Raw genomic sequence first — 72,089 nt, forward strand, 5'->3', positions numbered from 1 at the left:
TGTCCAGCCGGTTATTTAAAATATTTATGGCATTAGCCAAATTCTCCAAAACTTTCTGCTGATCTGAAATTCGCTGGGCCAGGTCAGGGATGGCCTAGAGGGCCGAGAGCTGTGCCGGATCCATGGACTTGGCAGTCTGTTAGGATTTGTAAGTATATGGGCCCTTTGGCCGAGGTACGAGGTGGTTCTGCCCAGGGGGAGGAGCCCCGCTGAGCCTCACCGTCAGGAGGCGGAGTCTTGGCTGCGGGATGGTATACAGCAGATGAATAGGTGGAGATGGAGAGGGTGACCCCAGGAGGCGGGCCATGGAGCGACAGCTCAGATGCTGACGTCAGACTCAGGTCGAAGGAGTGGCGTTAGGCAATAACTGTGGCACTACCTGAGGAGCGGGGATGCCGGGAAGTAGTTACAGTTACTGTAGTTACACTGGGTCCATAGAGATGGTACACAAGAGGGTTCCTTGGTGGGAGATCACAGTCGTGGTCCGCAAAGCAGGTTACACCGGCGAGGGTTCCTCTAGATATCGCGGCGCGGGTCCACAGAGCAGGGTAGACCCGGAGGTGGTTCCTCTAATCAATCACGGCAATGGTCCGCAGAGCGGGGTAACAGGAGAAGGTTCCCATGTAGATATCACAATAGGAGACCACAGCGTGGTACTCACAGCGACTGAAGACAAGTAGTAGTTCCATAGAAAGCCTCAGGAGCAAGGCAGGCAGAAGTCTGGGTGAAAGGCCCTCCGAGGAGCGGATAGTCAAGAGACGAGGAAGGGCCCCCGAGGAGCCGGTACCCAAATTCTCACACCATGGAAGCAGGAACCGGAACAACGCTGAAGAGAGTGAACTCGTTGCCAAGTCGCCGGCTGTCTGGGCTGGCGAACTTAAATATCGGAGTTGAGTGACGTCATCTAATGGGGACGCCCCCGAGGTTCCCACCATGACATGGTTAAATCGGGGAGCGCACGCACGCCTAGGGAACCCCATGGGTAAGATGGCGGTCGGCAGCGTCCACGCTTCTCAGGCAGGCCCAGGGATGTAGGCTGGAAGGCCAATAGTAGCTGGCAGAGGCCACAAGTTCACCCAACGGAGTCAAAGCAGAAAAAAGAGAGGTGAGCAGCAGCGGTCACAGCCGTCTGCGGCCGCGGAGCATAACAAGAGGTAGAGCTGGAGAGTATAGGAAGGGAGAAGCAGAGCTCAGTTTGCATACCAGCTGTGCAGAAGCAGAACAACTTTCCTCTTTATTACAGTTAGATAACTTACTTGTACTTTTCCAAAAAGACATTTTCACTCAAAATGAACAAATGATTCAAATATATCAACATTATCATATAATCTTTAAATATACAATAACTCCAAAAAAATGTTATTTATGGGATATCTAGGTTTTGATTGATCTATGAAATGATAACAAATCCTGTTCAAATCTAGATTGCAAAGGATTCATATTCGGTAATGCTGGTATTGCCCCGTACTCCCTGTGATGCTTGAACCTGGATTTCAGTTCCAGAGGTCTTATCTCACATTTCTACGTTAGATGGATACTGTCATTATGCAAAAGATTCATGTTCCAGGGTTTCCTGCATGGGAGGGGAAGCTTCCTTTCAAGGCCTTTACATTGCTCTTTAAGTTTCCCATTATTAAATCTCTTGCACATAGCACTAATAATCTCAGCATACAGGATAATAAAGTAACTACTCAATAAGACACATAAGAGGAGTTTAGTGGTTTCCAACATTTCTCTTTTACTGAAAAGGTGCAATTATGGTTTAAAGTCTTTACAGCTGTGTACTTCACTTTCCAGATGATTCAAATACTTTCAGTAAGTAAGCATGTGACTTCTTACAGTCTTTCTTTCTTAAGTTCAGATGTCCCTCTCATTGAAATACAGGGCAAGTTATAACGCTTCTCTCCCAATATAGATAAAGTATCAAAGGTATACATTAAAGTATTTAGTCTTTTATCTCCTACCTCCTCTTGTAGTATCAAGAGTGATACCTTTGTTCTCATTCTCCTCTTTGTCCCAATCTTCAATAGACATTCATGGACCATTCAAATAGACAATCTCCTCTCCTTCTATCCCCTTTCTCCTTCTTCCTTTTCTTAGAATGGCTGGAAGTCATCCTCTCCTTGGATTCTGGTGATCTCAGGTCCCTCTTGCATCTTCCATTATTTAGAAAAGAATACACAAAATAGCTTAATTGAGTCCAAAAAAGGATTTGGCATTCAAACACCTAATAACTTAGGTGTTTGAATTTGAACTTAGCATAAACCAATTTGAACTTAGCATAAACCAAATAACTTAAAGGTAGCATGAGAGGGTGGAAAGAAACTCTCATCCAAAACCAACGCCTTCATGGGAGCTTAAAGTTAAGACTTAGAAAAATGAGAGCACATTTTAGGACATGCTGCCTCCTTGAAAGCAAAAAGAATTTATGAGAGTAAAATGGTGATCCCTCTAGAAAACACTGAGGATACTACCATTGCTAGCTGTGAAATGGGGGAGCTGCAAACCCAACCTACCAATCTGTCTACCCCCAAAACCAAATGATATAATCCTTATCCCATATTGGAAGGGACTAACATGATCCTTACACCCCAGTGAAATAGCATTTAACTGACGTGAAATATGAAGTCTTGCCTCATTTTCAGAAAGCAAGATCCTCTGCTGAAATTAGCATTGTAATTGATTAACAAAGTAAACTGGAGTTAGACTCTGAAAGGATTTAAAAGCTTGTGTACTTCAGCCCATCACCCTTCAATCCTTATTCCTATTTCCTTCCTTCCTGCTTCTTCTCTCCTTTTCTAATTTTCCCTGTGGAATGCCCACTCTATTTCCAGGAAAGTTGGCTCCATTCATGATCTCTTTCTCTCATTCCCTCTATCCTCTTGCTTTAACTGAGACTTGGCTTCCCCTAAAGTCGCTGTTTCTGTTGCTGCTCTGTGGCATAGAAGCTATCATTTCTCCCATACACCACACTCAATAAGCCATGGTGGCAGTGTTGAGCTACTACTTGCCACCTCCTGCAGGTTTCAGTGCCTTCTTCCACCTCAAGCCCATTTCTTTTCTTCATTTGAGTCCCATTATATCAATCTTTTCATTCCACTTTCACTCCGGGAGGCTGTCACCTATCGTCTATTTGATAAGTCCCCCTCCTCTTTCCTTGCTGACTGTGATTTCTGACTTTACTTCTTCTTTGAACCATCTTCTGTTTCCCTTATTCTTGGGGACTTCCTTGATGAGGAACCCTCTGACATTTATGACTCAAAGCTCCTTGCCTTAATCTCCTCATTGGACCTCCAGTTATGCTCTATTGCTCCTACTCACCAGCATGCCTTTGACCTAGTCCTTTCTTCCAACTGTTCCCTCTCAGTATTCTTCTCCACTGTTCTCCCCTCTCTGATTATCAAATGTAATAGAGGTAGAAGTCCTACCCCTATATAAACAAATAAGGATAAATAATAAATAAATTAAATTAATAATTTACCTGGGACCTGGGAAAAAATGGCTTCAGCCATGGGAGATTGCAGCAAGGCCATTTTGGAGAAGAGCTGCGATAAGAGGGCTTTGGACAGTGAGGGGAACTACCTCTGAGTGGTGGGAGTGTCCTGATGGGCAAAATGGCAGAGATACTATAGCCAGGACAGGAGACCCTGGCCACATGAAGGACCCTACTTACTGACCTCTGGGGTAACTTTTAAAGATGCTGCCAGACCCATTTGAAGGAACTCACTAATTAGGGAATAAAACCACTGAAAATTTCCTATAACCCAGGGAATTTTGATTATGTGCGACAGGAGAGATTCTGGAGACCCCAGTCCAGGCGGAATTTGAAAGATGGAATTTTAAATTTTTAAACGAGTATAATAAACATTTATTGACAGCTGTAAAAGGACTTTTAAGACTAAAAACGTGTATATTTTATTAGAACAAGATAATGTATTTGATAATGAGAAGAATGTTTTTGGAAGTCCTTAACAAAAATAAAATTAATATGTTAAAACCATTGGTATCATCCAGCCACCCCTAAAACCAGTGGACTGGTCAAGACATCCCAAAATAAGCAAAGGCTGCTATAGTGACCAGGAAATTTCTAAAACCACATCCAGGGAATACATAGTTACAGCTTCCCAAACAACAGTTAAACTGGTCAGCATAATGCCATTAGCTTAGGTCAAAGTACCATTTGGATTTAAGACATCAATCATTATTAAATAAAAATAAAAGTATAGAAACATTTTAAACATCCTGTAGAATAGACTCAGAGTAGGGGAAATGCGATCAGCACTTGCTAAGGTGATACTGTTCAGCATCAATAGAAAGTAACACCTAATGACATCACAGCACAAGAATTTGAAGAACACAGCAAAACCAAGAAACAGTTTAGAATTCACTCAGATCAAGGGCTACAGTTGAATAAGGCGGAAGCACTGTCTCGTTGCTCTCTCCCATAGGCCCCAGAAAGTAAAAAAATCATAATTTTAGAGAAAGAACAGTAAAATATACACATTGCAGTGAATTAACAGTGTGTGAGTAAATTTGAGCACTGTATCGAGGCAAGGTAAGGTGAAAGCCAGGGTAGTTAAAGATAATATTGAAGCTGTCATACAGTGACTAGAGACAGCTTTAGCAAGTAGTGACTGTGATGACAAGCTGGAGTGACAATAATTGGTAAAAAAGAAACAAAATAATACCAAGAACACGGAGCTAGAGTTTGTCACTGAGGTTAACTCTGTCACTCTCACGAGAAGAGATGAAGTTTATGCTCGTCATCAGCAATACCTGTAAGAGGTTGCTGAAATAGAATAATAATAACCTTGCCCAGATTTTTATGCTACAGAAAGTAGTTAATGATACAAACAGTGCTCATTTGGGAGTGAATGAAAATAGAGTGAGTTATAACACTTTACTGTTCTTTCCCTATAGATAGGGTTACTTTAATTATTGTTTATTTTGAGAATTAGACACAGTTTCCAACAAGTCAATGAGGACAAACACCTAGGGTATACTTCATATAATAGTCTGAGGAAGATTGACGGTGAAGGGAGTTAGATTCTTTTTTTTTTTTTTGAGCTGTTTAAAGGTCAGGTATTAGGAAGAAGAAGAAATAGATAAGAAGAAAGAAGAGAGAAGAGGAAAATGTCATCAGAATAGCAAGGAGAAAAAGGTCATTGAGATAAAGAAAAGTGTGTGTACTCACCAACATTAGTGATACCACCAACACAAGATATGAGACAGAAAAGAAAGAGAAAGAAATTCTAACAATAGAGTAGCAGAAAGAAGAGACAGATATACATATACAACAGAGAAATAAACAAAAGAAAAATATAAATAAAATACTCAGCTGGAATACTCTGAAGGTCAACTTTGTGGATTCACTGATATAAAAGACAAAGTAAACACAAAGGATCAATCCTTTGAAATATACATTAAAGAAAATTTGCTGCATGAGATACAAATTTCAATAAACAATTTACACTTATCTGATAGTAGTGATAGTAGTTTTGCCAGGAGCTAGTTGTCTATTTTCTAACTGAAGTTCTTGAGGTTACAATAACTAGCGAAAAAACCCCATATATGAGTGTTGTATTGAGTAATGTTATGCATTCTCTTGTCTCACATCTCCCTCATCCTGTAAAGTGTGCCAAACATCAATCTTGGCATACTTTCAGAGTTCACTTTGATATCCACTCTGCTCTGCCACCCCTACTCATAAGCATGGCCACTACCTTGAGCTAGTCTTTTCCTCAAACTGATGTCTCTCAGACTTCTCCACCTTCTTCCCCTTTTAGATGATCATCTGATAACTTTCACACTAAACCATTCTCCTCCATAGCCTCATCCAGTCACAACCAACACTTTCAGGAATATCTTGGCTGTTGGCCCCAAAATCCTCTCCACTACTTGCATTTCTACCAGTTGTTGAATTTGCGACAAAATAGGAAATAGACGATATTTGCTATTTGTTGCGTTTCGGGGGCACATTAAAAAAAACCCGAAAGAAACCTATCCCAACCCTTCAAATTTAATTAATTGCAATCCCCCACTCTCCCGATTCCCCAAGACTTGCCCGACCCCCCCCCCCCCCCCCCAAGATTTACCAAAAGTCCCTGGTGGTGCAGCGGTGTCCCAGAAGCGATCTCCTCCTCTTGGGCCGTTGGCTGCCACTAATCAAAATGGCGCCGATGGCCCTTTGCCCGTACCACAAGAGCACAAGGTACCACAAGAGCACAAGATGGTGCCGGCCATCCAGTGCTCTTACCATGTGACAGGGTCCGGCCAATGGCACTGATACCCTGTCACATGGTAAGGGCAAAGGGCCATTGGCGCCATTTTGATTAGTGGCAGCCGACGGCCCAGGAGCGGGAGGATGGCCCGGAGCGGGAGATCGCTTCCGGGACCCCCACTGGACCACCAGGTACCTATAAAAAGTTTTTTGGGGGGGTCGGGAGGCTGGGGGAAGCTAAAGGATTAGTTTTAAAGGGTCGGGGTGGGTTTTTTGTTTATCGGCTCGGGCGCAGCCGATAAACATCGGGTCTGATGCAAAAAAACCTGCATGTGAATCGGAACCAGAATCCGAACCGATTCCGGTTCCGATTCACATCTCAACTGTGTAAGTCTGAGAGACTGTGTATGTATGAGAGCAATAGAGCTTGCATAAGTGTGAGAGACTGCATATGTATGAGAGAGTGAGAGAGCCTGCATGAGTCTGGGAGAGTCTGTATATATGTGAAAATGAGAGAAACTGTGTGGGTGTGTGAGAGCAAGAGAGCCTGTGTATGTGACAGCGTATATGTGAATGAGAGAGACTGTGTGTGTGTGTGTCTGTGTGTGTGTGTGAGACAGTGTGTGGGGGGGGGGGGGGGGAGAGAGGGTAAAGATTGTGAGGCCCCCCTTCCCCAATCCACAACAAATTGTGGGTATCTGGAAATCAAAAGATCCCAGGTATGGAAAACTGGAGATTTTTAATCCTATTATTTTACATTTCATGTGTCTGCTGTTTGAAATATTTGGTGTTTGGGAAATATTTTAAAAAGTGAGTCATTTTTACTGAATGTTCATTGGCTGTTGCCTTCTTGATATATTTATTCTTTTTATTAGTATGGTTTTAATATTATGAATGATGCTTTGTATTTCTTGACTTTATTGCTTAATATTTTATGAGGAATGATGACGCTTCTTTTTCCATTGTTGCACTGCATAATAATACAGTCATGCTTGCTATGGTTTCCAGAGCATGTGTGTGAGTGAGAAAGAGTGAGTGAGCCAGTGAACATGTGTGTCAGTGAGAGAGAACGAGTAAGTCAATGAGCATATGCGTGAGCAAGAAGACTAAACCAGTGAGCATGTATGTGAGCAAGAGCAAGTCAGTTAACATGTGTGTGAGTCAGAGTTTGTGAGCCAGTCAGCATGTGTGTAGGGGAATATAAGGGAGTTTGTGTAATAATGAACATATATGTTAGAGAGTAGGGATGTGAATCGGGTGATCAATCGTCTTAATGATCGATTTTGGCTGGGGGGGGGAAGGAAATCTGATCATCATGGTTTTTGGTTTTTTTTAATCGTAAAAAATCGTAAATCGGGGGAGGGTGGGAAAACCGGCACCCTAAAACCCACCCAACCCTTTAAAATAAATCCCCCACCCTCCCGAAGCCCCCCAAAATGTTTTAAATTACCTGGGGTCCAGTGGGGGGTCCCGGCGCGATCTCCCGCTCTCGGGCCACGGCTGCGTTAAAAGAAATGGCGCCAGTGGCCCTTTGCCCTTACCATATGACAGGGCAAAGGTAGCACCGGCGCCATTTTGGTTCCTGTCACCCGACGTCACGAGTACAGGAGATCGCTCCTGGACCCCTGCTGGACCCCCAGGGACTTTTGGCCAGCTTGGGGGGGCCTCCTGACCCCCACAAGACTTGCCAAAAGTCCAGCGGGGGTCCGGGAGCGACCTCCTGCACGCGGGCCGTATTGCCAATATTCAAAATGGTGCCGGCGCTACTTTTGCCCTCACTGACATAGTGAGGGCAAAAGTAGCGGGGGGTTTTAGGGTGCCGGTTTTCCCGCCCTCCCCCGATTTACGATTTTTTGACGATAAATCGGGGGAATTTTTATTGTATCGCGGCTCTAATGATTTATGATGATTTAAAATATATCTGACGACTGTTTTAAATTGTCAAAAAACGATTCACATCCCTATTAGAGAGTATGTATTTATGAGAGAGAGGAGAACTTTGTGCACACCTCCTATCCCTGATTAATCCATGACAATCTCAGGGTGACTGGAGTCTAATGTTCCCAGCTATGGAAAGCAGGGGATACTTTTTAGCTTTAGTTTTAATTACTGGATGTAATTTGTATCTGTTGTTTTGAAATATATTATTGATGTTTGGAAAATTTTAAAAAACAATGTTATATGTTTTTAATAATTGGATATCCATCTACTCATTTATTCTTTTTATGAGTATAGTTTTACTATTATGATTGATGATTTATATTTCTTGATTTTATTGTTTGATGTTTAATGAGGAATGGTGATGTTTCTATTTTTCCTTTGTTGAACTGCATACAGAGTCTCTCTTGTTATGGTTTCCAATTTAATTTTTGTCTACATGTTTCTAGTTATACTTCGTCTCTTTATTCTGTGTTTGGTGAGGGTCTGTCTGTGTTCTGCATGCATGACTGAGGTGAGGTATTCTTCAAGCATGTAGTTTCTGTCAGGCTCTTAAGCTTGGTTTGTTCTGTTTTCCTTAATATTAGGTGTATTGGTGTTTTAGGGCGTGGTGTAAAATTTGCAGTGTTGTCTTTTTATAGATAAGTTTGTTACTGTTTGAGTGCTGTTTTTGTATGGGAAGTTGACTATATTGTAATTGTTTACTTAAAGCTTTCTGACGGTCAATATGCTTTACAACAGTCCCAATTGCATATGGTTGACTGTGTCTTTTTTTTTTTTGTTTGCTTTGCAGTGTTTTCTGGTTGGTACCATATAATTAATACTCATATAAGTTATATTTTTACCTTAGAATATTCTTTTTCATGTAAAATCTGTTACTATAAATGCATATTTTTAAATTATTTGTGGAAAGAGAGGGCTAGGAGAGTGTGCAAGGCTGTAAGGTTCACCTACCCAAAGGTAGGCGCTAATTTCTTCGGGCACCGGGAAAGTGCACCGAAAAGTAGTAAAAACTGCTTTTCTGTGCACCCTCCGACTTAATATCATGGTGATTTAAACCCCTCACCCTCCTTAATATCATGGTGATATTAAGTCGGTGGTCCTGAAGGGTAAAAAAAGTAAAAAAGAAAGAAAAAAAATTTGAAGGCGGCTGGCGGCTGTCGGTTTGAAAACCGGACACTCAATTTTGCCGGCGTCCGGTTTCAGAGCCCATGGCTGTCAGCGGGCTCGAGAACCAACGCCAGCAAAATTCAGTGATGGCTGTCAAACCCGCTGACAGCCGCCGCTCCGGGGCAAAAGAAGGTGCTAGGTGACGCGCTAGTGTCCCTAGCGCCTCCTTTTGCCCGTTTCTACCGCCGGACCTAATTTACATACTGAATCGCGCGCACAGGCGAGCGGGTGTTCGCCCACTCTCCCGCGGACTTTACTGAATCGGCCCGTGAGTAAGCAGTATAACAGTAGCATGTCAGAGAGAGTGTGTGTTTGTCTGTGACAGAGAAAGTGAGAGAGAGAGACACACCCATACACTCATTGTCTTTGAAAGAGAGAGAGTGTTTGGATATCTTTGTCTCTGACACACACACACATACACACATACCCACACACATACATTCTCTCAGTGTGTGGGTATGTCTTTGTGTCTGAGAAAGAGTATGTGTCTTTGTGGGTGTCAGTGTGTATGTGCCAATAAAGTTTCTGCAATCTAAAAATCTGTTTGTGACTGACACTGGCTGGCAGTGTCATTACTTGTAACTGCTTCAAGAGCCAGACCAGGAATCCAGATCTCTATAAGATATTAGGGGTGTGCATTCGTTTTGAACTTATATGTAAAACGCTACTTTTTTTTTTTTTTAACTTAAAAAAGTGATGAGGCGAAAATGATCGGATTTCCAACTTATTCAACATAGCTATGTTGAATACGTTGGAAATCGCGATCGTTGATCCTAAATAAAAATTTAAACCCCTCACCCTCCTTAATCCCCCCCAAGACTTACCAAAATTCCCTGGTGGTCCAGCGGGGAGTCAGGAAGCCATTCCTCTATTCCTTTGCGAGGAGCACGTGACGTCCGCGTCACGTCGGAGTGACGCGGCCGTCACGTGGTCCACCGCGGTTCCGCTCCCGGACCCCTCGTTGGACACAAACGGAACCAAGCTGGCCAAAAGTTCCGTTTGTGTCCAACGAGGGGTCCGGGAGCGGAACTGCGGTGGACCACGTGACGGCCGCGTCACTCCGACGTGACGCGGACGTCACGTGCTCCTCGCAAAGGAATAGAGGAATGGCTTCCTGACTCCCCGCTGGACCACCAGGGAATTTTGGTAAGTCTTGGGGGGGATTAAGGAGGGTGAGGGGTTTAAATTTTTATTTAGGGAACCGGTGCACGTATGGACATAGACTCAACTTATGGAATTCTCCATATGTCCATATTGACCGAAATTGACCCCCCTTTTCGACTTATGGACTTATGAACATAAACTTTTTGTCTGCACATCCCTATAAGATATATAAGCAGATATGCAAGGGGCCCAACCAATTTGCATGGATGGAAGAGGGGCTGCAACTCTGCTCATCCCTGGTCTAGAATGTACTCATCTTCTTAGTTATTTAGGAAATAAGAAGTTTATTTTGGAGATATTTTGGCTCAGTTCTACTAGGTTCCAAGGTGTGCTACAGAGAAAGTGCACGAGGGCATCAGATACCCAATGGGCCCTTTTTTAAAAAATCCCCGGGCCAATATTTTACTGCAATCTGCCCCTGCTCCTAACTATTTATTCCTCTGACCCCATTCCCACCCTGCAATTCCACTCTATTTCCCCTGCAGTCATCCCTTCCATCTTTCATATCCTCAGTCTTTCACTTTCCACTGTTACTATTCCCACTGCCTTCATACATACTATGATCATACTACTTCTAAAAAAAACCCCTCACTGAATGCTATTTGGCCTGCTAAACTATCAGTCAATCTTCCTCCTACCTTTTGTTTTCAAACTACTTGAATGTGCTGTTCAGCACAGATGTCTTGACTTAGTTTCATTTCAAGACAGACATGATTCACTCCAGTCTGATTTTCTTCCTCTACATTCCACAGAAACAGCCCTTGCCAAAATCTCCAATGTCTTGTTGATCATCACTTGACCAAAACCTACTGTCTCTATATTAGGTATAAAGTCAAAGGAAACCATTACATTTAAATGACCTGTACATTCATGAAAATCTCCAAGGACTAACAACTTAAAATAGGATAATAAACAGAGATAAGTTCTAATACATTATCCAACCATTAAATATGGATGATCTGTAAACCAATAGTACTTCCCAATTAACAGGTCGATACAGTAACGTGCAGTTAAAGATTGCCCGTCTGTAACGTGCTGGGAGCGCACAATACAGACGAGTAAGGCCATCCAGCGATACAGTCTCCAGTTTCACGCGTCCTTAGCGCTTCCTAAAATAAACACCTAACCCTTTCCGCACCCAGCATGTAAATGAACGAAAAAGCTGTATAATGAAGGAATTAGCTATTCCCCTCCGATACTGTAACGGGCGCTGATATTATCTCCTTAGGAACGCGCTGTTTTGCCGCGGCCTTAACCTGTTAGTTTACCGCCTCCCCCTAGTAGGAGATAGGACTGTGTAACAAATCCATCGACACCGCTTAAGATACTCAAACACAATAAAACAATAAGCCTGGCACCCTCCTTGATGTAGTACGTCCCGGATGCCCTCCCCTCCCCAGCGTGCCCGCCACTACCCCTTTCATCAGCTGCATCCACCCATTATGCCCCTCACGGGCATGTCCCGCTTCACAGAGCGCTCCCACTCAAATCCGTTCATGGGTATATACCCTTTCGCCCCCCTCACAGCGCCATGCTACCACTGCGACCCGGAGGAGGTGAGGCACAGCGGCGAAGACAGACGGGAGAGGAGAAAAAGCAGAGCCGAGCAAAGCAAAAGCGTGCAGCAAGCCGGCGAAATAGACCTGCGAGCAGAGGCAATAGCAGCGGTTCGGTAAGCCTGGCACCCTCCTTGATGTAGTACGTCCCGGATGCCCCCCCCTCCCCAGCGCGCCCGCCACTACCCCTTTCATCAGCTGCATCCACTGCGACCCGGCAGTCCCGTGAGGCCTACAAAAAAAAAAAAATCCCCAGCTCCCGTGCCCCCGCACTGGCCCGCCGACTCTACCCCCCCCCCCTCCTCCCGATCGGGCAGGTAGGCGGCGGCGAAAAGCAAAAAAAAACAAAATCAATTTTTTTTTTTTCAAAAAGCGACATCACACAATGCATAAAATAATTTCTCCAGCCTTAAAGCGACTTACTTTTGGGATCTGTCAAGATCCCAAAAGTAAGTCGCAAAAGTAACTTACTTTTCTGAAGCCATCACGATCGTAGCTCAAGACGAAGATGGCCGCCTGCACGGGGAAAGCGTGCAATTGGCCGCTGAAGACATGACGTCTTCAGCGGCCAATTGCACGCTTTCCCCCGTGCAGGCGGCCATCTTCGTCTTGAGCTACGATCGTGATGGCTTCAGAAAAGTAAGTTACTTTTGCGACTTACTTTTGGGATCTTGACAGATCCCAAAAGTAAGTCGCTTTAAGGCTGGAGAAATTATTTTATGCATTGTGTGATGTCGCTTTTTGAAAAAAAAAAAAATTGCTTTGGTTTTCGCCGCCGCCTACCTGCCCGATCGGGAGGAGGGGGGGGGGGGGGGGGGTAGAGTCGGCGGGCCAGTGCGGGGGCGCGGGAGCTGGGGATTTTTTTTTTTTTGTAGGCCTCACGGGACTGCCGGGTCGCAGTGGATGCAGCTGATGAAAGGGGTAGTGGCGGGCGCGCTGGGGAGGGGGGGGCATCCGGGACGTACTACATCAAGGAGGGTGCCAGGCTTACCGAACCGCTGCTATTGCCTCTGCTCGCAGGTCTATTTCGCCGGCTTGCTGCACGCTTTCGCTTTGCTCGCACGCTTTCGCTTTGCTCGGCTCTGCTCGGCTCTGCTTTTTCTCCTCTCCCGTCTGTCTTCGCCGCTGTGCCTCACCTCCTCCCGGAGCAAGGCTGCTTTCGCGCCCTGCTCCGGGAGGAGAGACACAGCGACGAAGCAACAAAGACTTTTCGTGTTTTTTTACACTTCCTGGTGCCTGTCATTCCAAATGCCATTTGAAATGACAGGTACCAGCGCACCCAGGTTACTGTATAGGCGCTGTATTAAGCGCCTATACAGTAAAATGGGTTGCGCGGGCATAACCCTTCCCTAACGCTTTAAAGCCGCGGCATGCATTTGCATGCTATTAGAAGAGAGTATCGGGGACTTAGTGAAGAGAGCTGTGCGTGCGGGGAGGAAGGGTGCGCCTGACACTGCCGCACTGTTTCTACCGCGGCCTTACTGTATCGACCCGTAAGTTAGTTTAATTAAAAAAAAATCTATTTCAGAAATGACAGGAGCAATAATTTAATTTATGGGTAGAGAAGTATGATAAATAACGGCACCTCCTCCACCTTTCTTCCCCAGTGTAGGCTGATATAAAAATAAATAATCAGATGGACATGACTGAAATAATAAAATTATCAGACTCAGTAAGCAAAGCTTCAGTTAAATAAAGTAAATCCAAGTTTCAATCTTCTATAAAATAAAAAATTTATACTACATTAATTTTTAATGATCTCATATTTAATAAGACAATATTTAAAGCTATAATTATTAATTTAGCGTAGGTACTGGTGTTACTCCCAGGATAAATTAAAGTTTGACTGATTATAAAGCTCCTATGAGAAATGGCAGACTTATATTACAAACATCCCTTCCCTACTGCAGACATAATTACCTTAACCAGAAACTACTTTAATAATTCCTTTGCCAGTAAATAAATCTACCACTGAAGCACCAGACATTATTATTATTATTGTTTGAATCTGATCAGGAGATAGGGATGGGTTTGCCAAAAAAGCCTCTGAATACCTACAGTGCACTTTGGCTTGACCAAACCTAGCAAAGGAAATGAGAACTATGCGAATACCAAGCTGCTCATAGCCAAGCCTCAGAATGCCTGCAGGGCTCTTTGAACAGACCTAACATTGCTGATAATGCTCTCTCCCTTTCTTGGTGCCTTAGGGTGCAGCTGCCACCATTTCTGCCACTTTGTTCCCCTTTTGGCACCTTGCAATGTTGCGGCCTCAGCTGCTGCTGTCCTATTCCTCCTCTGTTGCCCTGGGGTGTTTTTACTTCTGTTCCTGCTCCCTTGGTCCTCACTTAGCAACTTGGTAAGTTGATCCCACAAGCTGCCGTGTCTTGGCCCCCACTCACTGCCTTGGCATGTTGATGCCACCACTCCTGCTACCCTGCTCCTTTCTCTGCTTACAAGGAAGATGGACATGCTGGGGACGACATCTTCCTCTGCAGGCAGCAGGCCTCAGCAAAAGCACAGGAAAGGGGAAGACTTCAAACCTGACACCCCCATCTTCCGTCCCCTTCATCCACTGACATTGCAAGTGGGCAGCTCCTCACAGTGCTTTGGGTGGCTGACGCCAGTGTTCATGCTGCTTTACCTATCTCTTGGTGTCTTGGGGTGTCTTTTTTGCCCCTGCCCTTGCTGCCTTGCTTCTTCTCTCAGAGTCTTAAGGTGTTGATGCCACTATTCATGCTGTTTTGATCCTCTCTCAGGGTGAACCAATTCCAGGTCACCTTCCTGTTGTCTATATCAACCAAAACTTTTTGTGGATTCGGAGGAGCACTGGTATCAAGTGCTTTAACCTGGCATTCAGTTCATCCCTCAGCATTAATTCTGTTTACCAAAACTGGTCCATTAGGCGCTCACATTCCATGCCAGCAAGCCAGGCATGTTAACCATTTAAAGTTTGAGAACAAGTTGAGATCATTTCATCCCAAAGGCCTATAATCATTCGTTTTGCAAGATAGAATTGAGCTACCCAAGCACTAACTATACTGAAGCAATCTTTAAAAGGGAACCAGCTACTAGATGTTCAATTAGTCTTTTTCCTCTCTTCTCAGGTCAAACAGCTGATTTTCACATTAGGATTGCTTGCTATAGACTTTCATCAGAGTTTTCTCAAGCTTTGCACTGCCCAAGCATTCTTCACCATCTTACGGCTTTTGTCATGTATAATTATACTTCACCTCCCTGATGGGATAAGCAAGACAGACTAGTGGTGCTCCTGCTGCTTTTCCCCTCTCTCTCTCTCTCTGCTTTGGAGAGTTCATTTATTTTATTTATTTATTTATTTATTTATTTATTTAAAGGCTTTAATATTCCGTATATATCAAAATATGTGCTAAACGGATCACAAAATTAACATAATACAATATATTAAAACATCAAAAATAAAAATTCACAATATAACACAAATAAAACCCTGCATAATAATCAAAATTACATATCATAAAATATCATATCATTGAGTTTCAAAAGCCTGTCTAAAAAGTTCAGCCTTCAACAGCTTTCTAAACTACTTTAAATCATCAAACAGCTTTAATGGCAGGGCATTCCACAACATGGAGCCCGAGACAGACACTGTTCATGCCAAATTGCCCACTTTTAGGCCTTGGGGTATTGTTGCTTAGGATGCTGATGTCTGCTTATAAGTTTCATAAAACTTGGATGGAAAACGCCAATGTCAAAAATAGGATGTTTTCCATCTCCTTTGACTTTAGTGGAAATGACATAAAAGACATAGACAACATAAAAAATATAAATGGAGAAAAGAAAGGAACAAAATGAGAAAAAATGGAAAATGAAATGACATAAAACAAATTTTTTCCATTAACTACTACAGACCTTTTTGTGTTATATACCAAGATTATAAATTGAGAAAGCATTATTGCTCTTTTCAGCATTTCAGCTGTATAAAATATTCCAAGATGTACCCATTTCAGATAATAGAATATGCTACAGGATGTTGTACTTAGACAATATTGAAGAAAAGAAGTACAAAAAGGTTACAGCTTGCAAACTATTTACCTAGTATTCTAATACAGAAATGACAGCACATAAATATCAAGCCCAGCAAGAGGTTTAGGGTTGTAAGTGCCACTCCATGCAGGTCACCCCATGCCTTCTGTTTAGGGCTGTTCTGTGCAGGTTACCTCCAAGCAGAAATGTCACACCAAAAGTTACTGCTGGTTAACCTGGTGTTTACCACATGCCCTTTTGAATTCTCTTTCAGGAGGGTGTTCCAGGCATCCACCCACAACCCTTTTCTATGAAAAAATATTTTCTGACATTATTCGTATCAAGACCTAGACCTCTGATGAGTACAGATGTTCAGAAATGTCATAGAGCTAGGTGCATAAATAGCAAAAAAGAGTCTGAGGGGCAGTTTGTAAAATCCCCACATTGCATGTAGTAATCATGGGCCTTCAAGCACATTTTCAAAGGCAAACTCCCAGTGGAGTTTCCATTTGTAGAACTGGCCAGCCCCATGGGTGCGTTGCAAGTCAGTGAGCACAAAGTCAGTTCCATAAACCATGCACAGGTATGATATTAAATATCAATAGATAAGATTATAAAATCCCTCTCTCCCTACCTGCTTTTCCCTGCTCTAACTACATTTTGGTTTCTTCATTGCTATACGAGAGCGCGTTTCAGAATCTTCAGGCCTTGGCCCTCTACCAATCATATATCCAAACCATGCCTCTCCAAGTCTATCTGCAAACCCAACACACCATCTTTTAGCTCTGAGAACTGGCTTTCCCATCAAGACTCTGCCTGAGTTGCTGCCCTCTGCCATAGAAGATATCTTTTCTCCCACACAGCTCACTCAGATGAACCTGGTGGTGATGGTGTTGGGCTACTTTTTCCCCCCTCCTACAAGTTTCAATCCCTCTTTCCTCCTCATCCCCATCCAGTTTTAACTCTGACATTGCCTCCCCCATATATGTTTTCTCTGCACTTATTGTCTGTCTGTCCAGATGGAGAGCTTCAAGAAGCAGGGATTGTCTGTTACATGTGTCTATAAAGCACTGCATGCACTCTATAGCTCTATGCAAATAATTATAACAATAATAATGAAGCCCCCATGCATTGCTTGCTGACCCCTACATTTTCCTATTTCTTTGCAGCACTGGTAAAAGTACCAGCTCTTTGAAACAGTGCTTCTACTTTAACCTGTAGAGGGACAGGTAGCGTTCATCCATTGATGTTACTAGGGTTATAGTTTTCTCACCTGAGTAAAATCATTTGAAAAATTGTCCTCTGAGATCTTTACTCCCTAATGAGATAAATGTAAAGATTGGTGAAAAGCTGTACAGTGATTTTTGCACAAGATTTGTTTGCACATTTATTTCCATGGAATATGTTTTAGCATTCCAGAAGATGCAGAAATTAAAACTTTGGGAAAAAGATAAATTGTTTCAAAACTATGCAAGTGTAATGCCCACTTGACCATGACTGACCTGGCAGGAGCCCCCCTAGGGCAAACTCCATTGGTCCTTACATTCTTGGTGCCTGGTGCCTCCACCTGGGGAAGAAGGTGTTAGTGGGAGGGATTTCCCTCCCTTCACCCCAGGAAAACAAATGGGACTGTGAACAAGGCTGGCAGTATGTACAAATATATACAGGTTAGACTATACAAGTATATACATTTCTGTATGACTGTGTATATTTCTAATAGGATTTCAAATAGCACACTAATCTATACATAGCTAGTAGTCTCAGGCCATGCAACTATATACATTTCTACAAGATAGCAAGAACATTTAATATTTGGCAATTTGGGGTTGTTGGCCCCCACAGTATACCACCATATAGAATAGAAGGGACCTCTTGAGTTCCCGCTCAAGCAAGTATTATTTTTATCCTCCCCCTTTTTTCCCCCATGTGAAAAAATGCAACTTGGCTGGTGGCCAGTGTTGGCCCGGGGAGTAGGGATGTGAATCGTTTTTCTGGCAATTTGAAATATCGGTATGATATTTCAAAATTCATCAGATATCAGAGCCCCTCCGAAACAGATAGGAAACCCCATGAATGGTTCGTGTGGTTTTTGTATCTATTTGGGGGGAGGGGAGAAAGGGAACACATCCCAAAAAAACCCCCAAAACCCACCCCGACCCTTTGGATCTAATTGTTTAGCATCTCCCACCCTCCCGACCCCCCCCCCCCCAAAATAAAACCTTTTTAAAGTACCTGGTGGTCTAGCGGGGATCCCAGGAGCGATCTCCCGCTCTTGGGCCATCAGCTGCCAGTAAACAAAATAGTGCCAATGGTCCTTTGCCCTTACCATGTGACAGGGGCTACTGGTGCCCCTGTCACATGGTAGGCGCTATGGATGGCCAGCGCCATCTTTAAACATGGCATGGGCCATCCATTGCTCCTAACATGTGACAGGGGGCGGCCAATGGCACCGGTAGCCCCTGTCACATGGTAAGGGCAAAGGGCCATCGGTGCCATTTTGCTTACTGGCAGCCGATGGCCCGAGAGCAGGAGATCGCTCCTGGAATCCCCGCTAGACCACCAGGAATTTAAAAAAAAGTTTTTTGGAGGGGTCGGGAGGGCCACTGGACCACCAGGTACTTAAAGAACATTTTGGGGGGCTCAGGAGGGTGGGGGGATTCTATAGAATTTGATTTTAGGGGTCAGGGTGAGTTTATCGGGATCGGGATTGGTCGCAGCCGATAAGAAAATGGCTATGATTCCGATCCTGATCCCGATCTCACGATTACGATTCTGGATACGATTCCGGACCTGATTCACATCCCTACTGAGGAGTCCATTGTATCTAAACTGCTGCCATCTCCTTGGTTCCACTTCCGCTCTGCTGAAAAGTCCATGCCCTCCTGGGTGACCACTCAGTGTGCAACTGGGGTCCCCTTCTGGGAAAACTCTTGATCTGCTGCAGGGGTCCCCTTGCTCAAGGGGACCCAGGATCACTTCCCAATCTGCCACTGTGGTCTACAGTTCTTCTCCATTGGTAGGAGGGTTTTCCCTGACTTGGGTTTACAGCTCCACTAGGCTTATGAATTGTTTAGCTTTCAGTGATTCAGGCCCTCTGCAGTCTCAGCTTTCAGTGATATTCGCTCTGCTAAGCTCACAGCCAGTCATTCATGGTTACCCAGCCTGGATGGGTCACTTTCTCTCAGCCAAAAGGCCAAGACCACAGGCAAGACCATGGAAAGATAATATGTGCACACCCTTCTATCCTGTCTGGCTTTTTCTTCTGTCATCTGAGAAATGGCTCCCCAAGATTCTGACTCCCTTTGTTAGGCAGGGTGAGAATCTGTTTGCTTCCAAGGACTGCTTTTTCAGTACATTTCTCTCATTTCAAATTCTCCAATGTAAGACTTTTCCAGTCATATTTCTGTAATTTAGGATCTTCCTATCCTTTGATTTAAAGTGATATTTCACTGCAAATTACCAACTGTAGACCAGGGGTCTGTGACATGCAAATCCCCTACCTGAGTCTCTAAATCATCTATTCAATGGTCATATAAGCTCCTTCACAGTAACGGGTTTGGCAACCTTTTCAATCTCATTCTTGGTTTCCTGGGCTGGCAGCTCATGCTACATAGCTTCATTGTCCTCTTTTTTTTTCTCTACTGCAGTTCACTTAAATGGTAGCATGTTCTTTACCTTCTCTCCCTTGGAAGGGGGGGGGGGGGGGAGTTCACAAGCAAATTGGTTGGCCTGCATTTTTCATAATTTTATTTGATTCTTAAATCTGGACCTAAGAGACTTTAGATCTAATTGGACTATATTTTGAGTGGTCATATTGTAACCTTCCACATAGACAGCTAATATGTGTATAAGTTACACTGATTTTAATAGAAAAAGCATGCATGTCTGCATATGCGTACATGCATGCTTTCCCTTTTGAAACTTATGCACTAAAACTAGCCACACACGATTAAACTTGCTAATTTGGGCACAGAAAATTTCCCAGGAAATTTGACATGCATATTTTTGAAAATGCAAAATTATGCACACAAGTGAAAACCCCTCTTCAACCCCCTCCCCCAGAAACACCTCTGTTTAGTTCTGGTAAATTTATGTGATATCAGGGCTTAATTTATGGGGGAACAGAGTGGAACGCAGTTCCAGCACTTCTTTTCAGGCTTAAAAGGCATAAGAACATAAGAAAATGCCATACTGGGTCAGACCAAGGGTCCATCAAGCCCAGCATCCTGTTTCCAACAGTGGCCAATCCAGGCCATAAGAACCTGGCAAGTACCCAAAAACTAAGTCTATTCCATGTAACCATTGCTAATGGCAGTGGCTATTCTCCAAGTGAACTTAATAGCAGGTAATGGACTTCTCCTCCAAGAACTTATCCAATCCTTTTTTAAACACAGCTATACTAACTGCACGAACCACATCCTCTGGCAACAAATTCCAGAGTTTAATTGTGCGTTGAGTAAAAAAGAACTTTCTCCGATTAGTTTTAAATGTGCCCCATGCTAACTTCATGGAGTGTCCCCTAGTCTTTCTACTATCCGAAAGAGTAAATAACCGATTCACATCTACCCGTTCTAGACCTCTCATGATTTTAAACACCTCTATCATATCCCCCCTCAGTCGTCTCTTCTCCAAGCTGAAAAGTCCTTACCTCTCTAGTCTTTCCTCATAGGGGAGTTGTTCCATTCCCCTTATCATTTTGGTAGCCCTTCTCTGTACCTTCTCCATCACAATTATATCTTTTTTGAGATGCGGCGACCAGAATTGTACACAGTATTCAAGGTGCGGTCTCACCATGGAGCGATACAGAGGCATTATGACATTTTCCGTTTTATTCATCATTCCTTTTCTAATAATTCCCAACATTCTGTTTGCTTTTTTGACTGCCGCAGCACACTGAACCGACGATTTCAATGTGTTATCCACTATGACACCTAGATCTCTTTCTTGGGTTGTAGCACCTAATATGGAACCCAACATCGTGTAATTATAGCATGGGTTATTTTTCCCTATATGCATCACCTTGCACTTATCCACATTAAATTTCATCTGCCATTTGGATGCCCAATTTTCCAGTCTCACAAGGTCTTCCTGCAATTTATCACAATCTGCTTGTGATTTAACTACTCTGAACAATTTTGTGTCATCTGCAAATTTGATTATCTCACTCGTCGTATTTCTTTCCAGAAAGAAGCAACAGTTTCCTACAAATGCGTCCAGAAGCCATAAGCAGGGGAGCAAAATTTATATTACGTTATCCCTCTAAATGTGTTTTAATCTTCCAAGACGCTAGGTATGTTTTTCAGGATCCAGCACAGTTATGAAGTTATCTGGACTCACATTCCTGAATATAGCTTTCAAGTCCGGATATACAGATAAACCTGCAGGAATCATCATATAGGGTGTATTATTAGGCTAGAGTATAGCGTTTTTGTTTTCTTCTTAAAATTGCTCAATCATATATTGGACTCCCTGTTTCTTATAATATATTCAGATATTGAAAAGATATGTTTGTTAAATAATAAAAGAGGTGGAATTGTATTCTATCTGATGTCTTGTATTTAAGTTCTGTAAATCTGGTTAAATCTAATAAAATATAAATTGCAAAAAAAAAAAAAGGCAGAACAACAGAGGTGTCCTCCTCCAACCATTACCCTCCAGGCAAAAGAAAGAGGAGAGGCAAAAGAAGGCAAAAGAAGGAAAAGAGGTAAGCCTGCACGCACACAGGGCAGAGAAAGCAAACCTGCTCCCTAATCCAGGCCCTCCCCTCTTGTTCCACTTCTCATTCTAAATTGCAAGGAAGAGAAGGGGAAAGGGTGATTCTGAAGCAGACACTGGGTTTGAATTAGCAAAAGTCTGAAACATGTGAGCAGTAGTGCCAATTGTCAAAGCTTCAGTCCTGGCCCTGACGAGTGGCACTATTGCTCACAACTTTCAGACGTGCTAATTCTACCCCTTTTTGTGTCTATTACCGAAGGCTTAATTTATGGCAGAAAAACCCAAAACAGCATTCTGCTACCTTCTTTCTGGGACTTAAGAAAGTGGAGCTGAGCCGTAGAGATGTGAATCGTGTCCTCGATCGTCTTAACGATCGATTTCGGCTGGGAGGGGGAGGGAATCGTATCGTCGCCGTTTGGGTGTTTAGAGTATCGTTAAAATCGTGAACCGGCACACTAAAACCCCCTAAAACCCACCCCCGACCCTTTACATTAAATCCCCCACCCTCCCCAAATGCCTTAAATTACCTGGGGGTCCAGCGGCACACTAAAACCCCCTAAAACCCACCCCCGGCACACTAAAACCCACCCCGACCCTTTAAATTAAATCCCCCACCCCAAATGCCTTAAATTACCTGGGGGTCCGTAGCGGCGGTCCGTAGCTTAAATTACCCCCGGGTCCGTAGCTAAATCGGGGGAAGGGGGAGAGCAGGAAATCCGGCACACTAAATCGTGGTGTCTTCAGCCGGCGCCATTTTGCAAAATGGCCGCCGCAAAATGGCGGCGGCCATAGACCAATACGATTAGACGCAGGAGATCGTTCCGGACCCCCGCTGGACTTTTGGCAAGTCTTGTGGGGGTCAGGAGGCCCCCCCAAGCTGGCCAAAAGTTCCTGGGGGTCCAGCGGGGGCCCTGGAGCGATCTCCTGCCGCGAATCGTTTCCGTACGGAAAATGGCGCCGGCAGGAGATCGACTGCAGGAGGTCGTTCAGCGGAACCCTCGCTGAATCCTCGCTCTCCCCCTCAGAACCCTCGCTGAACGACCTCCTGCAGTCGGCCGGCGCCATTTTCCGTACGGAAACGATTCGCGGCAGGAGATCGCTCCAGGGCCCCCGCTGGACCCCCAGGAACTTTTGGCCAGCTTGGGGGGGCCTCCTGACCCCCACAAGACTTGCCAAAAGTCCAGCGGGGGTCCGGAACGACCTCCTGCGTCGAATCGTATTGGTCTATGGCCGCCGCCATTTTGCGGCGGCCATTTTGCAAAATGGCGCCGGCTGAAGACACCACGATTTAGTGTGCCGGATTTCCTGCTCTCTCCCTTCCCCCGATTTAGCTACGGACCCGGGGGTAATTTAAGCTACGGACCGCTGCTACGGACCCCCAGGTAATTTAAGGCATTTGGGGTGGGGGATTTAATTTAAAGGGTCGGGGTGGGTTTTAGTGTGCCGCTGGACCCCCAGGTAATTTAAGGCATTTGCGGGGGGTTCGGGAGGGTGGGGGATTTAATTTAAAGGGTCGGGGGTGGGTTTAGGGGGTTTTAGTGTGCCGGTTTTCCTGCCCTCCCCCTTCCCCCGATTTACGATTTTTTGACAATAAATCGGGGGAATTGGTATTGTATCGTGGCCCTAATGATTTTTGACGATTTAAAATATATCGGACGATATTTTAAATCGTCAAAAAACGATTCACATCCCTACTGAGCCGGCAATGCATATCAGTTCTGACTCTAGTCAGAAACACAACAGAGCCAGTAGTTTAGGAGTGGGCAACTCTGGTCCTCGGGAGCCACAAACAGGCCAGAATTACAGGATATTCATAATAAATATACATGAGGTAGATTTGCATTCACTGCCTCCATTGTATGCAAATCTATCTCACGCATATTTATTGTGTATATCATGAAAATCAGGCCTTTTTGTGGCTCTCAAGGACTGGAGTTGGCCACTCCTGCTGTAGTTGAATGGATCATTTATGGCTCCCTACCACCCCATGGAGGAAGCAGAAAAGAATAGAGGGTGTTGGAGCTGCTTACCCTGAGAGAAGGGCAGTCACATGACTTTCATTTTTGTGCAGCTTCTTAGCACAATTTAGGAGGCTATGAGGAGAAAGATTCAAGATAAAATAGACTTACAGGCCGATGAAATATCGTTGTGCACAAAACGGGCACTGATCAACCTCTCCAGGGTGTCCGATGCAATATGCAAAGGGCTGCCCCAGTAAAAAGGACGTGCTAGGGGAAATTGTGCACCCCTAGCACCTCTTCAGCAGTGGGTGCCTAGGCACAAGTTAGGAAAATGGACGCTCGTTAATTGAGAGTCTCTTTTCCTAACCTGACTGCCGGCATACTTTAATTTATTTATTTATTGGACAGTTCTTATTTTTTAGTTCCTCCAACTTAATATCGCCATGATATTAAGTTGGAGGATGTATAGAAAAGCAGTATTTTGGAGAGTAAAAATGATTGCATCAGGTGCAGGCGCACTTACATTTTTATATTTTTTTTTTACATGTGATGAGCTCAATTAACTACGCGCGCAATTGGATGTGCATTTTGAACATGCTAACCCCCGTTTTGCATCAGGGATTATGGACACACGTCCAGTCATGTGTTGAGGCATGTGCTGCCCGAAGCACACGGTCTTGCATTGGCTGATTAGGGTGAATGCTTTTCAGCCTCGCTACTTTTGCCATCCCTGGGTTTGTTGGCTTCTTGCTTATCATTCCGTCATTCCAGGCCCTTCTGCCTCTGCGCTAATGACCACACTGGTGAGGGCAAAAGGGCCAAGAGAGTGAATTTGGGGATATTGCTCCATTCCTTCTACTCCCAAGGAACCAAACAGCAGGCCCCTCACCCCAATCCAAGGAAACTGAGGACAGCAGACCAGTTGGCAACCCATACCCACATATCTGGTAGGCAATTTTGAAAAAAAAAGCCATTTCTGTGTGTAAAGCACTGTTTTACCCACAGAGGTTCCTTTGAAAATTACTCTCTCTATTAAAACACAACTGAAGAGTCTACAACTCTATATTATAATGTACCAAGGAACTCTCAGCAAACGGAGAATTCTACAATAACTGCAGCTTAATACCAGGTCTGGTTGAAGCACTAGGCAGACTAGGTAGCCACCTAGAGCACTATTGTTATGAGGGCAGTGCGGAGACAGCATATCCTCCTTACTGCCCACAGTGGGGCCCAGAAGAGCAAGTGGTATATTGGCCCATGCACAAGAAGGAGGAGCTACCATTTCCCTTATGAGCACATTACAGCATCAGCTAGCAGCAGTGAGATGCAGGAGGCCTAGAAACTGACCTACAACATGATCAAATGAGGAAGAACAGCCAAGCCTCCTTGCATTCAAGAGAAGGAGCAGGGACCCATGCAGTCAGGAGGAGGAGCAGATGAGCAGCAATTGCTTGCCCTCCCCCTGGTGCAATCAAATCAGAGGCAGCAGTGGGGCTGCATGAAGGTAAGAGCTGGAGGTAGAGTATTGTCAGACTCGTAACACACAAAAAAAAAAAAGAGGAAGAATTCCTTGGACCTTGGGGAATGAATGAAGAAGAGGCTGTTTCTGTTGCCCTATGTGCTTTTTGGAGTGAATGAAAGACCATTTGTTTGTGTGTAATTCATAGGATGTGTGTGAAAGAGCACATGTGTATGTGACTGAGAGCATGTATGTGCGACAGAGTATGTGTGAGTATAATTAAGAGCAAGTATGTAGTGTATGCTTGTAACTAAGAGAGCATGTGTGTGTGTGTAACTGAGAGTGCATGTGTGAGAGAGAGCCTGCATGTGAGTATCAGAGAGCAAGTGTGTGTGCATATGAGCTTGTGTATGTGTAGAAAAGCATATGTGTAATTGAGATCATGTGTGTGTGATAGAGAGCATATATGTGTGTATGCATGTAACTGAGAGAGAGCAAATGTGAGAGTGTGTGTATGTCAGCCTATGTGTGTGCACGTGCGTATGTGTGTGTGTGACAGAGTTTGTGTGTATATGTATGAGAGAGCCTGTTTGTGTGCATGCTAATCCATGCCAATCTCAAGACAACTGGAAATCAAAAGTTCCCAGGTATGAAGAGTGGGGTATTTTTTTCTACCCTTAATAGTTATAATTATTGGGTGCTATTTGATGTGTCTGATGTTTTGAAATATGTTATTGCTGTTTTGAAAATTTTTGAGTTTTAAATTTCATGTTCTGTGTGTAACCTTTAGGTAAGAAGGATCTATAAACTGCACCCAGGGACACATAGGAAGAGAGATGGACCGTTTCTGCACACTATTCTCTCTGTCTTTCCATGGGTAGCACTTCATATTCCGAGTTCCAGGGCTCCCTGTTGAGGGAAAACAATAGTTCCAAGGCCCTTTTGCATTAGTCCTGGTACCTTTCTCTCTACTGTAAACAGCATCCAAAAAAGCACACTGAAAAGCAATGCAGTTTCTAACTTCTTTTACTGATAGTTGATTAGATGTTCGAAGAATATTTACAGCACTCAATTCACATTCAAATAAAGTCAATAAATAATAGACAGCAGACAGATTAATAAATTTGTGACCTCACTCTTCTAACAAACCCCCTCATTTATCAAAATGTGCTAAGGTGTTTTTGCATGCGATAGCACAGAGAGAGAGAGTAGCTGTAATGCCCTTGCTCTAGATAGGTATATATATATATCTCTATAGGAGGCCCACCTAGTAACTCGAGGTGAGGTTTAGGTATTAGTGTAGGGGGTTAGGGGGTTAGGGGGTTAGGGGCCACTTTCACATTCAAAAGGAGACGTACGAACAGAACAGTGCTCTCTTGTGAAGATTTGATGAACTTCAGAGAGAGGAAACTCACCCAAAGATGAGATTTGTGCAATGTTCTCTCAATGTAGCTTGATGTTACCCAAGTAGAGAGTCCATCAAGCTAGGTGTTGTGACCATCGCTGCCCGACGTCTCCACTCTGCCCACCTTACCACATTGGCGACTCCCTCCAGAGTTGATGGAAGGCTGGCTGCCACAGTGTCTCTCTTTCAACCTCGTCCGGCATCCCCGGACTGGCCCGATGCTGCAATCCGCCATGTTGACCTGATGCCTAGGGGCGCACGTGCGGCGTGGCCCCGCCTCAAGTACCAGAAGTGGCGTGAACCTCAGGGGCGTCCCCCTGACATGACCTCATCCACTTCAGATATTTAAAGGTCTCTGAATTGCTAACAACTCAAGTTAGCAAGGATAATGGATATGGATAAGGATTCGTTCTATCTATGCTACTCTGCCTCCTCGGACTAACCAGGGGTACTCGCTCCTCGGGGGCCTTGTTCGCTCTTACTTTGTAGATTGCAGTCTGTAACCGGTGCTCGCTCCTTGAGGGCCCTCGTTCCCAGACTTCTTCGGAATTCACTTCTGCCTGGAACTCATCGCTGCCTACTACATCTGTGAGTTACCATCGCTCTCTCAGAGCTTTCCCTGGAACCAGGTACTCGCTCCTCGAGGGCCTACTTCATTCCAGCTCCTGGGCTTCTATGAGACATTGTGTGAGTGTTACCATCAGGTTCTGTCCATGAACTCTGCATACCCTGCCTACTCACAATATTTCAGTTTCTCTACAGCTCAGCCTCCAGGGATTGCTGTTCCAGTATCTGAGAGACTACAGCCCAGCTGGGCATTCCAGCTCACTACTGCCACCTCTGGTGGTTCAGTATATTGTCTAATAAAAGAACTAGTGTGTGTCTGTCTCCTAACTCTGAGCCCGACCGGTGGTCCCTCTCGGGATCTTCCCCCGGGGGTGTGGTCATCTCCATCGGGCCAAGGATCCACCTACAACTCTCCTAAATAATAACACTAGGTTGAGAGAACATTGCATAAATCTCATCTTTGAGTGAGTTTCCTCACTCCGAAGGTCATCAAATCTTCACAAGAGAGCACTGTTCTGTTTGTACATCTCACTTTGAATGTCAAAGTGGCTCCTAACCCCCTACACTAATACCTAAACCTCTCTCTCTCTCTCTCTCTCCTACTGATAGTAAAACATGGTACCCCCCCAGTGGTTGAATGTAGGAAATGGCACTTATCTAAAAGTTATTGCAATTTGCAGTAACTTAGCTCTTCACATAGATATTATTGTGATATACTGCCTATTAGCATAAAACACACCCCTTTTTCTATCACATATGAAAAGTATGGTATTTTGATAAATGCAGGTCAAAGTCTCTTAATTCCTTGGAAGCACATTTCTTAACACTTGATCTCTTTCTCTTCCCAGTTACTCAAATTACTCAGATTGAAGATAGTTCAATTCTCCTTTCAATTCCTAATGTTAACATTCCTTTCTTTCCATTGTGAAGGGGTTAGAATAAAGTCCCAATATGTTATTAGTTCCAGTTCCCATACTTTTTCTGAAGTCTTTTCAAATACTTTAACTTTTTATGAAGTACCAGATGGGCAGACTCCTCGCTAATGTAGCACACCTGAGTCAGCAGCAAACACACTCTCAGCTCCTTCTCTATAGCCAGAAGCAGGACTCCACTTCATAGATGGGGAAAAAAAACTTCACTCCTCAGGCTCTTCCTAGGTGAAAGATGCCTCTTCCCTATAGAATGGAAAATGATTCCCCAGTACCAAGGACACTCAGTTCCTTGTAGAAAATACTCATCTTTACTACAAAATTAGGGAAAATAAACAAGAGACAGGAAAGATGGAAAACCTTTACCTCTAAAATGAGGAGATTTATTTATTTATTTTATTTATTTATTTAATTTTATATATCGGCAACCGTTTGCACATCGTGCCGGTTTACAGATAACTTACAACAAGGATATGTAGGCAAAGCCTTTACAAAAAACAGTGTAAAACATAAGCTCAGAAAACAGAGCAGAAAACTAGATAACTTGTGGAAGGAGGGGGTGGGGTGATGGAGACAGAGGAGGGGGCAGGGGAGGGTGAAACTGGTACATAAGGAGAAAATATGTACAAGGGTCGGGTGATTATTGATATATACATATGCTATATACAAGATTGTTTAAGCGCGTAGAGGCTCAGTACTTGAGGTGAGGAGGTGTGTGCGGTTGCGTTAAGTGACAAAAATTATGTGCTGGAGGTAAGGTGTGGGGTTTGTATTTCCTTAGAAGGTGTGGGTCCTGTGGAGGGGGTGTTAGTACGAGAGGGTGGTAGGATTAGAGTGTTAGTAGGTGATGATGATGATTGGGGGTATGCTTGGAGGAAAAGCCAGGTTTTGAGTTTCTTTTTGAAGGTGGGTGTGGAGGTTTCAGAGCGTAAGTCAAGAGGCATGGAGTTCCAGAGGGAAGGGCCTGCGAAGGAAAGGGCCCTATTGGTGGTGGAAATGAGCCTAGTGGATTTTATGGAGGGAGGAATGAGAGTTCCACGGAGAGAGGAGCGGGTGGGTCTTGTGGAGGTACGAGGGAGGAAGGGTGGGTTTAGCCAGTTGTAGTGTTCGTTGATAATGCTTTTGTGGATGAGGGTAAGGGTCTTATATAAAATTCGTGAATGGATAGGAAGCCAGTGGAGATTAAAGAGGGTAGGGGTGATGTGGTCTTTCTTTTTGGCGTTGGTGAGGATGCGTGCAGTAGCGTTTTGAAGGAGTTGTAGAGGTTTGATGTAGGTAGCAGGGAGTCCCAGTAGGAGTGCGTTACAGTAATCAATTTTTGAAAAGATTATGGATTGGAGTACAGTACGGAAATCAGAGAAGTAGAGGAGGGGTTTGAGTTTTTTGAGAATTTGTAGTTTGAAGTAGCAGCTGCTAAGGATAGATTTGATATATGGTTTGAAGGTTAGTTGGTTGTCAAGTATGACACCTAGGTTTCTTGTGTCAGAGAGAAAGTTAGAGGGTTGGAGGGTGGGGGGGGGAGGGTGTGGGGGCATGTCTAGAGGAGATGAGGAGGAGTTCAGTTTTTTGCGGGTTAAGGGCTAGGTGCATGTCAGTGAGGAGTTGGTTTATGGAGGCGAGGATGGTGTTCCATTTTTGGAGAGCAGTGAGAACAGAGTTTGTGAAAGGAATGAGGATTTGCACATCATCTGCGTAGATGAAGTGTGTAATACCAAGGTTGGAGAGGAGGTTTGTGAGGGGGAGCATATAAATGTTAAACAAAGTGGAGGAGAGGGAGGATCCTTGGGGGACGCCACAGTCGAGATAGTTACTGATAGAAAAAAAAACAACAACTGAAGCTTGAAACTTCATTGCATCAGGTTACATACAGGTCCAAACCCTGGAGGAATTATTCCCTTCTCTTGATTTAACCATACACAATGTGAAGTCTCACAAAATGAATCAAAAGTGTAAAAAAAACCAAAAACAAATACAAGTCAGGTTGACAAGCAGACCCACACAAAGGAAACATACAGCTCTTTTAGGATAACTTGGGAAAATTGAATAATTCAAGAGACAGAGGGCCAGATTTTGAAAGGGGTACACTACACACGTAACCTTTGTTAAATGTGTAACGCTCCGGCGTAAGTTCCTGTTCACTGTACACCGACGTGATATCTCTGATGAGCGGCGGTATATAAAAAATTATAAATAAATAAATTAAATAAAATAAGATACGTGCGTACCCCCCGAAAACCTGCCCGAAGTTCCCACTGTGCGCGCCGAGCCTATGTTGAGTAGGCTCGGTGGCGTGCGCAAACCCCGGGACACGCGTAAGTCCCGGGGCTTTACTGGGGGGCGTGTCGGGGGCGTGTCGCAGCGGCACGTCATTTGGAGGCGGGGCCGTGGGCGTGGTTCCAGCCTGGGGGCATTTCGGGGGCATGGCCGAGGCCTCCGAAATGGCTCCCGGGCCTGGGAATCACGTGCCAGCGGCCAGCCCGGCGCGCGCAAGTCGTGCCTGCCTCGGGCAGGCGTGACTTGTACAACCCACCCCCCCCCAGCCAGGTAGGGCTGGGGGGGTGGGTTAGGTAGGGGAAGGGAGGGAAAGGTGCGAGGGGGTGGAAGGAAAGTTCTCTCCGAGGCCGCTCCAAATTCGGAGCGGCCTTGGAGGGAACGGAGGCAGGCTGCGCAGCTCGGCGCACACAGGCTGCCGATTTTACACAGCCTTGCGCGCACTGATCCCAGATTTTAACAGATACACGCGGCTATGCGCGTATCTATTACAATCCTGCGTACTCTTGTTTGCGCCTGGTGTGCGAACAAAAGTACGCGTGTGCGCAAATTTGTAAAATCTACCCAGAGCTCCTACCTTCAGGAAATCCAAATTAAAAATACATGAGGATTGATGGTGCTTGAGGATGATACACAGGTAGAACACACCACATGGGGCAGTAAGACCCAAACCTCTCTTTTTTTTTTAACTGAATAGTTCTGAACATTTCCAACTAGTTAGTACATTCTTTTTAGTAAGGATTGTAAAGGTTATTTACATATTCATTAGCTTTTTAGAAATATTTATTCTTTTCATTTGTATGGTTTTACTATTTTGATGGTATATTTAATTTTTCCTTATTTTATTGATGTTTTATGAGGAATGTTTCTGTTTTTCCTTTGTTTCACAGTCTGACTTGTTGCAGTTTCCAGTTCATTTTGTCTGCACATTTCTATGTGTTCTGTCTGTGTTCTGCACATGTGACTGTGGTATGATATATTCTGCAAGCATGAAATTTCTGCCTAGAGATATATAAGCAACCTGGCTTGTTCTGTTCCCTAATAGGAAGTGAATTGGTGTTTTCGGGACTGGTGTAATATTTGCAGTGTTGAATTTTCATAGGTAGGATTGCTGCTCTTTGAGTGCTGGTATTTAATGCTGTTTTGATATGGGAGGTTTACTATATTGTTATTTACTCATGGCTTTTTGAGGGCCAAGCCCACATCCAATGTATGTTACAATAGTCCTAATACAATCCAACAGGTGTGTTGCAAAATCAATTGCAAAGGTCCATGTAAAACAAACTAGAAAAAACAATTTAAACAGGAAAAGTTCAATAATTCCAAAATGCCAAATCTTTATTGAAATGTCCTGAGATATGGTAACCAAAATTTCACACAATACTCAAGATGTGGTTGTACTATGAAGTGATACAGAGGCAATATGATATTCTCCATGTTTTATTATCCATTCCTTTTTTAATAATTCCTAGCATTCTTGGCTATTGCCACACACTGAGCAGAAGATTTCAACATATTATCAATGATGACACCTAGATTGTCATCATTGGTAATATGTGGTGACTCCTAATATGTGACTTTTCATTGTGTAGCTATATTTTACATTGATTTCCCTATGTGCTACACTTTGCACTTGTCCACATTAAATGTCATCTGCCAACTGCGTGCCCTATCTCCCAGTCTTGGAAGGTTCTCTTGCAATTTCTCACAATCTTCTTGTGAATTAATAACTTTGAATAATTTTGTATCATCTGGAAATCTGATCATCTCATTCATTGTTTCCATTTCCAAGTCATTTATAAATCTGTTAAAAAGCAGTGGTTCCAGAATAGATTCCTAGGATACTGCACTATTCACCTTTCTCCAGAGAGGAAATTGACCATTTAGCCCTACTCTCTATTTTCTATCCTTTAACTAGTTCTCAATCTACAACAGGACATTGCCTCCTATCGTATGACCTTTTAACTTCCTCAGAAGTCTTTCATAAGAGACTTTGTCAATGCTTTATGGAAATCCAGACACACTATATCTACTGGCCCCCATGTTTATTTACAGCTTCAAAAATGTAACATATTGGTAAGGCAAGACTTGCCTTGGCTAAATCCATGCTGACTTTGTCCCATTAAACCTGGGGACTCCAAAGTTAGTCAGGTTTTCAGGATATCCACAATGAATATGCATGAGATAAATTTACACAATAACATAGTAATGACAGCAGAAAAGGACCAAATGGTCCATCCAGTCTGATCAGCAAGCTTCTTATGGTAGTATCTGCTGTGCCATACATGTTACCCCTATGTTTCTCTTAGGGGTAGCAACTGCTGCTTCATGCAGTTATCCCCAAGCCTTACGATAACCCATAAAAAATTTACTTCTAGCAACATTTTTCTGGGTGACGAGCCTTCTTGAAAATTCAGACAGTGCTGCTTGACATGCTTTGTGTTACGGTTTTATGAATCCAAGTAATAGAGTAACAGCCTTATCTCAAGCTGGAGACTGAACAGAGACTGAAGAGTGACACTCAGGCCAAACAAAGATCCTGCAGGGATGGGAGGCAGATGGCACCAACCAATCCTAGTAGAGGTAGGAGTCAGGGTAGGCAGCAGACAAACCAAATCCGAGACCAAGCAGGGGTCGAGGCAGGCAGCAGACCAAATCCGAGTCCAGGCAAGGGTTGAGGCAGGCAGCAGACAAACCAATTCCAAGGTCTAAACCAGGGTCAAGATAACTGAAGAAAACCACAGCGAAGCAGCACCAGCACAAGCAAGACTGTAGCCAAGTTAAGAAGGTGCTGTAAGCGCTATGTTTAAATCCTCCAAGTTCCCACTCTCAGTGTGGGAACTTTCATTGAGGACACCCGACATGCTGAGGGGGGGAGCCACGTTGGAGCACGTTCCGCCACGCTTCCATCAGGAGACACCATTGAAAATGGCCACCACCGCGCTGTGGGACCGCTGGAGCAGAACAGATTCCAGCTTGCTTCCTAACACTTTCCTTATGGACTTGGCCACAGAAACAGTCCTGTGCTTTTTCCCTTATCAGTACCCCAGACCATAAAAGTCAAGGCTCGTGTTGGTCCCCTGCAAATTTATTTCAAGCATATTCATTGTGGATATCATGAAAACCTGTCTGTGGAGTCCCTAGGACAGGTTTGGAAAGCCCTGCATTAATCTATGACAATCTATATGTTCAGTAATTTTGTTGTTTATGATAGTTTTTGCCATTTTGCCCAGCACTGACATCAAGCTCATTGGTCTATACTTCCTGGATCACCCCTGGAACCCTTTAAAAAAATTGGTGTTACATTGGCAACCCACCAATCTTCAGGTCCCATACATGATTCTAAAAAGAGTTTACAAATTACTAATAGTAGGTCTGCAATTTCATTTTTCAACTCTCTGGGATATACACCATCTGGTCCAGGTAATTTACTACTCTTAACTTTGTCAATTTGCTCTAGTACATCTTTCAGGTTCACTGAGATTTGTTTTAGTTCCTCTGAATCATCCGTTTTAAATATCATTTCTGGCAAGGGTATCTCCCATACATCTTCCTCAGTGAAGACTGAAGCAAAGAATTAATTTAGTCTCTCTGCTATGGCCTTGTTTTCTCTTAAGTGCCCTTTTTACTCCTTGATAACTAATAGTCTAGTAGACTCCCTCACAGGCTTTCTGCTTTGAATGTACCTGAAAAAAGTTTATTATGGGTTTTTGCTTCCATGGCAAGCTTATTTTCAAATTCTTTCTTTGCCTTTCTTATCAATGCTTTACATCTAACTTGCCAGTGCTTATGTTATTTCCTGTTTTCTTCATTTGGATCTCTTTTACATTTTTTGAAAGATGTTCTTTTAGCTATAATAACCTCTCTTACCTAACCTTTTAATCATGCTGGTAATTGTTTAGCCTTTTGTAATGAGTGGAATACATCTTATCTGGGCTTCTAAGATAGTATTTTTAAACCAAGGTCCAAGCCTGCTGTAAACTCTTAAATTTGGCAGCTGCTCCTTTCAGTTTTTTCCTAACCATTTTATCAGTTTCCCCTTTTAAAATTAAATGCTACTGCAGTAGATTTCTTTAGTGTCATCCCTCCAGTTGTTAATTCAAATTTGATCATGTTATGATCATCATTGTTAAGTGGCCCTAAAACCATTACTTCTCATACCAAATCTTGTATTCCAATAAGGGCTAGGTCTAAAATAGCTCCCCTTCTTGTTGGTTCTTTTACCAGCTGCTTCAAGAAGCAGACATTTCTTTAATCTAGGAACTTTACCTCCTTAGCATGTCCTGATGTGACATTTACCCAGTGTGTCGTGCTAATTGAAATCATTCATTATTACTGTGTTGCTAATATTGTTATCTTCCCTAATTTCTGTTAACATTTCATTGTATGTCTGGTCATTCTGGCCAGGTGGATGGTAATACACGTCCACTGATATTTTATTCCCCTTTTCACATGGAATTTCTATCCATAAGGATTCTATAGTGCATTATTTGATTCAATGCCCTCTAATATATAGTGCCACCCCTCTATCAATTTGATCCATCCTATCATTGCAATATAACATACAGGTTGGACCATGGAAAAGTAGCCTGCCTGCGTGGCACTGGTATTGGAGGTGGGCTACTTTTCCATGGGCCACCCTGTACTTGGTATCACAGTGTCCCATTGGAGATCCTCCTTCCAACAAGTCTCTGAGATGCCAATCTACCTACTCTAATTCTCCCATCTAATATTTTAGACTTCTAGCATTTGTATACAGACATTTTAAAGTATATTTTTTGTTTGAATTAACAACCTGCTTATCAGTTGAGAAAGATACATTTGAATCTTTTAACTCTGCCTGCACATTATTTAACAGCACGTGGATCACTTTTGCATTTGTTGCAACCTCTCTATCAGGAAGCCCTAACTTCCCTGTTGTGTTAATATCGTTCATAGATACATCATTCTGAACCATGTGCTCCGGAGCGACTTTTGGCTCCCCCCCCCCATCATCTAATTTGACAGCTGCTCTATCTCCTTTTTAAAGGTTAGTGTCAGCAGCCTGGTTCCACCCTTCTCTTTGGCCTATCTTCCACCTTGGCATTTTGCAATGGTACACTTGCAGCTGGTATTGAAGTGCCATTACGTGATTGCACCACCAAAAATAAATCTGCCATCTCATAATTGGAAAAGGCAGCTTTCCAAAGAACAGTTCAAGGTCTCTCTCAGTCTCTCTCTCTCTCCAGTTGTAACAATGCATATCAGCACTTCTTTAGCTTATTTATGTAAAACTGGGATGGAGGAGGGTCGTATGTGTGGCTTCTGTGTGCCACAGAAAGATACAAATGGTGTTTAGGAGCGGATGTGTTGTATTTTTTTTTTTATGTATATAGCACATAATCTGTACAAGTTCAATAAAAGCAGCTCATTTTTTCTCTCCCACAAAATCCTTCTCTATATTCTTTCTCCTTGAGTCCCTGAACCAGCTTCTCATCCACTTGTATATTAAGTCGAAGCTTACTCTGCTTTATTTTAAGGCTCTGCAGTTCTCTGTCCTCTTCAATGTCTCAGCCCTTAATTCTTGTTATATCTCTGATTATATCGTGCCCTCAGCAAAGGCCTTTATCCCTTCATCTTTTTTTAGTTTTCTTATTATTTTCTTTCTTATAAGCCTCTTTCCTTTCTTTCCTCTACCTCGCTTTCCCTTCTAATATTTATTTTATTTTATTTCTGGCATTTATAAACTGCCAATTCAAGAAAATCTCTAGGAGGAATACATTAACATACAATATGTGTTATATAATAGCATTATAAAACATATTACAATAAACATATTGGGTTGCTGTTGCACTACTGGTCACTGGAGCTTGATGGCTGGGACCAGCAGACTCCTGGGCGAGAGCTGTGGAAGCAAAGAAAAAGATATAAGTACTAGGGATGTGCAATCATTTTTGCTGAATTGGAAAATTTCAAAGAAATAGTCCAATTCGGCATGGGTCGGAGAACCCTAATCCCGAGACGGGGAAAGTTCGTTGTTCGGGTAAGAACGGGGGGGGGGGGGGGGGAGGGGCACATTTATTAAAAAAAAACCAAACAAACCCATCCCAACCCTTCAAATGTAGTTAATCACTACCTCCCCACCCTCCTGCCCCCCCCCCCAAAAAAAAAAACTTGCCTAAAGTCCCTGGTGGTCCAATGTTTGGGTAATTACCAGGTTCTTGTGGCCTGGTTTGGCCTCTGTTGGAAACAGGATGCTGGGCTTGATGGACCCTTGGTCTGACCCAGCATGGCGATTTCTTATGTTCTTATGTTCTTATACATGCATTACACCTCACTAAGACTTATTCAGAATAAAAGCACAAGCACATAATAAAATATACCTTCCTTCTCTATCTTGCCATATTAAAGTTCCATCTTACAAACACATTCTGCTATAAACCTTGCAAAGACCTCTGTCTCCTTTGTGATCTGTGACACCTCTCCTAACAGACAACATGCCTGCAGCTGGAGCACAGAAGTGAAGCTGAGTATACTACTGAACAGAAAGCAGCAAGAGGCACACAGTGACTAAATAAACCACACCCAATAAATAAATAACTGGCTGCAAAGTGAAAATCATATAAATACATTTATTGAAGTCAAGGTCACAGGATGCTAAGTGGGGCAGGGCCATGGCACTGAAGATGTTTTTCTCTGGAGCTGACTTTTTAAAGGGTCTTTTTTGACTAGTGCTGTTTTCACATTTCTGCTTACAAATGGAGAGCATGTTTCTAATGTCATTGTAGCTGGTCACCTGAGTCCCTTGGTTACCAGTGTGGTTTAAGGTTTTAGAGAGAGAGGAGAGAGAGAGAGAGAGAGATAAAGAGAAAGAGAAAAAGAAAGAGAGAGAGAAAGAGAGGACACTGTAATAGGGAGACTCTATATATATCTAGCATTGTAAATGGGCACATTCAACTCAGGGTGGGTTTGGGAAGGGATTACATACAAAGTCAGAGGAATTAACTGCAAATTTGAAATCATTGAAGATTTTCTATTATTTAAATCAATGAAAGGTACAGCAAGAGGAGTTGATTTGTACGATGCAGTCTCTAACTGTCTTTGAAGCTCCCCTGGAAAAAAATGATACATGGCATCACAGAAGGATCAGCAAATTTAACTGGTAAAAAGGTTAGGCTTCTCAAAAGAACAGAGGAAAAAGTAAAAATGAGGACCCAACACAACTAATATTTCTACAGGAGCAGTGGATGGCCGGCACCATCTTAGAAATGCGCGAGCCATCCACTGCTCCTTCCATGTGACAGGGGCCAACCAATGGCACCGTTAGCCCCTGTCACATGGTAAGGGCAAAGGGCCACCGGCGCCATTTTGTTTAGTGGCAGCCGACGGCCCGAGAATGGGAGATCGCTCCCAGGACCCCCGCTGGACCACCAGGGACTTTAGGCAAGTTTGGGAGGGTCAGGAGGGTGGGGGGTTATGATTAATTAAATTTGAAGGGTTGGGGTGGGTTGTTGTTGTTTTTTTGGTGAAAATTGCTGAGAAAAAAAAAAACGACCCGTTGGAAAACAAAGTTTTCCACGGTTCGCCCGACCTGAAGCCCGACCCGGCAGAAAAAATGAAGGCCATCCCTAATAAGTACCAGTGCCAAAAAGTACACATGCACAATTTCGCATCAGATGCATACATTGCATCTCAATCATTGAGAGCATCTGATGCCAAATGATGTGGACAACTGTAGCAGCCTTGCCATTTACAGGTGAGGTGACCTTACCGGATCCGGCTCATGTGGTGACATTTACCATTTTCTAGGGGTGTGCATTCGTTTTTGCCGTATTGGCGATCCGCAACGTATATTGCCCTATTCGTAGTATTCATGGGGAAGCGAAACGTATCGCGATTCCCCACGAATACACAAATCTTCACCGAATTATACGGCCACCTAAATAAAAATTTAAACAAACCCCCCACCCTCCTGAACCCCCCCAAGACTTACCAAAACTCCCTGGTGGTCCAGCAGGGGGTCCGGGAGCCATCCCCTGCACTCACACCCTCAGTGCCGGTTTCATCATGGTGCCGATAGCCTTTGTCACAGGGGCTACCGGTGCCATTGGTCAGCCCCTGTCACATGGCCATCGGTGCCATCTTGTGCTCCTACCATGTGACAGGGGCTGACCAATGGCACCGGTAGCCCCTGTGACATAATATGGGCAAAGGCTATCGGCACCATTTTGAGTACAGGCATTGGACGGCCGGAGTGCAGGAAGTCACTCCGGGACCCCCGTTAGACCCCCAGGGACTTTTGGCCAGCTTGAGGTGCACATCGGCGCCATTTTGAATACTGGCAGCAGATCGCCTTTGCCCTCACTATGTCACAGGGGCCGACCGGTACCTGTGACATAGTGAGGGCAAAGGCGATCGGTGCCATTTTGAGTACTGGCATTGGACGGCCGGCATGCAGGAGGTTGCTCCCGGACCCCCGTTGGACTTTTGGCAAGTCTTGTGGAGGTTAGGAGGCCCCCCCCCAAGCTGGCCAAAAGTCCCTGGGGGTCCAACGGGGGTCCCGGAGCGACCTCCTGCGCTCCAGCCGTCCGATGCCAGTACTCAAAATGGCGCCAATAGCCTTTGCCCATATTATGTCACAGGGGCTACCGGTGCCATTGGTCAGCCCCTTTCACATGGTAGGAGCACAAGATGGCACCGATGACCATGTGACAGGGGCTGACCAATGGCACCGGTAGCCCCTGTGACAAAGGCTATCGGTGCCATGATGAAACCAGCACCGAGAGTGTGAGAGTGCAAGGAATGGCTCCCGGACTTCCCGCTGGACCACCAGGGAGTTTTGGTAAGTCTTGGGGGGGTCAGGAGGGTGGGGGGTTGTAGTTAATTTTAATTTTAGCTGGGACACGAATAGAAATCGCCGTATTAACGCATTGGGGCGCCATACGGCCGAATGCAACGTATCTGCTCCCCGATGAATCCAAATCACGAATGCAACGTATGGCGTCCCTCTGCACATCCCTACCATTTTCCTCCAGGGGAGCTTCAAACGTTGAACACAGCTAGAGACTGCATCATACAAATTAACTCTTCTTGTTGTACCTTTCATCAATTCAAATGATAGAAATTCTTCAGTGATTTCAAATTTGCAGCTAAGTAAAAGAATAACGGGACCAGTATGGTTTTCAAATGATTCGGCCGAAAAGGTAAGAGTGCAGTGGCATAATGTTACCCATGCAGCCCTTACAGTACAGGGGAATACAGGAAAAAAGAGGGTCCACGTGCAGCTGCTCCCAGATCTTCTCAGATGGACATTCCCCCTCCCCCTGGGTGTGACGGCCCTTGCCAAAATTGTTGCATGGTGGCCCTTAATTTGAACTTTTCCCACTGTGTAAGGGCAAAAAGTTTAAATTCAAAAAAGTACAAGTAATCTCAGAAAGAGGAATACAGGGAAAATATCCAGAAAGGCTGAAAGAAGCAGGGAAGGTTGTCAAGACAGCACAGTTGCAAACAGAAGAAAATGTAGCTAAAGCCAGAAAAACAAGGTGACCAGATTTTTTATTGGACACAAAACTGAAATTGAACAAGGCAATGGAGCCTGAAGTGACACATCATAGGACATTAACTGACCAATCAGATCTTGTGGTATCCATATCTGATGATCTCAACATAGCAGAACAAGGTGACAGGGCACAAACAAGAGCCAGAAAAATCCCAGAGTGAGTAGGGATAAATATTTCCAGTAGAAAATGGGAAGTGATAGTGTCTATGCAGTTCATTTGAGAGTCCACTATTGTGCCCAGTTCTGAAAGCCATATCTCAAAAAAGATATAGACAATCATGGCAGTCAAGAGAAAAGCTATACAGAGTCTGCACGATAAGTGTTATAAAATGAGACCTAAGGACTTAAATATGTACAGCTGAGAAGAAAAGTAGAAGAGGGGGGTTGTGATAAAGCCATCCAAATGCCTCCATAGTACAAATAATGCACAAAAAACCAAGTATCTTCCAGTGGAAAATAAGTTCTAGAACAGGAAGTCATGAGATGAGGCTGAAAAGGTTAGACTCAGTTGCACAAAGAAAGAGTTCTTCATAGAAAGGATGTTGGAAACATGGAATAATCTACCAGCAAAGATGGTGGAGGACAAAACAAGAGCAACATTTTAAAAAGTATGGGATAAGCACAGAAAAATATTGAATGTGAGAAAATGAAAGTAAAGCCTGAGATCAGGTAGATAATGTGGGGTGAATTTTCAAAACATTTATGTGTGTAAAATTTGCAGATGTGCACATCAGTAGCTTGTACTCGTGTGCATGCTATTTTATAAACATCTAAAGCATGTTTATATTTTTTGGCTTGCGTGCATATTTACGTAGTCTTGGGCATTCTGGAGCAAGGCCAAAAAGTACACGCACAAGTTGCTATTTTATAAGAGACTTATGTACATACATTTGGCAACTTATTCACCTAATTTTACACCTGCTAATTATCTTGCAGATTCATATATGGTTTACTATTGTTTGGGTGGGAGACCTGGGTTAATTGGGAGGAGTTCAGAGTAAAGAACTAGAAGGGTGTTACGCGCCCCGTCCATGGCCGTCCCGCGCACGGGCCTGCTCGCCTTAACGGTTCCTTAAGAACATAAGAAATTGCCATGCTGGGTCAGACCAAAGGTCCATCAAGCCCAGCATCCTGTTTCCAACAGAGGCCAAAACCAGTCCACAAGAACCTGGCAATTACCCAAACACTAAGAAGATCCCATGCTACTGATGCAATTAATAGCAGTGGCTATTCCCTAAGTAAAATTGATTAATAGCCATTAATGGACTTCTCCTCCAAGAACTTATCCAACTTGGCAGGTCCCAGGTCAGCCTCCCTAGCGGTGGTTGCCAGCTCCTCTAGGCACCGGCGTCCCGCGGCGGCGGTCGCCGGACCTTCCTCTGTGCGCCAGGCCGCACGCCGGCATCCTCACCGATGCTGGCCATGCCCCTATGCACGTGCGCGCGGACTGCCCGGCCTATTGTAGGGCCAAGGGTGGGCCTCAGCTCCGCTGCGCGCCCTGATTGATCCCCCGATATAAGGAAGTTCCTGTTTGTGCTTCCTTGCTTTGGCAATCGGGTCGGTTTGTATGCGAGATTGCCTTTGCGTTTGTTCCTGCGCTTGTCTCGTTCCAGGATCCTTCTGTTCCAGTCCTGTTTCTGACTTGTTCCTGCATCCTAGTTCCTGCTTGTCTTGTTCCTGTGTTCGTTTGTACATTTCCCCAGGTAGTACCTCCGGACTGTCTAACTGGTACTGACATCAGCTTGTTCCTTGACCTGCCTGCCTGCCTGCCACCTGCCTTTAGACCTCAGCTTGCTCCTTGACCTGCCTGCCTGCCTGCCGACTGCCTCAAGACCTCAGCTTGTTCCTTGACCTGCCTACCGCCTGCCTCTAGATCTCAGCTCGTTCCTTGACCTGCCCGGCTGCCTGCTGCCTGCTTCCTGACTTCGGCCTGTAGTGACCTCGTCTGATCTCTGGTATCTGACCTCTGCCTTGTTGACCATCCCAAGGAATGACCTCTGGACTCTGACCCTTGCTCGCCTGACCTTGCCTAACCTCGTCCCTAGATTCTGGCTCTGTTCCTTACCTTGTCATCACCTACACTGTTCTGGTCCTCCTTGCTCCATCGGACCTCTAGTCTCGAACCCGATCATGCTCTTCCTGTGTCTGTGGGCATGCCGGACTTCTACTCTCACAGGAGACCCTGCGAGGCCCACCTAAGTCCAAGCGGCCCGGGTCCCTACGGGCTCCTCTCAGGGGTAACTCGGGCTTCCAGTGGTGAAGCTCATCCTAGCCTCTGTCTCCTCAGTGCTCCGACCCCTGGGGGCAGTTGCCTCCTGATCCCTATCAGGAGGTGTTCCTCCACTGCCCCAGGACAAGGGTCCACCTCTGAGCACAACAAAGGGTCTCAATGCCCCTGTGTGCATAAAAGTGAGCACATACTTACTGAGTCTTCAATTACTGAATAAAAGGAAAAATTGGAACCCTTGGATCAGCGTGTCATCTAGATGCAGAGTGTTGTCTGGCTTAGTCCAGGGAGACTTGGTGCATACAAAGATGTTGGAGAATATAGAAAATACCATCAGAGACTTAGAGATACTGAATTTTCCAGGCTTAAATCTTTTTTCACCACTGGAGCAATTTAACAATAGATGTTGGAGATTTTGAAAAATCCCCCTGAAGCATTTCTGCCTATTGCTAAAATTTACTTCACATCTACTGAGAAGAGAGAAGGTTTATTTTCGGGGAGTTTTTAGCATGCTACTGTGAGTCCTGCTATACTGGAGAATTCCGGAGAAAGTCAAGTGGTGAGCAAAGGGACACTATTTGTTAGCTTTATTTTTCTCCAAGATTGTGATTTAATATATTATATTATGGGCAGAAGGTTTGGATTTATCCGGACATTACTAGATCTATGCAAGATTGAAGAACATCATTTCTAGCTATGCGCTAGGAAGCCCAGGACCTGGGGGCTCAATTTATTGTGCATTACCCATGTACATGTATTTTGAAAATTAGTAATGCTAGATATGTCTATTTTGAACCCTCTTGCTGAGGTTTTTCTTAGATTCTCATAAATTATCAGTGGGGACAGTTAATTAGCTGTGGTTGTCGTATACAATGATCAATGTTGTTCTACTTTCATATTTCTTTTTTACATTGTTTGATTTCAATGCTCTTTTGATCATTGGTCCTCACATATTTCTTTGTTTTAATGCAAATCCAGTTAAATATTTAGATTGATATTGTAATTTCTTTTTTTCTTCTTCTATATTTGAAGATGTGATAAGGCCTTAATTTACAGTGACATCTAATTTTGTCTCAAATGATGTGAAACTGCATAAAAATAAAATTTAAAAAAATGAGCACATGCTTGCACAGATAGCATATATTCGAACAAGTGCTATTCTATAAACCATAAACATACATGCGCAGGTGAATAAATTTGCTTGTATAAAAAAAGAAGTGGTCTGGGGGCAGGCCAGGACAGGGCCATCATTTATGTATATACTGTAATATACTACTTTATAACCTGTGAAAACAACACATGTACACATGTTACCTATGCATACTTACACCTGCTGATTATCTGGTGTAAGTCTGAATAGAATTCTTTATAGCCAAATGCTGACTAAATGAGGAGTCTGGGTAAACGGGGGGGGGGGGGGGGGGGGGAGTTCAGGCAGTAGAACCAGAGGGGGTCTTGATGATCTAGAGATTACTGGGCAAACTGGTAGACTGGTAATTTCTTCATGCATACATAATTTAAAATTTACACATGTAAAACCCAACAAGTGCTAAGGAAAATACGCGAGTTAATTTGTGGATTATTTTATTTTGCTTCTGCATTTAAATTACTAGTGCACTCACTTTTACTTGTGTTTTACCAGTAGTCAGCTCACACACATAGTATAACAGTATATCATTCTTTGCTTTTTATGTGTATGTTGTGTGCATCAGCGTGCACTGTAGTCACGAGCAGAGCAAAATACTAAAATTATTATTCTACTGTAGTGTATTATCTCTGTGTGTTGTTCAACTTTACACACAGAAGGATCACAGTAGTAGTTCATCACACTAGTGTCATTAGTGTGACTATCCGCCAAATTTTCAGAAATAAAGATTAATTGACAACATCTTTTGTTCAGCACTGCAGCAAAAAAAAAAAAAAAAAATCCATCATGTCAGGCAAAGGATGTGGGAAGCCCTCAGTTGCTGGCAGGGGATTTCCTAGACAGACAACAGTGAGTCCCCCAACTTAGATAAAGAGGTATTGTTTCAAATCCGAGACATCAGCAGGAGAGAGGCATGCCAAGCGGCAAGAAATTGAGATTTGGGGAGGATATCCCAGTCATTCCATCAGTGTTTCAGCCAAATCCTGCTATCTCAGAGGAGAGGGAAAGGGAAGGCACTAGCAGTACTAGTAGCAGCAGAGTACAACCACAAGTGCCTTTAGAAGGACAAGTACAACTGAAACCAGCACCACAAACCCTTAGTGCAGCAAAGACTATAAGATAAGTTTTGTCATCCTCTTCTGATTCAGTACTTGATGAATTTCCTTTCAAAGGATTCCCTGAAGCAGAGATGGGAGGGGCATTAGCTTAAGATTGTATTAGGACATTTATTCAGGACTGTGCTACCTTCCACTTCACTGACAGAGGAGAGAAAAAGACAGGAGGACATGTTAGTGAGGGAGAGCAGGCCACACTGATAGTGTAGGAACAGAAGATGAGTGAATCCTTTGCTGCAGTTCCTCAGGCTCCATCTGTGACCACCCCCACTTCACTGCCAGCAGCGCCATCCATCCCAAAGAATGCAGACAGAGGCAAGGGATCATGAAAGAAATATGTGATCTGGAGCCATTTTCAAATGAAGGAGAACCCATGCTTTGTGTGTTGTAACTATTGCACAAAGGTCATCAGCCAAGGGAAGCAACTGGGACACTTAAGCAATGCTGGAATGGAGCATAACCTGAAGAAGCAGCATCCCCTTCAATATGTACCTGGGGATGGTAGTAGTAGTAGTCAGGGAGTCCCTTCTGCATGATAGAGGACACTAGACTTTGAAAAGGAGATGAGTGTTCTTCCACCTTCTTCCAAGACTTTGGCTCCTTCTACTAGTCAGGTGGCAGGCCAGCAGCAGATCCAACTATAGCTAAGAAGCGACAGCCGACAATGGAGGAAACGGGATGGAGTTCAGTGGCACAGTCACTAGTAAAGAGGTAGGCAGCATCCAAAGTGGTGTCTAGGACTATTGGTAAGCAGATCACTTTAGACAATCAGTATCTGCAGGTCATGGAGAACATGGATCTCAGGCGATTGCTGCAGCTCTTAGTGCCAAACTATAAAGTGCCCTCCAGGACCACTTTCAGCAGAAAGGTCATCCCCAGTTTGTACAAACATTGTCATAGCTATGTGCAGGCACTGCTGGTGAAGGCATAGGAGAGCACTGTCCATTTCACAAGATATCTGCAAATGCCTCACACTCCTTCCTCTATCTGACGGCACACCGGTGGGACGTGGCTGAGGTAGGGGCAAGCAGCAGCTCCACAGGGGCTGGAACAACAGGACACAGGTGGGCTTTGCTGCACAGTCACCTAGTGGATGGTTCCCATACCTCTGCCAATATTTTAGCAGCAATTCAAGAAATGCTGGCAGGCTGGCAGCTGGATCAGAAAGGTTTCTTTATTGTCGACAATGGCTTTAATATGGTCAAGGCAGTATATAATGGTAGATAACAGGGTATACAATGCTTTACTCACACCCTGCACCTAGCAGTGCTAGGTGCAGCCCTGGGGCTGGGGTCCAGGGATCCAAAGCATGCGTACCTGCATGGCTTACTAGAGATGTGTAGAAAAATAGCGGGACATTTCCACCAAAGCGTGAAGGCAGGGTGACCTTCTCCGTGAAAAGCAAGAGGAATTAGAAATGCCTTGAGTCTCATGTGGGTGCCCTCTGCAATTCAACCTACACAATGCTGCAGAGACTAGTGGAGCAGCAGACACCCCTGCATGATCTGTCTCGAGAAATGGAGATAGGTGTGCAGGCTCCCCTAGGGCATCATGACTGGTGCTGCCATGCACATATTTTATACCTTTATATTTTTAACTTATTTCACCCTGTATCTTCCTGGCATACTCCAGCTCTTACACTTTGAGGATTTCTTGCCAATCTGGGGTGCTGCTGTGCACCTCTCCCATGATTTTGAATGCTTTGTCTTGATACCACTCTTTCTGATTCTTGGTCTCTTTATCTGTAGCTTGGGAATTTTTTCTGCTACATTTTCTGCTTCATTCCCCCTTCATGTTGCCTTAGGGTCCTGATGTCACTTTTGGTGCCACGTTACCTCTCATGATGCCACCAGCTGTTCATGACACTATTGTTGGGCAGCCTTTTTTGCTTCACTTACATTGCATTAGAGAACTCCTGCCAGTCCCATAATCCTTGTAACCCTTTGAGGAGCCTTCAGCTACTTTTTGCCACTTTTTTGATGTCACTTTTCCATTTTCTAAAGTACCAGGTGACTCTTTCCACGCTTTTGATGATTTCTTTCCCAATTTTCATTACATTTGATATAAAATTCACTATTCTAGAGCCTATTACAGACTGTAATAATTCTCCCATATGTTTAATGGAAAATGAATAAAATGAATGAAGACAATTTTTTTTTTGTTTTGAAACTAATGAAGCAAATATGGGTCCCAACAAAATGAATGAATGAACCAAAATTATTTTTTTTTGGTCTGCATATCCCTAGTATGTAAGGCCTTCTGTTTGTCATTGTATTCTTGTATTGAGCTGTTCGTGTTTACTAGGGGTGTGCATTCATTTTCGAAGTATTGGCAATCCGCAACATATATGTCCCTATTCGTTGAATTCGTGGGGTCACGAAACGTATGGCGAACCCCACGAATACAACATATCTAATGAATAAACCCCCCACCCTCCTGACACCCCCAAGACTTTACCAAAAGTCCCTGGTGGTCCAGTGGGGGTCCTGGAGTGATCTCCTGCACTCGGGCCGACGGCTGCCAGTATTCAAAATGGCGCCGATAGCCTTTGCCCTTACTATGTCACAGGGGCTACCGGTGCCATTGGTCGGCCCCTGTCACATGGTGGGAGCACAAGATGGCGCCGACCATCCATTGCCATCCACTGCTGAGTTTACCTTATATGCCTTATCAGAAAACACTGCTGTGTTTACCTTATATGCCTTATCAGAAAACAAACAGTTTTTAAGCATTTTGGAACACATCATAAGATATACTGAAACTTTTGAAATGCATCATGGAGTAGGTTATATGATTACAATTGTGTAAAATGGATACTTTTTACTTAACTTTGCTTGCAAAATAGAAGAAAGATAAAAGCCTTAAGATTGCTTTACTCTATGTTGGGTCCATTTTTTCACAAATTTGTGTTTCAACATTTAAGACAGCAAGGTGCTTCTAATGATTGCCATATCTCTAAATACAGTTTTAACTTCTTCCCTATCACTCTGCTTTCCCAATGGCCACCAGATTTTAAGAATAGGTTGATTAAGTCTCATCAAAGCAATTGGCCACACAATTGACTCTTAAAAAGTTACAATGATTCCTAATTAAAGTCAATACAGTACCTTAAATGACTCTGTGCATACAACTTGTTATTGTTCTACACTTAGTCATTGTTTTAGTTTTAGTTGATTCCTATATTTAGTGGATTTCTAAGCATCTCATTACTGCTATCAGCAGGCTTACAGTGCTGTAATTTGAATTTTCCATTTACAATTTAGCCCTTTAACAATTGTTTTCATCAAAAGACTGTTAGTTTAATTAAAGAGAACTAGTAATTTTCATAATTCTTTAAAAAGGATTTAGCCTTAACTGTTTCTTAACTCTTTCAGTATATACTTAGGTCATAGTGGCCTATACATAAAAATCTTTGTTTATCTGGAGGGTGGGTTTCAAAGAGGTCAATATTCACAGTCATTTATACAGTTAACATTTCAGCTATCTGGCTAGATGCTGATTTTTAAATATCATTGGCACGTATCCAGATAAATTTTACCCAGCTAAGTTATTATAAAATGTATTTAGATGTAGGAGTTGTTTCAGGGCAACTCCAATATTTAGGGTTAGCCAAAATAGTTATTTAGTTAACTCTAGACATTGGCAAGAGCAGGGTTAAAGTTTTCTGGAAACATGTTCTCAGATAACTGTAATCTTAACTGCTGTATTCAAAGAACATAGCCGGTTAAGTAGCAGTGGAAATTAAAAAAAAATAACATAAGTGGGCCTGCCAGCCCAATCCCACATCTCCCCACCCCAGCGAAACAAATGTTAGCCCTTTGCAGCCAATTCTCCACTCCCCACTGAACCCATCAAAAGAATTTAAAAATGCTAAAGGCCACTAACCATATCTGGAAGCTCCCTGGATTTTCCCCCAGATACCAGGGCTGGTACAAGGGTATTAGGCACCCTAGGCGAACCTTCTGCCTCGTGCCCCCCCACCTCCACACCAGTCTAGGCCCTGGCTCCAGCTCCGACCTCATTCACCCAGACAGGTTCCTGTTATGACCATCGGTAACAGATGACTGCGATTGGCCTTACTCACTTCATGTGCTGCGACCCTCTCTTCCTTGGGTGAACTCGCAGCTGTGGCTAGCCACTTCCGACGCACATGGCCCTGTTCCAGGACACCCCCACGCTGGCAGGGATGCCGCCAATCGCCATGTCTCCTCTGGGGTTTCCTAGGCGCGCGCGCATGCGCGCAAGCTACATGGCCCTCCTTTAAGGACGCCAGGGCGGGAACCTCAGGGGCGTCTCCTCTTTTTTTTTTGGGGGGGGGGGAATAGTGATTTAAATATATTAACATCAAATGTCTTACTGCCTGATTCAAGTACTTATATACTAGATAGGGGGGATCCAATTCACTTAGAGCAATAATACCAAAAAACATGCTAATAGAATACAGAGGTTAAGGCAGTTAACTAATTTAAACGCTGAACTCTATCTTATCCTGTTTCTAAAGTCCACTGATGATTTTGCAGAAAGTTCTCCAATTGTTCAGGGTCATAGAATACATATCTATTCCCTTCCACTCTCATGACGCATTTACATGGAAATCTCAGAATTATCTGAGCTCCATGTGCTCTAACCTGTGGTATCAATGAAAGGAATCTCTTTCTTTTCCTCTGAGTGTCCTTTGCCACATCAGGGTAAATCCAGATTTTTTGATTTAAATATTGAACAGATTGATTTTGTAGAAACTTTTTCATTATTATATCTCTGTCCCTTGATGTCAAGAATTTAACTAACATTGTGCCTCTTCCTTCTACCTGATGTTGCTGTGAATTTTCCAAAAATTCAGTAATATTCAATACATTTTCTCCATCTGCCTCCCGATTTTCCCGATCTTCTTTTAACGCTGTCACAAAATATGCTTTGTTTAAAAGAGGTAATTCTTCACCTGAAATCTTCAATATATCTTTCATGTAACTTTTAAATTGCTCCATCGGAGAAATTAAGTGGCATTTTGGAAAATTTATAATCCTGATATTTGTATCTCTCAATTCATTTTCTAGCAACTCCAATTTTTATTTATTAATGTTTCTCCTTTTATAATGGAATTTTGAACAGATTCCATTTTATTTACTTTCTCTTCAACATGAACCATTCTCTTTGTCTGTTCAGCGGTAACTTTTTTTAAATTTGAGAAAGAGTCTTGGGTTGCTTTTAAACCTTCTGATATTACCATAAGAGAATTTTGGAGAGTGGAAATGGCAAACCATAAAGATTCCATCGTTATATTTTTGGGTTTTTCCAACGGTTTTAAAGTAGGAAAAGGTGTCGATTGAAGCACAATGTTCAAATCTTCAATATCTCTAGATAAACCCAGTGGCGTTTCCAGGATAATTCCTTCTCCTCCTATGGCACCTTGGCTTTCAGAGGGTTCCCCTCCCCCCGCTGGGGTAGATGCCATTGCATCGCCCTCTATGTTGGGAACCAAGATCTCCTCTAGCAAGTTCACTTCGGATGTACTCACCCCGAATAACGCCTTCCGTTGTTGGGCGAGTTCTGAGCCTGCTGATGGGTTCCCAAATGGGGCGGAGGGCATCAGCGGTGCTCCAGGGCTTAAAGTTGTTTCACCCGCTAGCAGTGGCGCATGCTCAACGGTCATCGCAAGCGTGGGATTCTCTGGAGTTCTAACTGTCTGAAGGTAGAACTCCGTGATTGAAGACTGTAACATCGGCGGGTTGGGAGTACCCGAAGAACATTCCCTCACCCTGCCTTTTCTTTTTGTGTGCGGCATAGTCCCCTTCACAGGAAACAGCAAGGTAACTTTTTCTAAAATCAATCACGGGAGCTCCAACTCTACGTCCTCTCAGGTCGACGCCATCTTGGATCTCCCCCCAGGGGCGTCTCCTCTTGATGACATCACTAGCCCTGGACTCTTAAACACCACCGGGGCCTGGCTCTAATTGACTTGGCAACGAGTTCCTTCATTGCTGAATCCTGCTGATCTCTCTTCGGACACTGGTTCCTGTATCCTGCACCTCCTGGCGTGAGACACTCTCGGGTACCCGCTCCTTGGGGGCTTATTTCTGTCTCTGGCTATCCGCTCCTCAGAGGGACCTGTGCCTCGGACACTGCCTGCCAGCTTCCCCGCTCCTCGGGGTCACTTCCAGAACTACTCTACTCCTGGAGACTCAGCGTAGGTGTACCCCACTCTGAGGGCCATTGCCGTACTACTCTACTTCATGGAGACTTGGTGTACCCTGCTCTGTGGTCCATTGCCTCACTGCTTTGCTTTGTGGAGACTCAGTGTAGGTGTACCCCATTCTGTGGGCCATTGCCTTACTATTCTGCTCTGTGGAGACTCAGTATAGGTGTACCCCGCTCTGCAGGCCATTGCTTTCATGTCAATGACTGTGCCGCGCTCCCCGCTCCTCGGGGCAGCGCCTTGTATACTTCAAGTGGCTATGCCATGCCCCCCACTCCTCAGGGTATTGCCCTGCTTCTACTTCAGAGACTGTGCACGCACTCCCCCGCTCCTCAGTGTAATGCCCATGTGCATTGCTAGAGACCCCTGGGCTTCCCCGCTCCTCGGGTAAGCCTATGTCATTCCTTTCATGCTGACTCACCCCGTGTCTCCGCTCCCTGGGGGCCAAGCCCTCAACACTCCTCCATACCCTGCCTTGCATTTCCCACTCCTCGGGGCCTGCTCTGCACTTCACCACTAGGAGGACCTATTCTGGCATTCGTACCCACACCCCAGTCTTCAGCTCTCTCTGTACTCCCTGGGCTGTGTCATCTGCTGCTACAGACCTCGCCTCCTGACAGTGAGGCCCAGTGGGGCTCCTCCCCTTGGCGATACCACCTCTCACCTCGGGCCAAGGGCCCACTAACTCACGGATCCTAAACGTGCCTTTCTCTTATACTCACTTAGGTTCCTTGTCTCATTCACATGCACACCCTTATACAGGCTCCCTCCCTCTCTCTCACTAACACCATTGCTCTCTCATACACATACACAATCCCTCTCACTCACACATACACACAGAGGCACCATTCATGGCCCGCCAAAACTCTGCTTCTCTCAGCTGTGAGCAGAATGGGCACTGCTCATGGTCTGCTGAGTGTCTACATTTTTCGGCCATGAGCAAGATGAGTGCTGCTCGTGGCCCACCAAATCTCTGCCACTCGCAGCCCGCCAAGTGTCTATTCCTTTTGGCCACAAGTGAGATAGGCTCCGCTTGAGGTCCACCAAGTCTCTACTCCTCTCGGCTGTGAGTGGGCTGGGCTCTGCTCGTGGCCCCATATGGCTGCTCTTTGCCATCCCCTAATGGCTAATCCCTATGTGACTGCTTGGGTTGCCTATTGGGATGTGCCAGTCCTGCCAAAGACTTAAGAAATTTGCATCAAATGTTGGGTCTCAGGGGAAACATTAAAAATCTCCAGGCTTCCCTGTTTACTACTCCAGCCATCTCTCATTAAACCTACAGATAGAGGAGGAGTAAACCTGGAACACACACCCTGCAGGCAGCATGTGGGGAGAAACTGCAGCCGTGACCTCAAGATTTGAGACTCAGCTGAGGATAGATTAAAGGGTGCACATGTTTGTGAGCTGTGATTTATAAGGGGATGAGAGTAAGTTCTGAGGTCAGGGAGGGAGGAAGGGAAAGAATGCTCGAGTCACCCCTGGAAGAGAGAAAAAGTGGTGTTGGTGGTGGAGAGGGAGAGAGTTGATTAGCAGGGAGTAGAGAAAGTTGATGGGATGAGGGTGAAAGGGGGTAGACTCAGGAGTCATCTAAGGAAATATTTCTTTACATAAAAGGTGGTGGATACATGGAATAGCTTCTCCGTGCAGATGGTGAAGACAAGGGCAGTATTTGATTTCAAGAAAGCATGAGATAAGCACTGAGGATCTCTGAGAGAATGGTAGTGATTGTAAAGCTGAGCAGCTGGTGTGAATGAACAGACTAGAGAGGCCATCACATTTGTATGTGAGGCACCTGTTGCTCTGATGGTGGACCCTTGGCATGAGGTGGAGTTGATGCTACCCGCAGGGCAAGTGGAACAGATTAGGAGATGGATGCCAACTGGAGCTTCACCAATACCAGCCCACATTCCCCTTAAGTTGAGCCCTAGGGTGCCGGGCCTCCATGTGACGATTCCCAGTTGATGTAGACAAGGGTACGCCAGGAACCAGCAGAGGTACTGGAGGGCCGAGGACGGTATGGAAGAGGCAGGGTTCCAAAGACCCAGACGCCAACAGGTGCAGAGGAGAGCAGGGGGTATCCAGTTAAAGATAGGCCAAAGCCTGAGAAGCCAGGTCCATAGGAAACAAAGAGAGTCCAATGCAAGCTGGAGTCAGGGCAGGTGGTAGGAAGGCACAGTAGTGAAAGCAGAGCTGAAGTCAGAGCCAGGAGATCAGATCAAGCATAGTCCAGGTGAAGCAGGGGTCACTACCAGAGAATCAGTCCAAGCGTGGTCCAGACGAAGCAGGGGTCAATACCAGAGAATCAGTCCAAGCGTAGTCCAGACGAAGCAGGGGTCAATACCAGAGAATCAGTCCAAGCATAGTCCAAACGAAGCAGGGGTGAATATAAGAGAATCAGTCCAAGGGTATGAGGAGCAGACGAAGGGACAAGCAGGAACATGAACCAGGAACAATGACAGGAACAGGAGACAGGAACGATGACAGGAACAGGAACCAGGAAGAGCAACGAGTACATGAGCAATTATGGGGGCCTGTTGCCAAGGCAGGGAACAAGTGGCTGGGCCCTGCCTTACATACAGAGGCCCAGTGATGTCATCATCCGGGGCTGCGGACTACTTTCCCGCCATGGCCCCTTTAAGAGAGCGCGAGTTGCGAGCACGCCTAAGCCAGAGTCCAGAGGAAGCAGGGCAGCAGCATCACTCCACGGCCTGTGCGGGGAGGCGCGCTGGGCACAAGGAGGAACTGCGCAGGAATCTCAAGTGGCAGAGGTGGCTACAGGTGCTCGGGGATGGAGACGGCTACCCTCTGCTGCGAGTGAAGGTGAACAAGAGCTGGCAGCTGGATTCCTGGGTGAGTGGGCCCGGGCATGGGCCTAGCATGCCTGGGACGCGTAACAGCACCTAGTGAAGATAGAATGGGTAAAAAAATAAATAATAAAAAGACTAATTCAGCAAAAATGGAGCACAAGTGAAAAACAGGCATTTCTGTGAGAAACATGAGCAGCCCAAGGCCAAGAAGCCAGTGAACAGGAAAAGTATATCTCAGATAAAACACTTGGCAACCTGTAACATTAGCCATAGTTTTAGAGAAGATTCAGTATTTTTCTATGGAAGTCCAGGAAAAGAAAAAAATAGTAAAGCACTTTGCCATCAAGGATTGTATATAAGAAAGTTGTATGCCATGTATAATTTGAGTAGATTCTGGGACAAGTCATTATTGGAACTGTCTCAAACTACTCCCGAGAATCGACTGTATTTTTCGCATTCTTAAACTGTCTCTTATTTCCTACTGTTACTTAATAAAAAGATAATTGCTTAGTTACAAGGCTGAGAAATTTCTTTACCAGTTATACAAACCCGAGAGGAATGGTCCTCGGGAGGTAAGCACAGAGAGAAAAGGTCCCCTGTGAAGGATTTTACCTGGAGACACCTTCCCCGCAGATGAACACTAGGCTGACCAATAGATGTCCCTACCAGCCCATAGATCATCTTGCAAGAATACCACATTTCAGCTTCTCCACTAGAGTCAGCTTGAGTGATTAGACCTTGCCTATAAGTAGGGGCTAGAGTAATAATAGGTGTCACATTTCTGTTTGGATTTTGTAGCGGGAGGATCTCTCTTGTAGTTTTGTTCCACAGTGAGGCCTATCCCTCGCTAAGTACTTTTTTTTTATTAAGGCTATTTCTTTCTGTGTACTCCACGCCAGATTGGATACCCCTCTAGAGTGAGAGACTTTATTAAGAATTTTGCTACATTTGAGAGTTTTCCTACTGGAGTGCAGCCTGGCTTTTTGAAGATGGCCATTTCCCGTATCCAGAGGCTAGATCAGAGAAGGGCTACAGTGATGGTAGCACTGCCAGAACATGTTTTAAGGACAGATTTTCAAAGTATTTTGTTACACTCTTTTTGTTGGGAGGAGGTATTTTTCCAGCTCTCCTTTCATTTAAAGACATTGCATGCACTCTTCGATGCTTTGGTCTTGATATCCCTGTGTGAATATATAAATCGGAAAATTGTGATTTACATATGTAAACCACTTTAACACAGGTTACCCTCCCTTTTTTTTTATAATATCCAGGCCGAGTGAAGAATGTGGGTAACTTTGATGTTAATTGTAAAGAGTTATATGCAAAAAGGTTCTTTGTGGATAGGCCTAAAAAAAATGAAGTAATAAAAATAGTACTTACCATGATAAGGAGTTTAATAAGAGAGAGGAGCTGACAGGTAGCTGATTTTGTATACAGGACTTGATATGATTTATGCTGAAATAAAAAAAAATTACCACAGTTTCCTAGAGGATACAGCATAGTGCTGCACTCACTTGCTGACTAGAGCCTATAGGAAAGCAAAAGGTTTAGTTGTCACTAAGGGCAAACTCAGATTTAAAGAAAGGCTGTCATAATGTTTCTGAAAGCTGCTTTGATTCAAGAAAGGTGAGAGGCAAGAAAGAGTTAACTAGAGTAGTTGCTCTGCTGCCCCTAACTAAGCAAAAGAAATGTTTCTATTTGAGAAATGGGAGGAGAAATGGGAGGAGCTTAGTAAGTAAAGCAGACTGGTTGCCATGGAGAAGGACAGAGCTGAAGTGCTGTTTTGAAGTGTGGTTTGCACAGCTTTGTTCTGAAAATGAGCCTTGTAGTCATGAGAAACAGTTGCAAGCAGAAAGGGAGGGCTGGCTGTGTTTAAGCTGACACTGTAGCAGAGAGAAAAGTTACTAATCAGACAGCTGTTTTACTGTAACATATCAGAGATATGGCAGGAAAACAGACAACTTTAAAAGTAAATAGAATGAAAGAAAAAAAGAAGTTTACCTGTTAAGTCAGAGTAGAAGCAAACTATTAGAAATATTTTAAAGTACTTTTGAGCAGATAGAGTTTTAAAAAGCATTAAAAAATAGAAATATAGAAATATTTTTTTATTTAAATAGAGTACTTTTTACATCAGAAATCTATTTTTACATCAGAAATCTACATCAGAACTCTATTTAAATAGAGTACTTTTTACATCAGAAATCTAGGCTTGATTATGTAATTAGAACAGGCTGAGCTCCCCTACATTTATTAGTTTAATCCAGTTGCTATAGTAATTATCAAAGTTCCCTGATGGTATCCAAGAATGACATCAATATAGCTTCTTTAGTTACATGTGAAAAGACCAGAGTAATAATACTATTAGAGATCAAAGCACTGAAAATAATTTAAAAGTTATACAGGGTTAAAAATAAAAAGGATAAGAAAAATAATTATAATAAATTATATTTGGAAGGAATGTCGAAGAAAAGAACATTAATTAAAATTAAAATGTTAAGAAATAATTTACTTTATTTAAAAAAATAGTGCAAGTGACATCATAGAGCATATATCTAAATCCATTAAGAAAGTAAGTGACAGTTAGAGAAGCATAGGCAGAACCTGAGCAGAACTGGTTGAGTAAGGAGGTGCTGCATGAATGCTCCTCACAGTTATTGATTCTAATCTGCTCAGCTGAAAATAAGAGTTAACATTTTGGCAAGTTTGGAAAGAATAAGAATGTGAGTATGCATATGTTGGTAATAATGTAGGTAATTAAAAAAAATAACTGTCCCGCGTGAAATTGATGACAGTTTTTGTTAGAGAAGCTGAAAATAAGAGAAACATTATTTTGAACAGTGAATTTATATGCTGTCAAGCTGGAAAAGAAAAGCAAGAGTGCATAAGTTAAAACAAATTAATTGAAAATACTATGAAGAGATATTGTAAAGAATATAAGAAGGAAAATATATATAATACAGAGAGAAGCTGTATTATAGAGTAGAAGTCTGTATTAGATACTGGACAGTTGCTTGTGAATGATAAAGCACACTGTCAAAAAGACACAAATTTAAGAAGAACAGTCTCTCTATAGTGCTACTCACAATATAGTGCAAAAAGCATAAAAAAAACAACTTGCCAAGTTAGGAAAAAATTTGATTATCTTTTATTTTTTTTGTAGCTAGAATTCAGTTACAATAAGGTGTAACACTTACATCTAGATAACATGCTTATGCTAAGTCATTGTTAAGGAGATAGTATTTATTATTGATTTGTTAAAGATAGGAAGTAGGTACTAACAGTTAAAAGAAAGAAAAGAAGAAGAAGCAAGATTCAAGGCAAAGAAGAAGAAACACAACACACTAGCAACGCACATGAGTAAAGAAAAAGAAAAGATTTAAAATAGAGATAAGAAAAACTAAAGCTAAGTAAATATATAAACAAGCTTGTTTATTTACAGTTTTGGAAGTAAAAGAAATTTATTTACCAGAATAACAGAGCCTACAGACTGAATAGAAAAATACCTAATAATAAAGATAAATAACAGGAAACACAAAGGGATTACATTATATAAGTACAACTGATGTAAAATTATAATATTTTATTTATTTATTTATTTATTTATTTATTTAAGGTTTTTATATACCGGCATTCATGATAAAATCACATCATGCTGGTTTACATTAAAACAGTGGTGCATAGAAAGAAAAAACAAACTGGAACTGTAGTGCGGAAGAAAACAGTTACAAAAAAACAGGGATGCTTATAGACTGGGAGAGGAAGGAAAAAGAAAAGGTTAATAGCATTTTAAATATTTACAACGAACAGTTAAATGAGCTGGTTGTGTTATAGAACTTGAAGTTGAAGGACATTAGCTGGAGTCCGGGAAAGCTTGTTTGAAGAGCCAAGTCTTAAGTCTCTTCCTGAAGGTTGGGAGGCAGGGTTCCTGTCTTAGGTCTGGGGGGATGGAATTCCATAAAGGGGGACCAGCGGTAGAGAGGGCCCGATCTCTCAAGGTAATATGTCTAGTGGCTTTGGTTGGAGGAACCTGGAGTGAACCTCTATATGCATCTCTGGTAGGTCTTGAAGAATTGTGTAAGAGGAGAGGAATTTGCAGGTCGATAGAAGTATGTTGATGAATGATTTTGTAGATAACGGAGATGGATTTGTAGAGAATTCTGAAGTGCACTGGCAGCCAATGAAGGCTTTTTAGGATAGGGGAGATGTGATCTCTTCTTCTGGTGTTTGTTAATATTCGTGCTGCCGCATTTTGTACCATCTGAAACGGTTTGGTATAGGAGGAAGGGAGACCTAGTAGGATAGAATTGCAATATAACTTTGAGAAAACTAATGCCTGAAGGATTGTTCTAAAGTCCTGCAAGTGAAAGAGAGGTCTTATCCTTTTCAAGACTTGGAGTTTGAGGAAACAGTCTTTGGTAGTTTTGTTGATAGAAGCTTTCAAATTCATCCGATTGTCAAAACTCCAAGGTCTCTCAGTTGCGTGGATTGTGGGATGCCAGGGTGAGTGGAAGTGATGTTACTGTTCTCGGGAGAGATGAGCAGGAGTTCGGTTTTGGAGGAATTTAATACTAAGTTTAGACTAGTGAGGAGGAGTTTTCTCAGTGATCTAGTGTTTTCAAGTATGTGTCTTTAACAGGGATTATTATCTGAATATCGTCCGCATATAGAAAATGTTTTAGATTGAGGCTGGAGAGGAGCTGGCATAGCGGTAAAAGATAGATGTTAAAGAGCGTAGGGGACAGAGAGGAACCCTGTGGGACTCCTACGGTTGAATTGTAATGTGATGATTCTTTGTTTTGGATTTTAACCTTGTAACCTTTGTTGTTGAGAAACGTTTTGAACAAATTAAGGGGCGGATTTTCAGAGCCCTGCTCGCGTAAATCCGCCCAAAACCGGGCGGATTTACGCGAGCAGGGCCCTGCGCGCCGGGAAGCCTATTTTACATAGGCCTCCCGGTGCGCGCAGAGCCCCGGGACTCGCGTAAGTCCCGGGGTTCTCCGAGGGGGGCGTGTCGGGGGCGGGCCCGGTCGTCGCGGCGTTTCGGGGACATGTCGGCAGCGTTTTGGGGGCGGGTACGGGGGCATGGCTACGGCCCGGGGCGGTCCAGGGGCGTGGCCGCGCCCTCCGTACCCGCCCCCAGGTCGCGGCCCGGCACGCAGGAGGCCCGCTGACGCGCGGGGATTTACGCCTCCCTCTGGGAGGCGTAAATCCCCCAACAAAGGTAAGGGGGGGGGGTTTAGACAGGGCCGGGCGGGTGGGTTAGGTAGGGGAAGGGAGGGGAAGGTGAGGGGAGGGCAAAGGAAAGTTCCCTCCGAGGCCGCTCTGATTTCGGAGCGGCCTTGGAGGGAACGGGGGTAGGCTGCGCGGCTCGGCGCGCGCCGGCTATACAAAATCCATAGCCTTGCGCGCGCCGATCCAGGTTTTTAGCAGATATGCGCGGCTCCGCGCGTATCTACTAAAATCCAGCGTACTTTTGTTTGCGCCTGGAGCGCAAACAAAAGTAGGCTATTCGCGCGCCTTTTAAAATCCGCCCCTAAGTGCGGCGCCAGTAATTCCTATTGCCGCCAACTGATTTATGAGGATGGAGTGATTGTCAGTGTCAAACGCTGCCGAGAGGTCCAGTAGATTCAGTAGAAATGATTGTCCTTTGTCGAGGCCCATGATGAGGTAGTCTGTCAGGGAAATGAGGAGTGATTCTGTGCTAAAGGCTTTGCGGAACCCATGTTGGGAGGGGAACAGGAGATTATTATCTTCTAAGTAGTCTGAAAGTTGAGTGTTCACTAATTTTTCCATAAGTTTTGCTATGAAGGGCAGGTTGGCGATCGGGCGGAAGTTATTTGGGTCTTTAGGATCCAGATTGGGGATTTTTAGGAGTGGTTTGAGAGAAGCCAATTTAAGGTCCTCTGGGTAGAGACCTTGGGAGAGAGAACAATTAATGATGTCCGCCAGAATTTTGGAAATGGAGTCTGGAATTGTCAAGAGGAGTTTCGTAGGAATGTGATCCGTAGGATGAGAGGAAGGTTTCATTCTCCTTATTGCTACTTGTATCTCAGTGGAGGAGATGGGATTGAAAGCTTCAAGACGGGTACTTTTGAAGTAGAGATTAAAAGAAGTCAAGTATGAGGTGGTATTGGAGGGCAGCTGTGTTAGAAGGCTGGCAATTTTGTTTTGGAAAAATCGAGCTAGTTCTTCCGCTTTAGCTTGTGCTAGGTTGCTAGGAACTTCCAGGGGGTTGATTTGGGTAAGGCTAGATACGTAGGCAAAGAGTGCTTTGGCATCGAAGACCAGGTTATGGATCTTGGAGGCGTAAAAGTCCCTTTTTGATTTTAGAGTAGAGGACTTGTATTGGTGTAGTGTAGATTTGTAGGCGGAGAGTGTGCTGGCACATGGGGCTTTGCGCCATTTGCTCTCTTTCTGCCTTAAGCATTGTTTTAGCCTTCTAAGTTCATTGGTGAACCAAGGTTGTCTTTTGGAAGAATTTGAGTGTGCCCTTTTTGTAGATAGTGGGCAGAGCTTGTTGGCTATATCTTCTGTAATTTTGTTCCAAGAGCAGAGAGCCGTGTTCGGGTCAGTGAGGTCTATAAGGGGAAGTTGAGCGGTCAGGAGGTTCTTAAGGTCTTCTGAGGAGCAAGATTTTCTGTAAAGAAATGTGGGTGAAGGAACGTGGGGGGTGCTGGATTCTTTCAGTGAGAATGAGGTCAAAATAAGAGTGTGGTCTGACCAAGGTACTTTCTTGCAATTGAGGAGCGATGCAGGATAGATGTCTTTGTTAACAAAGATAAGGTCCAGAGTGTAACCGGCTTTGTGTGTCGGTTTGTTCACTGTTTGAATCCATTGCTCAGAGAGCTGTGAGAAAGGCTTCACAGCTGGTAGTAAGAGTGGGATTGTCTACATGCAGGTTAAAATCACCTAGGATAATGGCTGGGGCGTCCAAGTTGAGGAGAGTTGAGACTATTTCCACCATAGGAGATGCATCTGTTTCCAGGAGGCCCGGGGGAGCGTAGACAAGTAGAATTTGAAGATGGTCTGAAGTGAAAAAGCCGATTTCTAGTTTGGAGTATGAGTTGACTGGGTGTTGAGAGAATCTTAAGTTTTTTTTAGTTGCTAAAAGAATTCCGCCTCCCCTTTTTTTCTGTCTGGGGAGTGAGAAGATGTTATGTCAGTGTCGGTAGTTGGTTTATTATGGCTGTGTCTGAGTCTTTAAGCCATGTTTCAGTTATTGCGCATATATCGGGCTTAGCGTCGGAGAGATAGTCGGCGAGAATCAGTGATTTCTTGGTTAGAGATTGTGCGTTGAATAATGATAGCGAAAATAGGGTGACGCCTAGAAGTTGGGTGATCGGTGTAATCAGCATTGGAGTGAGGGATTTTAGGTTGCGGTGTTGTGCTTGCCTGGTTGATTTTCCTATCAATGGTAGGCAGTGATGAAGAATCGGGATTGTAAAAACTGGATGCATTCTGGGAGGTCAGTTTGGCAAGAGTGGTAGACTGGAATGGGGGGGTAAAGAGGTGGCAGGCGGAGGATGTTAGAGAATTGTATAAGAATGGGAAGGGAGAAAGTCTTCCTGGGCTGCTGATGAAAGACCGTTGAAAAACTGTTGTATTGTGTTAAGGGTGTTGCGTTGGCTGATTAGAGTTGGCCCCGTGTGGGTGTGGTAGAAGAGGGGTGAAACGCCACCAAGGTTTGCTTGCAGGGGTACTTGGAGCTGAAGTGATGGTTTGTAGCTGCCTGAGGGCCCTGCAGTGACATAGGAGGAATGGGTTGAAGTGACTGTAAAGAGGAGTATAGTCTGCCCTCCGGGTCTGCACGAAGGGGTGCACTAAGGGGCAGGCCCCTTAGGTCGCACTCCTTCGGGCGCGCGACGCCCAGTGCGCGACGCCCCCGGGGAGCGTCTGTAATTTAAGGGCCTGAAAACAGTGCTGGGCTAGACCGGCTGGGTTGGGGGTGGAAGCAGTATCACTCACCACGTGGTCCTGCTGCTTCTCTTTATTTTGCAGGTTTCTGAGCCCTCTTCTCCCTTTTTTTCTCTTAATTTCCCGGTTCACTGTTCACTGCTGGCTCATAGAAGGGAGGGGTGAGCGGACTCTTGCCCCGACTGGGCTGTGCCGACCGCACAAGTTATGTCTTAAATGGTTAATGAATATTTAAGATATTTAAGGTATTGTTAAAAAAAACATTTAAGGTAAAAGATAATTATCATCACAACATTGGCTTTTATCCTTTTTTTTTTAATTTACCTCATTTCCTCTCCTAACCGGCAGGAGTGTAACTGATCAGATGATGGAGTGTATTTCGCTCTATCCTTTAGAAATTACCTGATAAGGAAAGAGGATTTTCACATATACCTCTTTACAATTAACACCAAGGTTACCCACATTCTTCACTCGGCCTGGGCATTATAAAAAAAGGGAGGGTAACCTGTGTAAAAGTGGTTTACATTAAGAATTTTACTACTTTTGAGAGTTTTCCCACTGGAGTGCAGCCTGGCTTTTTGAAGACGGCCATTCCCCATATCCAGAGGCTAGGTCAGAGAAGGGCTGCAGTGACAGTAGCACTGCCAGAACACGTTTAAAGGACAGATTTTCTAAGTATTTTATTACACTTTTTTTGTTGGGAGGAGGTATTTTTCCAGCTCTCCTTTCATTTAAAGACATTAGAAGACCCTCCACAGAATCTTCCTCCCTGGGACATAGGTGCAGACTGTGTAACGTCTGAAGTCTTCTGGAACTCAGGTAGAACGCTTTCAACCTCTCTTACAGTTTAGGATCTCTTCGCAGCCTGGGTCACTGAAACTCTCAGTTCCTGAGAGTTAGGAATCACCCAGGAACATGAGTCACCAGCACATACATAGAGAAAAGGATACTCCTCTTTAAATGCATTTATTTCACATGGACAGTGATTTCTTTTGAAGCAATCAGTAAACTTTTATTTTGTAAACACCCAGACCTGTGTCCTGCTTCATTTGTCCCAACCAAGCACCAGCACCACACTAACCAGCTACACACTGATAAAGGATTCACCTCACTACCTGGGCCACAAGCAATAGCTTTCCCCTAACAGAAAGGTTGGACTTACCCCTGTGGTACCAGCATCAGGAGGGCAAATGTGGCAAGAGAGACAGCCCCTCAAGAAAGAAATTCTTTTTGTGTGCCCTTGGAGAATTTATCCCTCCAAAGAAAAGGGTTATATATGGAATTCAACATTCCTTCCTATTATCTTCCCTCCCCCCCCCCCCCCCCCCCAACTAATCAGCAGCAATAACCAGGGGTTTTTTTGTTGTGTTTATTTTACAGTATAGTCTATAGTTCATTCTGCTTTGGAGGAAGTCTCTAGCTGTTGTCTTGTATCAAACATTGGTTGTCAGAGAATAAATTATCTCTGAGTGTTAAAGAAAATTGAGTTAATGTTATTAGCAAGAAAGATGCCACCAGACATTCCAGATACACCTTGCTTCAAAAGTAGGGTAATCTCTATATCCTCTCAGGTTCATGATCAATGGGTGATTTTGGATTCTTCACTGTCATTTCATCCTTAGATTAAAGATGTAGTGAAGGGGACATTTTATAAGTTATGTTTGTTGCGAAGGATTAAACCTTATTTAGAGCCGGAGGATTTCCATACTGTTTTGCAGGCAATAATCTTGAAAGGGTTAGATTACTGCAATACAGTATATTTGGGATTACCTGCTGTGATTTTCGGAGCACTCTAAATCATTCAGAATGTGGTGGCAAGAGTGTTGACGGGCATAGGATTGAGAGATCACATTACACCTGTTTTGTTCTCACTGTATTGCTTGCCCATTCATTTACGGGTTAGAGTTAAAGTTCTGACCATGATTCACAAAGCTTTGAGCAGAGATATTATAAGATCAAACAACAAACTTTACACATAGAACAGAAGACAAGTTGACAATCGTTCAGTTTATGGTATTATTATATCTACCATATAAATGGGCTTGGACCGACGTGCCGCAAATGCGCAGTAGAGAGCAGCTCTACTGCACATGCGCGAGAGCACGTCGGTCAGAGGGGAGCCCAGCGGACTTGGAAACGGTGAGGAGGAGCAGTGGCGGCAGCACAGGAGGTCGCCGGGAGTCTCTCTCTCGCGCGCGCCTCATCACCAAGCATCAGGCGGGCCAGCAACGAGCCCGGTGGAGAGGCGCGCGCGAGAGAGAAACCCCCGGAGACATCCCATGGAGCAGCGGCGGCGGTATCTAAGTGTCAGGTGGGCCAGAGAGAAGAAGAAAGAGTGGAGGAGGGCTGAGGGAGAGGGACGGGGTTGTGGAGGAGGTGGGAGGGGAAGGAAGAGGATATAAGTGGGGAGGGTAAAGTTGTGGAATACAGAAAAAGGGAGTGGACGAGGGCTGAGGGAGAGGGAAGGGGTTGAGGAGGTGGGAGGGGAAGGAAAGGGAAGATGAGAAGGGATGGAAGGAAGAGGATGTAAGTGGGAAGGGTAAAGTGGAGTAGAGAAAAAGAGGGAGTGGAGGAGGGCTGAGGGAGAGGGAAGAAGGGGAAGGAAAGGGAAGGTGAGAGGGGAAGGGAAAAAGGAAGAGGATATGACTGAACAAGTGGGAAGGGTAAGAAGTTATGGAGAAGAGAAAAAAGAGTGGAGGAGGGCTGGGAGAAGGAAGGGGGTGTAGATGAGGTGAGAGAGGATGGAAGGAAAAGGGAAGTTGTGGAGAACAGAGCGGCTCTAACCGTGCCGGTCTGACCGATGGAATCTCGCCCATTTTAACGGGCTTAACGGCTAGTTTTATTATATTTTATTATACTCTATAATTTGTAACCTACAGTATTATTCATTAGAGATGTGAATCGTGTGCCAGATCGTCTTAACGATCAGATTCGGCTGGGGGGGGGGGGGGAATCTGATCGTTAAGATATGTGAATTGGAATCGTTTCCGATTCCAATTCACATCGCTAATTTTTTTTTAGGGAGGCCCGCGCCGCTAAAAAAAAAAAAACCCACCCGACCCTTTAAATTGACCCCCCCTCCCGACCCCCCCAAAACCTTTTAAAATTACCTGGTGGTCCAGGGGGGCCTCAGGGAGAGATCCAGGGGGGCCTCGGGGAGAGGAGAGATCCAGGGGGGCCTTGGAGAAAGATTTCCCGTTCCCAGGCATCAGCTGTTCTACAAAAAAAATGGCGCCGATGCCCCTTTGCCCTTACCATGTGACAGGGTATCCGTGCCATTGGCCGGCCCCTGTCACATGGTAGGAGCACTGGATGGCCGGCACCATCTTTAAAGATGGTGCCGGCCATCTTTACTCATTATATTATTATTATACTATACTCTATAATAGGGGCTGATGAGTAAAGATGGCCGGCACATAGCCACCTGTATCATATGTCTGCTTGGCGTAGGGTACTCACTATATCTTTAAATTCTCGTCTGTGCTGTATAGTTTGAAATGATAAGTCTTGGAAAACTTCAATATTATATCCCTGCCACACAATTTCTTTTCGCTTTCGCGCACTTGCCAGCACTTTCTCCTTCACTTGGAAGGAATGGAAGCAAACTACGATGTCCCGGGGTAGATTACCACGTGGCTTCGCCAAGGCCCGGTGTGTCGTGTCCAGGATAGGCCCATTACTGCCGTCTGGCGGGTCTCCTTTGTAAAGTAGGAGATTGCAAATATCTTTGATGACCACATTGCAATCGGTGTACGCTGATTCCTCCAGTACTCCCAAGTTTCCCAATCTCAAGTTTCCTCTTCATGAGCGATTTTCTAAATCATTTAGCCAATCCCGCAGAGCTAGGTTATCCTCAGTTAGTTGTTTCACTTCCTGCTGTAGTTGGGTTTGGGAGTCCTCTATGTCGCCAACCCTCAGCTCTGCCATGCTGACCCGGCCTCCCAATTCTTCATGGTCCCGTCGTAGGTCCGATACCATCATTTTAATTTCTTCCTTCATGGAGCCCATTTCCGCTTTCAGATCTCCAAACCATGCCTGAAAATCGCCTCGTGAAGGCCGCAGGTCGCTTGCAGGCTGGGAAAGAATCATAGGATCTCCTCTCGCTGGTATCGGGGATTCCCGACTGCCATCTTCCCTTCCCAATTCCTCAGCCGGCATGGCCTCAGCAGACTTTGGGGAGGTAGATTCAAAAGAATATTGTTTTAAGTCGATATGTTTTTTTCTCACCGACATCAGGACTTGGTAAGCTGCCAATTATATGGAATTTAGCTGACTTAAACGACTCAATGCGTACGATTTCCAGTGGATTTTAGTGTCGGGATCGGGAGTGTTTGCCCTAGGCAGCCATTCAGTAGGGTGACGTCACTTCCCCCCTGAGCAGAGATATTCTATTGTACATAGCAGCATATGAAGAAATTATAAACCGTCTCATTTTAAAGGCCCTCGGGTCAGAATCTTCTTGATGTTCCACCCATTCCTATGGATCACTCAGCAGCATCCCCTGAAAGGATGATAGCAGTTACTGGCCCTGTGGCTTGGAGTCTGCTTCCTGTCGCTTTGAGACACAAACCTTGTCTCAAGGCTTTTCAGAAGCATTTAAAATCTATCCTATTTAAACAGATTTTTGAGGGGCTGGATCAGAGGTAATTGGGAGGATGAGGTTACAGCAGTTAGTGTAACTGGGTTTAAAAAGGTTTGGATAAGTTTCTAGAGGAAAAATCCATAAACTGCTGTTATGGTAATTAATAAGCAATAGTAGCTTGTGATTTCTCTAATGTTTGGGTGCTTGCCAGGTACATGTGTCTTGGATTGACCACTGTTGGAAACAGATACTGGACTTGATGGACCCTTGTCTGACCTAGTTTGGCATATCTTATGTTCTTATGTTTTTATGTCCTTATGAGGCTATGTGTTACGAAATTAGAAAATTAGGCAGGCACTCTGGACACTTGACACAGAGGGAAGGAGTAACAATTTAAGCTGCATCAGTAGTGGTCAACATATGTTGATTTAATTTGTGCTATTAGTTTAGTGTACTGTATGATTGTTTTTAATTGTGATCTGCTTAGATCTAAGGGTATTGTAGAATATAAATATTTTAAATAAATAAATCTCAGGGTAACCACAACTAGAAAGTTCCCACGTATACCAATAAGATTGAAAAGCCTCCTCCCTTCTGTAATTAATAATTGGTCTTTCCAGAAGCCCACTCCCCCTGTAAAGCCAACCCCAACATCTGCCCCATCCAGAACCCTCTTACCATGACTGGGAGTTCAGAACAATCATCCAGTTCCCAGTATTTTATTTATTTATTCTTTATTTATTTATTTATTTATTTATTTATTTAGTGGTTTTATATACCAATAATCGTTTGGAACATCTAATCGGTTTACAGTGAACAGCAATTCAGCAACAGACTTACATATAACTTAGTGAACAACAATTCAGATACAGGCGAAATAAATAATACTAGGTAGTTAATGTAACTAATAGGTGTGAGCGGAATAATTACTATGTAGAACTTTGTTTAGAAAAGTCGTCAATATATGACAAAACTATATACATACATGTACATATAACATGGTAGTCAAAGGAATTTATAGCTATTAGGGGTGTGCATTCATTTTCGCCATATTGGCGATCCGCAACATATACTGCACTATTCGTAGTATTCATGGGGAAGCGAAACGTATCGCGATTCCCCACGAATACATGAATGTTCGCCGAATTATACGGCCACCTAAATAAAAATTTAAACAAACCCCCCCCCCACCCTCCTGAACCCCCTCAAGACTTACCAAATCTCCCTGGTGGTCCAGCGGGGGGGGGGGGGGGGGTTCCGGGAACCATCCCCTACACTCACACCCTCGGTGCCGGTTTCATCATGGCGCCGATAGCCTTTGTCACAGGGGCTACCGGTGCCATTGGTCAGCCCCTGTCACATTGCCATTGGCGCCATCTTGTGCTCCTACCATGTGTCAAGGGCTGACCAATGGCACCGGTAGCCCCTGTGACATAGTATGGGCAAAGGCTGTCGGCGCCATTTTGAGTACTGGCATCGGACGGCTGGAGTGCAGGAGGTCGCTCCGGGACCCCCGTTGGACCCCCAGGGACTTTTGGCCAGCTTGGGGGGGGCCTCCTGACCCCCACAAGACTTGCCAAAAGTCCAGCGGGGGTCCGGGAGCGATCTCTTGCACGTCGGCTGTCCGATGCCAATACTCAAAATGGCGCCAATTGCCTTTGCCCTCACTATGTCACAGGGGCCGACTGTCGGTACCTGTGAATTAGTGAGGGCAAAGGCGATCGGCGCCATTTTGCACAGGAGCAGCACTGTGTCATCGACAGAAAGTAGCTCCTCCTCCACTTCAGAACGCCAAAGGCATCTTGCCCATAAAGATTCATCTTTTGTGCTACGGGCTAGAGAGAAAGCAGCTAGCATGAGTGACTCTCCACCCACCCAAGCAAAGGAGACACCAGCACAGCTGTCAGTGACACGGTATCTCTCAGAGCCAAAAGAGAACATGCAGACAGATCCGCTGGCATATTGGGCAAACAAGTCCACTGTCTGGCCACATCTAGCCAAAGTGGCTCAGCGATATCTGTCATGTACACCAACCAGTGTGCCCAGTGAACGTGTCTTTTCAATGACAGGGGATATCATGAGCCCTTACCGCTCAAGGCTGGCACCAGAGTTTAATTTATTTATTTATTTAACATATTTATATACCATTTTACCAATATCAATTGACCAAAGCGGTTTACAACAACATAATTATAAATCAAAACTAACCTAAAAATATACTTTTTAAGTAAGAAATAAAAATAATAAAATAAACAAGTAAACAAAGTTTGAATAAAAATACAATTTAAAACTTGATCAATAACATAAAATTTAGGTGACTTAAAATTTTAGGTAATTGGCTATTACATTAAAAAACTAAAAGAAGGAAAAAAAATCAAATAAATTAACAAGTAATTAAAGACATCTTCTAGTCTTTAATGGTTGCAAAAAGGCTTCATGGCCATTTAACTGTTAGTTAATAGGTTCTATGTTCCCAAATGCTTCCAAAAATAAATAAATGGAAATGCTAGTGTTTTTGAAAGTAAACCTGCCTTTGCTTGGGTTTCCAAATTTTCCCTGTGAATGGCAAGAGACCTTGCAGGACTGGAAGATTGGGCATCCAAATGGCAGATGAAATTTAATGTGGACAAGTGCAAGGTGTTGCATATAGGCAAAAAATAACCCTTGCTGTAGTTACACGATGTTAGGTTCCATATTAGGAGCTACCACCCAGGAAAAAGATCTAGGCATCATAGTGGATAATACTTTAAAATTGTCTGCTCAGTGTGCTGCAGCAATCAAAAAAGCAAATAGAATGTTAAGAATTATTAGGAAGGGAATGGTTATTAAAATGGAAAATGTCATAATGCCTCTGTATCGCTCCATGGTGAGACTGCACCTTGAATACTGTGTACAGTTCTGGTTGCCGTATCTCAAAAAAGATATAGTTGCGATGGAGAAGGTACAGAGAAGGGCAACCAAAATGATAAAGGGGATGGAACAGCTCCCCTATGAGGAAAGGCTGAAGAGGTTAGGGCTGTACAGCTTGGAGAAGAGACGGCTGAGGGGAAATATGATAGAGGTCTTTAAGATCATGAGAGGTCTTGAACGAGTAGATGTGACTCGGTTATTTACACTTTCGAATAATAGAAGGACTAGGGGGCATTCCATGAAGTTAGCAAGTAGCACATTTAAGACTAATCGGAGAAAATTCTTTTTCACTCAACGCACAATAAAGCTCTGGAATTTGTTGCCAGAGGATGTGGTTAGTGCAGATAGTGTAGCTAGGTTCAAAAAAGGTTTGGATAAGTTCTTGGAGGAGAAATCCATTAATGGCTATTAATCAATTATACTTAGGAAATAGCCACTGCTATTAATTGCATCAGTAGCATGGGTTCTTCTTAGTGTTTGGGTAATTGCCAGGTTCTTATGGCCTGTTTTTGGCCTCTGTTGGAAACAGGATGCTGGGCTTGATGGACCCTTGGTCTGACCCAGAATGGCAATTTCTTATGTCCTTATGTAATAAAAGCAATTGAAAGCCTTGCAGCAGCTCCAAATGCCTCCTATGCTCCAGATAATATAAGCACTGCAGCACATGTACCTGACCTGAAACGCTGTACCCGACCATCCACTGTCCAGGCTGTACATCCCTACAAGGGCATGACCGGAAACACTGTGCCTGTCCGTCCACTGTCCAGGCCTTATGTCCATAGGTGCATTTGAAATCTGTCCTCAACTGCTGTGCCTGTCCGTCCAGGATTTATTTCCCTACGTAGGCTTGAATTCTGTCCTCGACTGCTTTGCCTGTTCGTATGGGCCATATCTCCCAACGTGGGATTGACTCTGTTCTCGATTGCTGTGCCTGTCCGTCCAAGCCTTATGTCCCTACAAGGGTTTGACCTCGATTGATTTGCCTCTGCGTCCAGGCCTTATGTTCCAAGGTGGGATTGACTCTGTCCTCGATTTCTGTGCCTGTTCATCCAGGCCTTATGTCCCTAGGAGGGATTCACCTCTGTCATCGAATGCTGTGCCTGTCCATCCAGGCCTTATGTCCCTAGGTGGGATTGACTCTATCCTCGATTGCTGTGGCTGTTCGTCCAGGCCTTATGTCCCTACAAGGGTTTGACCTCAATTGCTGTGCCTGTTCTGTCCAGGCCTTGTGTTCCTACAAGTGTTTGACCTCGATTGCTTTGCCTGTCTGTCCAGGCCTTATATCCCTACTTGGGATTGACTTTGTCATCGACTGCTGTGCCTGTCCATCCAGGCCTTATGTCTTTAGGTGGGATTGACTCTGTCCTTGATTGCTGTGCCTGTTCATCCAGGCCTTATATCCCTAGGTGGGATTGACTCTATCATGTATTGCTGTGCTGTTTGTCCAGGCCTTATGTCCCTACTAGGGTTTGACCTCGATTGCTGTGCCTGTCTGTCTAGGCCTTATGTTCCTACCTCGATTGTTTTGCCTCTCCGTCCAGGCCTTATGTCCCTAGGTGGGATTCACCTCTGTCCTCGACTCCTGTGCTTGTCCGTCCAGTCCTTATGTCCCTACATGGGATTGACCTCTGTCCTCGATTGCTGTGCCTGTCTGTCCAGGCTTTATGTCCCTACGTGGGATTGACTCTGTCCTCGATTGCTGTGCCCTTTATGACCAGCCCTTGAAGTTAGTAGAGAATGTGGGTTTCATGCATTTTCTGAAGGTCATAGTTCCAAATTACAAAGTCCCCTCCAGAACCACATTTAGCAGAAAGGTCATCCCCAGCCTGTACAAGCAGTGTTGCGGTCACATGCAAGCGCTGCTAGCTAAGGCAGAGGGGAGAGTACATTTCACCTGCGATATCTGGACCGCCATGAATGCTGCACACTCTTACCTCTCCCTGACAGCACACTGGTGGGACCTGACATGGGCATGGGCAGCCAGCAGCTCTATTACTGAACAAGTATGAGGGTGGAGGGGGGCTTTACTGCACACCCAACTGATGGACTAGGCCCATACTGCAGCCAATATTTTAGCATGCATCAGACAAATGCTGGAGGGCTGGCAACTATTTATGTCATTACATGGGCTTGACCTCTGTCCTCGACTGCTGTGCCTGTCCGTCTAGGCCTTATGTCCCTACAAGGGTTTGACCTCGATTGATTTGCCTCTGCGTCCAGGCCTTATGTTCCAAGGTGGGATTGACTCTGTCCTCGATTGCTGTGCCTGTTCATCCAGGCCTTATGTCCCTAGGAGGGATTCACCTCTGTCATCGAATGCTGTGCCTGTCCATCCAGGCCTTATGTCCCTAGGTGGGATTGACTCTATCCTCGATTGCTGTGGCTGTTCGTCCAGGCCTTATGTCCCTACAAGGGTTTGACCTCAATTGCTGTGCCTGTTCTGTCCAGGCCTTGTGTTCCTACAAGTGTTTGACCTCGATTGCTTTGCCTGTCTGTCCAGGCCTTATATCCCTACTTGGGATTGACTTTGTCATCGACTGCTGTGCCTGTCCATCCAGGCCTTATGTCCCTACGTGGGATTGACTCTGTCCTCGACTGATGTGCCTGTCAGTCCAGGCCTTATGTCCCTAGGTGGCATTGACTTCTGTCCTCTATTGCTATGCCTGTCCATCCAGGCCTTATGTTCCTATAAGTGTTTGACCTCGATTGCTGTGCCTGTCCGTCCAGACCTTATGTCCCTACGTGGGCTTGACTCTATCCTGTATTGCTGTGCCTGGCCCTCCAGGCCTTATGTCCCTACGTGGGATTGACTCTGTCCTCGACTGCTGTGCCTGTCCATCCAGACCTTATGTCCCTAGGTGGGATTGACTCTGTCCTGTATTGCTGGGTCTGTTCATCCAGGCCTTATGTTCCTACAAATGTTTGACCTCGATTGCTGTGCCTGTCAGTCCAGGCTTTATGTTCCTACAAGGGTTTGACCTCTATTGCTGTGCCTGTCAGTCCATGCCTTATGTCCATACATGTGCTTGACCTCTGTCCTCGACTGCTTTGCCTGTTCGTCTAGGCTTTATGTCCCTACAAGGGTTTGAGTTCGATTGCTGTGCCTGTCTGTCCAGGCCTTATGTTCCTACAAGTGTTTGACCTTGATTGCTCTGCCTGTCAATCCAGGCCTTATGTCCCTACATGGGCTTGACTCTGTCCTATATTGGTGTGCCTGTCCGTCCAGGCCTTATGTCCCTATGTGGAATTGACTCTGTCCTCAACTGCTGTGCCTGCCCATCCAGGCCTTATATCCCTAC

The sequence above is a fragment of the Rhinatrema bivittatum genome, chromosome 5, assembly GCF_901001135.1.
Source record: "Rhinatrema bivittatum chromosome 5, aRhiBiv1.1, whole genome shotgun sequence".
NCBI classification, from domain to species: Eukaryota; Metazoa; Chordata; class Amphibia; order Gymnophiona; family Rhinatrematidae; genus Rhinatrema; species Rhinatrema bivittatum.